Source organism: Triticum aestivum, chromosome 5D (assembly GCF_018294505.1).
Source record: "Triticum aestivum cultivar Chinese Spring chromosome 5D, IWGSC CS RefSeq v2.1, whole genome shotgun sequence".
Taxonomy (NCBI): Eukaryota; Viridiplantae; Streptophyta; class Magnoliopsida; order Poales; family Poaceae; genus Triticum; species Triticum aestivum.
This window is the reverse complement of record NC_057808.1, coordinates 244092600-244164326: the sequence shown is the minus strand read 5'-3', so window position 1 is coordinate 244164326 and position 71727 is coordinate 244092600. Positions and strand designations below refer to the sequence as shown.

Sequence of the window (71727 nt, the reverse complement as noted above, 5' to 3'; positions counted from 1 at the left end):
ATGAACTTTAAGCAACTTGATCATGAACATGTTGCACAAGCTTGGGAGAGAATGAAATTAATGATACGTAATTGCCCTACAAATGGTTTGAATTTATGGATGATTATACAAAAAATTTATGCCGGATTGAACTTTGCTTCTAGAAATCTTTTAGATTCGGCCGCGGGAGGCACTTTTATGGAAATCACTTTAGGAGAAGCTACTAAACTCCTAGATAATATTATGGTTAATTATTCTCAATGGCACACTCAAAGATCTACTAGTAAAAAGGTGCATGCAATTGAAGAAATTAATGTTTTTAGTGGAAAGATGGATGAACTTATGAAATTGTTTGCTAATAAGAGTGTTTCTTCTGATCCCAATGATATGCCTTTGTCTACTTTGATTGAGAATAATAATGAATCTATGGATGTGAATTTTGTTGGTAGGAACAATTTTGGTAACAACGCTTATAGAGGAAACTTTAATCCTAGGCCGTATCCTAGTAATCCCTCTAATAATCATGGTAATTCCTGCAACAACTCTTATGGAAATTTTAATAAGATGCCCTCTGATTTTGAGACTAGTGTTAAAGAATTTATGATTCTCAAAAGAATTTCAATGCTTTGCTTGAAGAAAAATTGCCTAAGATTGATGAATTGGCTAGGAACGTGGATAGAATTTCTCTTGATGTTGATTCTTTGAAACTTAGATCTATTCCACCTAAGCATGATATCAATGAGTCTCTCAAAGCCATGAGAATTTCCATTGATGAGTGCAAAGAAAGAACCGCTAGGATGCGTGCTAAAAAAGATTGCTTTATGAAAGCGTGTTCTTCTAGTTTTCATGATAATAAAGATGAAGATCTAAAAGTAATTGATGTGTCCCCTATTAAATCTTTGTTTTGCAATATGAATCTTGATAATTATGGGACTGGAGATGAGTCAACTTTAGTTAAAAGGCGTCCCAATGATTCGGAGTTTTTAGATCTTGATGCAAAATTTGGTAAAAGTGGGATTGAAGAGGTCAAAAATTTAGATAGCAATGAACCCACTATCTCGGATTTCAAGGAATTTAATTATGATAATTGTTCTTTAATAGATTGTAATTCCTTGTTGCAATCCGTGCTAAATTCTCCGCATGTTTATAGTCAAAATAAGGCTTTTACTAAACATATCGTTGATGCTTTAATGCAATCTTATGATGAAAATCTTGAATTGGAAGTTTCTATCCCTAGAAAACTTTATGATGAGTGGGAACCTACTATTAAAATTAAAATTAAAGATCATGAATGCTATGCTTTGTGTGATTTGGGTGCTAGTGTTTCCACAATTCCAAAAACTTTGTGTGATATGTTGGGTTTCCGTGAATTTGATGATTGTTCTTTAAACTTGCACCTTGCGGATTCCACCATTAAGAAACCTATGAGAAGAATTAATGATGTTCTTATTGTTGCAAATAGGAATTATGTGCCCGTAGATTTCATCATTCTTGCTATAGATTGCAATCCTTCATGTCCTATTATTCTTGGTAGACCTTTCCTTAGAACGATTGGTGCAATTATTGATATGAAGGAAGGAAATATTAGATTCCAATTTACGTTAAGGAAAGGCATGGAACACTTTCCTAGAAATAAAATTAAATTACCTTAGGAATCTATCATGAGAGCTACTTATGGATTGCCTACCAAAGATGGTAATACCTAGATCTATCCTTGCATTTATGCCTAGCTAGGGGCGTTAAACGATAGCGCTTGTTGGGAGGCAACCCAATTTTATTTTAGTTTTTTTGTTTTTTGGTTCAGTTTAGGAATAAATAATACATCTATCTTCTGTTTAGATGTGGTTTTGTGTTTTAATTAGTGTTTGTGCCAAGTAGAACCTTTGGGAAGACTTGGGGAGAGTCTTTGCGATCTTGCTGTAAAAAACAGAAACTTTAGCGCTCACGAGATTAGCTACAACTTTTTAATGGAGAGTGATATTTAGTTGATTCTTTTTGCATATGATTAATAGATAAATTCCTCACGTTCAGAATTTTTTTTTAGAATTTTTGGAGTTCCAGAAATTTGCGTTAGTTACAGATTACTACAGACTGTTCTGTTTTTGACAGATTCTTTTTTCACGTGTTGTTTGCTTATTTTGATGAATCTATGGCTAGTAATGGAGTTTATAAACCATAGAGAAGTTGGAATACAGTAGGTTTAACACCAATATAAATAAATAATGAGTTCATTACAGTATCCTGAAGTGGTGTTTTTTTTCTTTCGCTAACGGAGCTCATGAGATTTTCTGTTAAGTTTTCAAGTTTTGGGTAAAGATTTGATGGATTATGGAACAAGGAGTGGCAAGAGCCTAAGCTTGGGGATGCCCAAGGCACCCAAGGTAAAATCTAAGGACAACCCAAAAAGCCTAAGCTTGGGGATGCCCCGGAAGGCATCCCCTCTTTTGTCTTCGTCCATCGGTAACTTTACTTGGAGCTATATTTTTATTCACCACATGATATGTGTTTTGCTTGGAGCGTCTTGTATGATTTGAGTCTTTGCTTTTTAGTTCACCACAATCATCCTTTCTGTACACACCTTTTGAGAGAGACACACATTATTCGGAATTTATTAGAATACTCTATGTGCTTCACTTATATCTTTTGAGCTAAACAATTTTGCTCTAGTGGTTCACTTATATCTTTTAAAAGCACGGTGGTGGTTATATTTTATAGAAATTATTGATATCTCATGCTTCACTTATATCATTTTGAGAGTCCTTTAGAACAGCATGGTAGTTTACAAAGTGCATTGAATAGTAAGAGAAGTTTGATACTTGATAGTTGTTTTGAGATATAAAGGTGGTAATATTAGAGGTGTGCTAGTTGAGCAATTGTGAAATTGAGAAATACTTGTGTTGAAGTTTGCAAGTCCCGTAGCATGCACGTATGGTAAACGTTATGTGACAAATTTGAAGCATGAGGTGTTCTTTGATTGCTTTCCTTATGAGTGGCGGTCGGGGACGAGCGATGGTCTTTTCCTACCAATCTATCCCCCTAGGAGCATGCGCGTAATGCTTGGTTTTGATGACTTGTAGATTTTTGCAATAAGTATGTGAGTTCTTTATGACTAATGTTGAGTCCATGGATTATACGCACTCTCACCCTTCCATCATTGCTAGCCTCTTCGGTACCGTGCATTGCCCTTTCTCAACTCGAGAGTTGGTGCGAACTTCGCCGGTACATCCAAACCCCGTGATATGATACGCTCTATCACACATAAACCTCCTTATATCTTCCTCAAAACAGCCACCATACCTACCTATTATGGCATTTCCATAGCCATCCGAGATATATTGCCATGTAACTTTCCACCGTTCCGTTTATTATGACACGCACTATCATTGTCATATTGCTTTGCATGATCATGTAGTTGACATCGTATTTGTGACAAAGCCACCTTTATAATTCTTTCATACATGTCACTCTTGATTCATTGCATATCCTGGTACACCGCCGGAGGCATTCACATAGAGTCATATTTTGTTCTAACTATTGAGTTGTAATCTTTGAGTTGTAAGTAAATAAAAGTGTGATGATCATCATTATTAGAGCATTGTCCCAAGTGAGGAAAGGATGATGGAGACTATGATTCCCCCGCAAGTCGGGATGAGACTCCGGACGAAGAAAAAAAAGAGAGAAAAGAGGCCAAAAAAGAAAAAAAGAGAAGAAGGCCCAAACAAGAAAATATATGAGAGAAAAAGAGAGAAGGGACAATGTTACTATCGTTTTACCACACTTGTGCTTCAAAATAGCGCCATGATCTTCATGATAGAGAGTCTCCTATTTTGTCACTTTCATATACTAGTGGGAATTTTATATTATAGGACTTGGCTTGTATATTCCAATGATGGGCTTCCTCAAAATGCCCTAGGTCTTCGTGAGCAAGCAAGTTGGATGCACACCCACTTAGTTTATTTTGTTGAGCTTTCATACATTTATAGCTCTAGTGCATTGCATGGTAATCCCTACTCCTTGCATTGACATCAATTGATGGGCATCTCCATAGCCCATTGATTAGCCGCGTCAATGTGAGACTTTATCCTTTTTTGTCTTCTCACACAACCTCAATCATTATATTCTATTCCACCCATAGTGCTATGTCCATGGCTCGCGCTCATATATTGCATAAAAGTTGAAAGAGTTTGAAAAGGCTAAGTATGAAACAATTGCTTGGCTTGTCATCGGGGTTGTGCATGATGAGAGCATTTTGTGTGACGAAAATGAAGCATAGCCAAACTATATGATTTTGTAGGCATAAGCTTTCTTTGGCTATGTTATTTTGATAAGACATAATGGCTTGGTTAGCATGCTTGAAGTATTATTATTTTTATGTCAATATTAAACTTCTATCTTGAATCTTTCGGATCTGAACATTCATGTCACAATAAAGAAAATTACATTGAGAAATATGGTAGGAAGCATTCCACATCAAAAATTCTGTTTTTATCATTTACCTACTCGAGGACGAGCAGGAATTAAGCTTGGAGATGCTTGATACGTCTCCAACATATCTATAATTTTTTATTGTTCCATGCTATTATATATTCTGTTTTGGATGTTTAATGGGCTTTATTATACACTTTCATGTTATTTTTGGGACTAACCTATTAACCCAAGGCCGAGTGCAAATTGCTGTTTTTTTTTGCCTATTTCAGTGTTTCGTAGAAAAGGAATATCAAACGGAGTCCAAACGGAATGAAACCTTCGGGAGAGTTATTTTTGGAACAAACGTGATCCAGAGGACTTGGAGTGGACGTCAAGAAACATACGAGGAGGCCACGAGGCAGGGGGCGTGCCTACCCCCTGGGCGCGCCCTCCACCCTCGTGGGCCCCTCGTGGCTCCACCGACCTACTTCTTCCTCCTATATATACCTACGTACCCCGAAACCATCGAGGAGCACCATAAAAACCTAATTCCACCGCCGCAACCTTCTGTACCCGTGAGATCCCATCTTGGGGCCTTTTCCGGCGCTCTGCCGGAGGGGGCATCGATCACGAAGGGCTTCTACATCAACACCATAGTCTCTCCGATGATGTGTGAGTAGTTTACCACAGACCTTCGGGTCCATAGTTATTAGCTAGATGGCTTCTTCTCTCTATTTGGATCTCAATACAAAGTTCTCCTCGATCTTCTTGGAGATATATTCGATGTAACTCTTTTTGCGGTGTGTTTGTCGAGATCCGATGAATTGTGGGTTCATGATCAAGATTATCTATGAACAATATTTGAATCTTCTCTGAATTCTCTTATGTATGATTGGTTATCTTTGCAAGTCTCTTTGGATTATCAGTTTGGTTTGGCTTACTAGATTGATCTTTCTTGCAATGGGAGAAGTGCTTAGCTTTGGGTTCAATCATGCGGTGCTTGATCCCAGTGACAGTAGGGGAAACGACACGTATTGTATTGTTGCCATCGAGGATAGAAAGATGGGGTTTATATCATATTGCATGAGTTTATCCCTCTACATCATGTCATCTTACCTAATGTGTTACTCTGTTCTTATGAACTTAATACTCGAATGCATGCTGGATAGCGGTCGATGTGTGGAGTAATAGTAGTAGATGCAGGCAGGAGTCGGTCTACTTGTCGCGGACGTGATGCCTATATACATGAACATGCCTAGATATTCTCATAATTATGCACTTTTCTATCAATTGCTCGACAATAATTTGTTCACCCACCGTAATACTTATGCTATCTTGAGAGAAGCCACTAGTGAAACCTAGGGCCCCCGGGTCTATTTTCCATCATATTAATCTCCCGTCAACAAGCTATTTCTTTCGTCGTTTATTTTGCTTTATTTACTTTTAATCTTAATCATAAAAATACCAAAAATACTATCTTATTGTCACGACCAGTTTTTCAATAAAATATTTATTGAGAGACCAATCCTTTTACGGACCAGTAAAGAAGAATTCCTTCTCACTGGTAGACAATATCTTGGTCACAGAAGAAAAATACCAGGGGTACTGAATATAATACAAGGTTGAGCGGAGACTGCTCAACAATTTATTACATGTACGCCGATAAAACACGACGGCGGATAGGGTGGCATAACTACTAACTCACGATAACAACGGTGGTGAAAATATCACCACGAAGCGGGTGATATGACTCCTGAAAACTACAGCTCTTCGAGCGTCGGGGTGAAGCTTGAGGAGATCTATTGCGGGTGGCGGAAGCGTATATAATACAAGTGACCAATATCCAGGATCGCACGGGACTGACTGGGATTCCTCTAGGCGTCGGACTCACTATCAAACTCTTCATCCATGAGATCGCCTTCGTCAACATCTGGCCAAATCAACAAGCCAGGTGAGTACTATGAAAGTACTCGCAAGACAGTTCGGACATAAGATATAACAAATGTAGACATGATGCCTATGAACAGGTTAACAGGTGCACTCAGACATAGAGATAATACTGCACGGGAAATAAAAGAGAAGTCGGGCGGTAGTCCTCCCGAAATCCCAAAATAATATACTGGGTGCCAAACGAGGGTCTGAATGACTCCTCGAGAGGAAAATGCAAGAATAACAATGCCGCAGTCGGGCGTCAAGGCGACACCACATAAAGGGCTTATAATAGAAAATAAAAGGCAGTGCGTGCCACAGTCGGACGTCTGAGCGACATCACATAAAGGGCTTATATTGAAAGTAAAAGACAAACATGCCACAGTCGGACGTCTGAGCGACATCACATAAAGGGCTTATATTGAAAGTAAAAGACAAACATGCCACAGTCGGACGTCTGAGCGACATCACATAAAGGGCTTATATTGAAAGTAAAAGACAAACATGCCACAGTCGGACGTCTGAGCGACATCACATAAAGGGCTTATATTCATAACTTAGTAGCTCATGAATTTTAAATCATATCAAGAGAATAATCAGGCATGAGATAAACAACAGGGTTAGTCCATCCACAGGAATAACGTTCAGCCAAGTTTACTACTCACGCTCGCTTACCGGAAAGAAAAATATACCACGAGGTTATGACATAGACATGGATACGCTGATCACGTTACTTGACCATGGATACGATGACTCGGAAGGATTTGACTCTGCAGAGTTTGTACTTTAACCACAGCCAACGGATTTCAGTAGTCACGGGGACTAGTTCCGTTTACGGTGTTTTGGAAGAAACACATCTAACCAGTACACACCCATTCAACATTCCGAAGCCAGGAATCACCCTCGGCAACGTTCAAGAAAAAACCTTGAGACGGGGAGGCTACAACCTCGCGTAGCATGGGATCAAAATTTCTATACGCGCGCTCTAAGGGGTGCCCCCCTCTCGGTCCCAACCGGAAACACCCATGCCCCCTGACCGGATGACTGGCTTTAATCCAGGGCCATGGAACCCTCATCCCGGCCCCTCTGTTTGGTGTGTACACGGAAAGAGGTTACCAACTTACTAAACCGCATTCTGGCAGAAAACATGTGGTAGCACGGAAGGGGGAAGAACGATAACGTGACTCCGTCCACGTTAACGTCGGAATTAATCGGATGACGTAAGGCTGGCATGCTACAACAGTACCAACTTACTGCCCTTCATGTCACCACATGACTAGGCCATCTCTCATCAGAGATCACAGTAACTTTGGAACACACGGGTAGTTGCCTCACATGCAACGAGATACTCACCGATACTCATATGCCATGCACAACCTTTCACGCAAACATGCAAAACACCTATCATATCAAAGGTTCAAACATGCTTGCCTGGTTCGGAGAAGTCGGAGTCTAGCTCGGCGAAGTTCGCGGCTCCGTCACCTCTCCCGGAACCTACGGTATAGCGAAAAATGCATACTAACGTGAAAACCAACGCGTGCATAAAAGTTGTTCCAAATTTTTTTCAAATAAATCCCATAAAAAACTAGACAAAATTATAAGACTGTCAGAAAAAGAATCACTCAAAAATCACTTTTTATTAAAAAGTTATAAGGGTTTCTGTCCAGGGACTCATCTGTAATGAAACAGAAAAGTTCCAGGGGCTAAACTGAGAAAACAGAAAACGGTTCGAATAGAAACGCGCCAGCCCACAGAGAAAACGTACTCTGCCCGAAGGCGCCAACAGAAAACGCTTCGGGGGAGAAAGAAGAGTGGCTGACGTGGGGGGTCCACATGTCAGGTTTGAAAAACCTCGCCGGCGCCCGAAGGCTGCGGTGGTCGCCGGCGTCGAACCACGGCGAGTCAGGGAGATCGGAGTGTACCAAGAGTATCAGCGTGTCCTTCCGCGTCGGTGGGTGGTGGACTTGGGCGTCGGAGAGCACCACGTCGACGGCGACACTTTCTCCGGCGGACGGCGGCTCGGGTGATGGTGGGGAACTCCGGTGGTGTGCTGCAAACTTCGAATTGAAGCGCGGGTCAGAAGGAGGAATGCACTAGAGAGCTACTGGCAAGAGATGGGAGGCAGAGGTGCACGCACGGGAGCGAATCGAGCTGGATCCCGTGGCGGGTCGCGGCGGCCGGAGTTGGGGAAGGAGACTCCCTCGGGGCTCTTCCAGTGGCTAGGCGGGGTCTTGGTGGAGTGCAGAGGTGGTGTGGGTACTAGCTGGAGCTCGGGGCCTCTATTTATAGGCGGCTCGAGGGGGTGGCCGTGAACGGAGAATCTCCGGCGAGCGATTACGGCGAGGCAGTGGCTTGGCAGAGGGTTTAGGTGGCCAGGCAGCACCAGTGAGAGTTACTGGTCCTGTTCCACTGCTAAACTCGGTCGGGCATGGCGTAATGGCGTCGGTCCACGGTGGGGTGGTCGCACGGGCACGACGGCGGCAGAGAGCGCGCTCCACGCCCAGCGGTTCACGACGAGGGTGGCAGCGCGCACGGGGGAGTGGAAGACCACGCGGCGGCCTCCGGTGGCTTGGGCGGCGCTGGGTGGCGCCGTCTGCGCTGCGCCTCCTCTGGCGGCCGCAAAGCCGCCGCTGGCGTCGGTCACGGGGCGGCGCACCTCTTCCTGCTCGTCGCCGACGCCCGCAAGCATCCAGGCGCTCGTGCGGTGCAGAGGACAAGGGGGAGGGGACAGGAAACACGGCGACGCCGGGGCACTGGTGAGATCGACAACAGACACTGAAGAAACGACAGTGGTTCAGACACTGTTAACTGAATTTGACTGAACATGACATTGACAGTGCTCTGAAGGTGTTCGATGAAATGATTTGGTGTGAAGAAAATTTTTCCTGGAGCTGGGACTTGGTGAGGTGACCTCTCAATGCACCCAGAGGCTGCCTGATTTTTCTCAGAATTTTTGGAGAAGGATTTGAATGAATTTCATCAAATTTGGCAAATCTGGTCCAAACTTGCAGCAAGTATAGTTTGAAAAATTTGAACTGGAGACCAGTGGATCTTCATGGATCTTGGTTGAGGGTTCAAAGGACTAGCTAGGGAAATTGGTTTGGAGACAAAACTCAAAGCAGAAAGGGTAGCTCCTTTGAAAACCTCCAAGGATCAAGATAGAAGGCATAAATTGTTTTTGATAAGATATAAATGGAAATAATTATATGGAGAGGTTCAACTTGCTGTAGTTGAGGTACATCATGATCCAAAGGTGGGGAAAGGTTTGTGGAAGAGGATTTGCACATAGGTCATGGCAAGAGAGATTTGTTGAAAGTGGAAAAAGATTATTCCAAAAGCTATAGGGCTTTTTAAAGAAATTTTCAAAGGACATTTTTCCAAGAGAAAAGCATTTTGGTATAAGTCCAAATAAAAAGAAAGAACCTCCAAGACCAAAATCATGTCTTGGGTGAATCCAAATAAAACACTTGTCAATAAGAAAAATATCTTGGGAGGAAGGGTTCTTTTGAAGAAAAATTTAAATCACCTCCCTCAAGTCAAAATAAATTTTTTGAAAAAGCCAAATAAAATTTTGGGTGTCACAACACCTACCCCCTTAGGAAAAATCTCGTCCTCGAGATTTCAGCTGATCCTCAAATAGGTATGGATACTCTGCCTGGAGAAAATCTTCCCTTTCCCATGTAGCTTCATCCTCAGTGTGGTTGCTCCACTGAACTTTGAAAAAATTTGTCGTTTTCTGACGGGTCCTTCTTTCAGACTCTTCCAAAATTTTCACTGGCCGTTCTCTGTAGGCGAGGTCTGGTTGTATATCAATGCTTTCATGAGATACATGCTTCTCCGGGTTACTTACACATTTTCTCAATTGTGAGACATGGAACACGTCATGGACGTCTGACAGCTCCTTGGGTAAGTCTAGTTTGTAGGCCACTGTGCCTCTTCGTGCCTCTATACAGAATGGTCCGATAAATCTCGGGGCTAGCTTCCCCTTAATTTTGAACCGTTGCAGGCCCCTCATAGGAGACACTCGTAGGTATACGGAATCACCGGGTTCAAAGCTGACCTCACGATGTTTTTGATCGTAGTAGCTCTTTTGTCGGCTTTGCGCTGTCTTGAGTCTGTCCCTGATCTGCTTAACTTTCTCCTTGGCCTCTTTAAGCATGTCTGGGCCGAAGATACGGCTGTCACCTGTTTCTGACCAATTCAGTGGGGTACGACACCTCCGTCCTTACAATGCTTCAAAGGGTGCCATTTGTAAGCTGGCTTGGTAACTGTTGTTGTAAGCAAACTCGGCATACGGCAAACTCTCTTCCCAACTGGATCCATAGGTGAGCACACAGGCTCTCAGCATGTCCTCTAGGATTTGGTTCACACGTTCCGTTTGTCCATCAGTCTGAGGGTGGTACGCTGTACTGAAAGCTAGTTGCGTGCCCAGAGCTTGTTGCAGGTGATCCCAAAATTTGGAGACAAATTGGGTGCCTCGGTCGGATATTATAGTCTTTGGGACTCCGTGCAAACAAACTATACGGGAGAGATAAAGCTTGGCCAGCCTTTGTGTGGAGTAGGTAGTCTTCACGGGAATGAAGTGAGCAACCTTGGTTAGTCGGTCTGTAATGACCCATATGGCGTCATTTCCGCGTTGTGATCGAGGTAGTCCGACGATGAAGTCCATTCCTATTTCATCCCATTTCCACTACGGTATCCTGTTTGGCTAGAGTAGCCCTGCTGGCTTTTGATGTTCGGCCTTGATGCGCTGACATGAATCGCAACAAGCAATAAATGCGGCTATATCTCTTTTCATACCGTGCCACCAAAATCTTTCCTGAATGTCTTTGTACATTTTGGTTCCTCCAGGGTGGATTGAATATGGGGTGGTGTGGCTCTCGGTTAGGATTTGTTGCTTGAGTTCCTTAATGTTAGGTGCGCAAAGTCTGTCTCCGTACCATAATATTCCTTCATTGTCTGTGACGAACTCTGCAGCTTTGCCAAGGCTCATTTTCCTCTTTATTCCTTCGATGTTGGGGTGCCCTTGTTGAGCCTTCTTAATTTGTCCCACTAGGGTGGGCTGTATCTCCAGATTTGATGCGGTGCCCTCAGAGACTAACACCATGTTGAGTCTAGTGAACTCTTGCTGAAACTCAGGCCTCAAGTTTCGTAGACTGTCGTCATCCGGGCTAGGGTTCCGACTAAGGGCATCAGCCACTACATTTGCTTTCCCTGGATGGTAGTGAATACCGACATCATAGTCCTTGACCAATTCCAACCAGCGTCGTTGGCGTAAGTTTAGCTCTGGTTGCGTGAAAATATATTTAAGGCTCTTATGGTCCGTATATATTTCACAGCGATTTCCCAACAGAAAGTGCCTCCACTCCTTGAGTGCATGGATGACCGCTGCTTGCTCCAAGTCATGTGTTGGGTAATTTTCCTCATGTTTCCGCAGTTGCCTGGAGGCATACGGGACAACTTTGCCATCCTGCATCAGTACACATCCGAGGCCTTTCCGAGATGCGTCACAATATACTTCAAAACTCTTGTGTATGTCTGGCACGGTTAAGACCGGTGCGGTTGTTAGCTTCTTCTTAAGCTCTTGGAAGCTTCTCTCGCATGCTTCCGTCCATACAAACTTCTTGTCTTTCTTGAGCAGTTGCGTCATTGGTTTTGCCACAGTGGAGAATCCTTCAATAAATCTTCTGTAATATCCGGCCATTCCAAGGAAACTCCGCACATCTGTCACGTTGGCGGGTGGCTTCCAGTCAAGTATGGCTTTGACTTTTTCTGGGTCTACGGCCACGCCTTCTTGGTTTAATATGTGGCCTAGGAAACCAACTTGCCTTAGCCAAAACTCACACTTGCTAAATTTGGCGTACAACTGATGTTTCCTTAATTCTCCCAAAACAATTCTGAGATGCTCAGTGTGCTCTTCCGGTGTCCTTGAGTAAACCAGAATATCATCGATGAACACCACAACAAATTTGTCCATGAATTTCATGAACACTTTGTTCATGAGGTGGACGAAATATGCGGGGGCGTTCGTTAGACCAAAAGGCATCACTGTGAACTCATATAATCCGTATCTGGAGGTGAATGCTGTTTTAGGGATATCTTCTGCCCGTACTTTCAATTGGTGATATCCCGATCTCAAATCAATTTTTGAGAACACCTTGGCTTGTGCGAGCTGGTCAAACAAATCATTTATCCGCGGCATCGGATATTTGTTTTTTATGGTGACCATATTGGGAGCTCGATAGTCTATACACAATCTTAGTGTCCCATCCTTTTTCTTGGCGAATAATACTGGCGAACCCCAAGGTGAGGAGCTGGCTCGAATAAAACCTTTGTCCAGTAATTCCTTTATCTGCTCCTTCAATTCTACCAATTCTGAGGGTGCCATTCTATAAGGCTTCTTATAGATGGGAGCGGTGCCAGGTGCTAGTTCAATGCTGAACTCTATTTCTCGGTCTGGTGGCATGCCTGGTAGTTCTTCAGGAAATACGTCTGGAAACTCGCATACCACTGGAACTTTTCTTAGTTCTGAAATGTCCACTTTGTTCAATTTTGGTTGCCGTGACCGTGGCCTTTCTTGAGCTGTAACTTTATTGTCTTGCCTTGATGGTGAGTGAGAATCACGGTCCGATTGAAACAGTCAATGAATCCTTTGTTGGTGGTCAACCAGTCCATCCCTAGGATGACATCCAGTCCTTTATTTTCCAACACGATGAGGTTAGCATGAAACTGTAGTCCTTCGAACTCAATGATTACTCCTTTGCAGTAACTCTGAGCGATCTGCTTATTTCCGGGGGACTTGATGACCATAGACTTTTCCAAGGGAAGTATCGGAAAACCGTGTTGCAAAACAAAATTCTTCGAAACGAACGAATGGGAAGCTCCAGAATCAAACAAAACCGTGGCAGGTACTGTGTTGACAGGGAACGTACCGAGCACGATGTCTGGGGCATTCTGCGCTTCTTCCCTGGTCACATGGTTCAGGTGACCCTTCCTGTGGTTGTTGTTGGGATTGAAATTGTTGCGCTTGGGGGCTGGATTATTCCCACCATTGTTTGGCTTGGGGGGCGAGTTCCTTGGTTTTGGGCACTGTTTGGCATAGTGCCCCTCTTCACCACAAGCGTAGCAAGTGACCCCTGGACGGTACGTGAACTCCTTGTCCCTGGCATGAAACTGTCTGACTGGCCTTAGATCAGTAGTCGTGGATTTCCTTGCTTCTGTCCTTGGAACCTCAGTCTTGCTTCGGTTGTTGCGAGCAAGAGTCGTCTTGTCCCTCTTTCGCTTACGGATATCTTCCAGACTACGGCGCTCATTTTCCAAGGTAATGGCCTTGTCAACCAGAGTTTTAAAATCCGGGAAAGTGTGTACAACCAGTTGGCATCTTAGTGCCGGTGTCAGGCCGTCCAGGAATTTTTCCATCTTCTTGTTCTCTGTCATGTGCTCGTCGTAGGCATAACGAGATAGCTGGGTAAACTGACCGTTGTATTCTGTCACTGACATGCCTCTTTGCTTGAGGTCGTCAAATTCTCTCTTCTTGATTTTTATGATGCTCCTGGGGATGTGTGCCCCACGAAAGCCTTCCTTGAACTCTTCCCAGGTGATGTTGTGTTCACTGGGATGCATGTGTAGGAAGTTTTCCCACCATGCTGCAGCTGCTCCAGTAAGGTAGTGTGGTGCACAAAGCACCTTCTCATTATCTGAACACTGGGAAATAATCAGCTTCCTTTCGATGTCACGAAGCCAATCATCGGCTTCCAGTGGCCTATCGGTGTGAGCAAACGTTGAAGGGCGAGTCTTCTGTAACTCAGATAACTTGGAGTGTGGCTGGTACGGCTCACGGTGGTTTCCCATATTGATGACGTGGGTCATCATCTCTTGGTGCTGTTGCTGGCTTTGTTCGAAGAGACGGCATACTTGAGACAAGGCTGCTTCGCTGTCCTGTTGACTGGACTGTCCCTGAGTGAAGTTGTTGCTAGTCTGTGTCCCATAAACTCCTTCTGGCTGATTGGGCATGGAGCGAGTCCACGGGCGAGACATTTTTCCAGTCTGGGGGTATTATTTTGCAAAACTCATGAGAAGAACTGTGTGGCACAAGGGAAATCTTGCAAAGGCAAAAATTTAAAAGACCTCAAGATTTTTCGAAAAAGAACATAAACAATTTCGCACGGAGAAGAAACGCTTAACACAAATCTTACATGCGAAAAGCAAACACACGATACAGCACTCAGGATGTGCGTACACCATCCTGACATGTTATTTAAACTAGCACACCCCTCCGGAAAGCAGCGAACACACTTATACAAACTAGCGTACAGATAAAACACATCATACAAGCAGACATAACGCGCGGCTACTCGGCGCTCTCAGTCGGAGATGGTGACGATGTCCTTTCCTTTGCCGAGGGCAAGACTCAGCGGTGCAGGAGAATCAACCTCCACCTCGTCCCTGGTAGGCTCCTGGTGCGTAGCACTGCGCTGTGGTGATGGCGCGGGTGCGACAGGCGGTAGTGCGGGTGTGGCAGGCGATGCAGCTCTGACTGGAGTAGGAGCGATGACTCGGTCGAACTCCTCAGTGGTAGGCAGACGGCGAGCAGTGGCCAAAATGGCTGGTGCATAAGATGCTGAGGAAGAGACGAATGTCAGTGGTGGTTCCGTGTGAAGAAGTTCCTTCCTGCAGGCAGGACCGCCCCGAACTAGGTCCATCCGGGCAGCCACAAGATCGTCCACGAGGTTGTCGAAAGACTCCTCTAGAGCCTTGAGATACTCCACAACCATCTCGATGGCTTCATCTCGCTCTCCCCTATGGCAGGCGAATGCATAGTGACAAGTGTATGGCACATGGCATGGGAGGTAGCGGTAGCGACGAGTCTTCATCATAGGAAGAATGTCCCGAAGGCGAGCTATCGCCTCGCGGGCAGCCATCTGCATGGCATGCCTCTCCGTAGGCATGGCCCTTCCCACAAAACGGAAGTGGCGAGACGCAGAACGTCCTCCCTTGAATTGCACCACGGCTTGGTGCATAGACACGTCGTCGCTGAGCTTGTGCTGGTAAAGCGTGAACTCCGGACGAGTCGCTGGCCCGATCGCGAGCTTGGTGATGGAGACGAGGAGTTTGACAAACCCCTCGGGCACGTTAGTGAACACTCGAGTCTCGCAGTTGCTGCCAGCCATCTACAAAAGTAGGCAAAAATTCTGAGTAGTCAAGTCATAAATTTATGATGACCAACAGAAAATAGCTACATTTGCAAAATGCTGAAAAAGCACAAAAGACGCTAATAACCGATTAGCGATCGCACCTAGTGGCTTCCTACAGTCAGCCTGGCTCTGGTAATAAGCTTGTCACGACCGGTTTTTCAATAAAATATTTATTGAGAGACCAATCCCTTTTATGGACCAGTAAAGAAGAATTCCTTCTCACTGGTAGACAATATCTTGGTCACAGAAGAAAAATACCAGGGGTACTGAATATAATACAAGGTTGAGCGGAGACTGCTCAACAATTTATTACATGTACGCCGATAAAACACGACGGCGGATAGGGTGGCATAACTACTAACTCACGATAACAACGATGGTGAAAATATCACCACGAAGCGGGTGATATGACTCCTGAAAACTACAGCTCTTCGAGCGTCGGGGTGAAGCTCGAGGAGATTTATTGCGGGTGGCGGAAGCGTATATAATACAAGTGACCAATATCCAGGATCGCACGGGACTGACTGGGATTCCTCTAGGCGTCGGACTCACTATCAAACTCTTCATCCATGAGATCGCCTTCGTCAACATCTGGCCAAATCAACAAGCCAGGTGAGTACTATGAAAGTACTCGCAAGACAGTTCGGACATAAGATATAACAAATGTAGACATGATGCCTATGAACAGGTTAACAGGTGCACTCAGACATAGAGATAATACTGCACGGGAAATAAAAGAGAAGTCGGGCGGTAGTCCTCCCGAAATCCCAAAATAATATACTGGGTGCCAAACGAGGGTCTGAATGACTCCTCGAGAGGAAAATGCAAGAATAACAATGCCGCAGTCGGGCGTCAAGGCGACACCACATAAAGGGCTTATAATAGAAAATAAAAGGCAGTGCGTGCCACAGTCGGACGTCTGAGCGACATCACATAAAGGGCTTATATTGAAAGTAAAAGACAAACATGCCACAGTCGGACGTCTGAGCGACATCACATAAAGGGCTTATATTGAAAGTAAAAGACAAACATGCCACAGTCGGACGTCTGAGCGACATCGCATAAAGGGCTTATATTGAAAGTAAAAGACAAACATGCCACAGTCGGACGTCTGAGCGACATCACATAAAGGGCTTACATTCATAACTTAGTAGTTCATGAATTTTTAAATCATATCAAGAGAATAATCAGGCATGAGCTAAACAACAGGGTTAGTCCATCCACAGGAATAACGTTCAGCCAAGTTTACTACTCACGCTCGCTTACCGGAAAGAAAAATATACCACGAGGTTATGACATAGACATGGATACGCTGATCACGTTACTTGACCATGGATACGATGACTCGGAAGGATTTGACTCTGCAGAGTTTGTACTTTAACCACAGCCAAAGGATTTCAATAGTCACGGGGACTAGTTCCATTTACGGTGTTTTGGAATAAACACATCTAACCAGTACACACCCATTCAACATTCCGAAGCCAGGAATCACCCTCGGCAACGTTCAAGAAAAACCTTGAGACGGGGAGGCTACAACCTCGCGTAGCATGGGATCAAAATTTCTATACGCGCGCTCTAAGGGGTGCCCCCCTCTCGGTCCCAACCGGAAACACCCATGCCCCCTGACCGGATGACTGGCTTTAATCCAGGGCCATGGAACCCTCATCCCGGCCCCTCTGTTTGGTGTGTACACGGAAAGAGGTTACCAACTTACTAAACCGCATTCTGGCAGAAAACATGTGGTAGCACGGAAGGGGGAAGAACGATAACGTGACTCCGTCCACGTTAACGTCGGAATTAATCGGATGACGTAAGGCTGGCATGCTACAACAGTACCAACTTACTGCCCTTCATGTCACCACATGACTAGGCCATCTCTCATCAGAGATCACAGTAACTTTGGAACACACGGGTAGTTGCCTCACATGCAACGAGATACTCACCGATACTCATATGCCATGCACAACCTTTCACGCAAACATGCAAAACACCTATCATATCAAAGGTTCAAACATGCTTGCCTGGTTCGGAGAAGTCGGAGTCTACCTTGGCGAAGTTCGCGGCTCCGTCACCTCTCCCGGAACCTAGGGTATAGCGAAAAATGCATACTAACGTGAAAACCAACGCGTGCATAAAAGTTGTTCCAATTTTTTTTTCAAATAAATCCCATAAAAAACTAGACAAAATCATAAGACTGTCAGAAAAAGAATCACTCAAAATCACTTTTTATTAAAAAGTTATAAGGGTTTCTGTCCAGGGACTCATCTGTAATGAAACAGAAAAGTTCCAGGGGCTAAACTGAGAAAACAGAAAACGGTTCGAATGGAAACGCGCCAGCCCACAGAGAAAACGTACTCTGCCCGAAGGCGCCAACAGAAAACGCTTCGGGGGAGAAAGAAGAGAGGCTGACGTGGGGGGTCCACATGTCAGGTTTGAAAAACCTCGCCGGCGCCCGAAGGCTGCGGTGGTCGCCGGCGTCGAACCACGGCGAGTCAGGGAGATCGGAGTGTACCAAGAGTATCAGCGTGTCCTTCCGCGTCGGTGGGTGGTGGACTTGGGCGTCGGAGAGCACCACGTCGACGGCGACACTTTCTCCGGCGGACGGCGGCTCGGGTGATGGTGGGGAACTCCGGTGGTGTGCTGCAAACTTCGAATTGAAGCGCGGGTCAGAAGGAGGAATGCACTAGAGAGCTACTGGCAAGAGATGGGAGGCAGAGGTGCACGCACGGGAGCGAATCGAGCTGGATCCCGTGGCGGGTTGCGGCGGCCGGAGTTGGGGAAGGAGACTCCCTCGGGGCTCTTCCAGTGGCTAGGCGGGGTCTTGGTGGAGTGCAGAGGTGGTGTGGGTACTAGCTGGAGCTCGGGGCCTCTATTTATAGGCGGCTCGAGGGGGTGGCCGTGAACGGAGAATCTCCGGCGAGCGATTACGGCGAGGCAGTGGCTTGGCAGAGGGTTTAGGTGGCCAGGCAGCACCAGTGAGAGTTACTGGTCCCGTTCCACTGCTAAACTCGGTCGGGCATGGCGTAATGGCGTCGGTCCACGGTGGGGTGGTCGCACGGGCACGACGGCGGCAGAGAGCGCGCTCCGCGCCCAGCGGTTCACGACGAGGGTGGCAGCGCGCACGGGGGAGTGGAAGACCACGCGGCGGCCTCCGGTGGCTTGGGCGGCGCTGGGTGGCGCCGTCTGCGCTGCGCCTCCCTCTGGCGGCCGCAAAGCCGCCGCTGGCGTCGGTCACGGGGCGGCGCACCTCTTCCAGCTCGTCGCCGACGCCCGCAAGCATCCAGGCGCTCGTGCGGTGCAGAGGACAAGGGGGAGGGGACAGGAAACACGGCGACGCCGGGGCACTGGTGAGATCGACAACAGACACTGAAGAAACGACAGTGGTTCAGACACTGTTAACTGAATTTGACTGAACATGACATTGACAGTGCTCTGAAGGTGTTCGATGAAATGATTTGGTGTGAAGAAAATTTTTCCTGGAGCTGGGACTTGGTGAGATGACCTCTCAATGCACCCAGAGGCTGCCTGATTTTTCTCAGAATTTTTGGAGAAGGATTTGAATGAATTTCATCAAATTTGGCAAATCTGGTCCAAACTTGCAGCAAGTATAGTTTGAAAAATTTGAACTGGAGACCAGTGGATCTTCATGGATCTTGGTTGAGGGTTCAAAGGACTAGCTAGGGAAATTGGTTTGGAGACAAAACTCAAAGCAGAAAGGGTAGCTCCTTTGAAAACCTCCAAGGATCAAGATAGAAGGCATAAATTGTATTTGATAAGATATAAATGGAAATAATTATATGGAGAGGTTCAACTTGTTGTAGTTGAGGTACATCATGATCCAAAGGTGGGGAAAGGTTTGTGGAAGAGGATTTGCACATAGGTCATGGCAAGAGAGATTTGTTGAAAGTGGAAAAAGATTATTCCAAAAGCTATAGGGCTTTTTAAAGAAATTTTCAAAGGACATTTTTCCAAGAGAAAAGCATTTTGGTATAAGTCCAAATAAAAAGAAAGAACCTCCAAGACCAAAATCATGTCTTGGGTGAATCCGAATAAAACACTTGTCAATAAGAAAAATATCTTGAGAGGAAGGGTTCTTTTGAAGAAAAATTTAAATCACCTCCCTCAAGTCAAAAATAATTTTTTTGAAAAATCCAAATAAAATTTTGGGTGTCACACTTATCATCTCTATCAGATCTCACTTTTGCAAGTGGCCGTGAAGGGATTGACAACCCCTTTATCGCGTTGGTTGCAAGGTTCTTATTTGTTTGTGTAGGTACGAGGGACTTGCGTGTGGCCTCCTACTGGATTGATACCTTGGTTCTCAAAAACTGAGGAAACTACTTATGCTACTTTGCTGCATCACCCTTTCCTCTTCAAGGGAAAATCAACGCATGCTCAAGAGGTAGCAGCAGCAGAAAATAAACCAAAAAATATACGTGCTGACACACGCCCCGTGTGTCGTGCGAGCAGGCGTGAGTTGACGGGACACATGCGAGCAGTCCGCCGCGCAGGCATACCGAGAGGTGTGCATGCAGGTGTGTGTATTGACGGGGAGGCGTGCGAGTAGCTGTGTGAAATGATGTTAGGAATGGCAGATGTCCGCCGCGCAGGCTCACCGGGAGGCGAGACAACTTTTGGCCCCAGCCTGCCTCGCTCCCACTGGTCCGTATTAATTGCGCGCGCGAGCCGCCGGACATAATAGGCGGCCGCACCCCCGGACTACAGTGGTCATGGATGTTTGGACTCCGAGTGTATGACGATGCCGCCGAAGCGCACCATCGGAGGGAGTGGCGACGCCGGGGCTGGTGAAGCACCCGCACAACGCGTCAAGCTGGCCACAGAGGTTTCCGTCGCCGCCGACGAGGTCTTGCGCGGGCAGTAGCACGACCTTGAATTCATCGGCGCCATCGTGCCCCCCCCCAGCTAGAGCCGGAGGTCAACAGCAACTCCGGCAACAACTGCAACTTTGACGGAAAATTGGTTAGTCGCCTACATATATGTTTGTGCCTTTTTTCTTCCTGATCTTGGGAATTGATTTCGAATGTCCTACATGTTATGCCCTTTTTTCTTTCAGATTGGTATGAACACAGACGAGGCTCCGACCAGCGCCGTCGGATGTAGATCTTGACCCGGCTGTGCGGCCAGAAGCGCCCCCCTGGACCCAAGGAACTAGTAGAATCTCCGGCGGGCCGCATCAGCGATCTCCTGTACGGAATCCTTGGGGAGATCATCCCTTCTCCCCACTAAGGATGGCTGCCGCACACAAGTCCTCGCATCTCGGTGGTGCACTCTGTGGCGCACCGCGCCTCTTAATCTCGACTGTCGCCAGCTATGTGTCGATGATGATTCTGAACTCCCCGGAGCCATCATCTCCTCCCACGGTGGCTCCGTTCAATGCATCTTCATCCCGGCATGCTACCTGCTAGACATACCCTGCATGGTGGCCGCCTGGCTGACATCCCGTTAATTCGATAAACTCCAGCAGCTTGAGTTCTACCATGACTATGTATGTAACATACCACGAACCGATGTATCTGTGCCCTCACCACTGATGTCCATCACGTGGTTTTCCTCCTCTCTCCACACCACCACCTTTGCCAGGTGCCATCTAGCAGACAATCTGGTACAAATGCTTCGACTCCCACTGCTAAAAAAACTTGCGCTTGTGGTGGTTGATCTGTCGGAGGCCGCACTGCACATCATCATCCACTCCAGCTGCCATGCCCTGGAGCGCTTGCTGCTTGTTTTTGCAATGGAAATTCATATCCGTTGTCTCAAAATAAAGTCGCCCCACCTTGTAAGCATGGGAATTTTTTTGGACATGATCTCATCACCGAAGATGCCCCTTCACTTCAAAGGTTGCTCCTTGATTCTGGTATAGTAACTTCGCAAATAGCTATAGTCTCTGCGCCTAAACTGGAGACCTTGGGTACAATTCGTGATCCTTTTAGATGGTTCAAAATGGTGTTTGGCTCCACATATTGAGGTATTGTATATTATTCACGCAAACTTTTGTAATCTGCCTTTTTTATTTGTGCGCATAAGTTAAGTATCATCTTGGATTACACTTTTGGTACTAATATTATGTTCTATGCTCAATGAAGGGCTTGTCCGTTCTATCAGTGGTGGTGGATTCTGTCAAGACCTTACATATCATTATGTTGTGTTTTGATCTGAACATGATTATTGGCTTGCTGTAATGCTTTCCATGTCTGGAGAATTTGTATATAAAGGTGATGATTTCACGCACATTGAAAGCCCATATATAATGTACTATAATTAATCGTTGAGCTATCACTCTTTCAACATAATCTTTTTAGACATTAACTGTTTTCAATCTTCATCTCTATTTAGGCACTAACACATGGAGAAAAAGGTATAACCAATCGATGGTTCAAGAAGCACCGGGATTTTCTCAGATCTCATGACATTCGTTTGGAGACAGTAACACTGGAAGGATATGCATCCAACAATGCAAACACCAGCTTTGTCACATTCTTCATGTTGAATGCGAGGGCACTATTGTCCGTGAGGATTAAGTTTTTCGACAAGAAATTTCTTACGGCTGCAAGTGTTGAACAACATAAAAAGAAGTTTCAGGTGGACCTAAGGGCTTCTGATCGTGCTCGGCTTCTATTTACAACAGCTTGTCATCATGTACCAGTAGAATTTCTGGCCGGGGATCTTGATTTTATGGATCAGACCGATCCATTTGATTGTGACTGCCGAAAACTTTGGTTGAGTTAGATGTCATTGTCCTGTTCAGTCTGGTTTTTGTCTAAACCTGATGAGCAATTAATCCTCGTGCTTTTGTACTGTTTGTAAGCTGGAGTTAGATATTGTTTCCCTTTTCAACTCGGTTTTGACCCATATTTTCTTTCATACTGGGCCAATGGCTTGCCATTTCTTTCATTAAGACATAAATATTATAAGCATTCACAACATAGGGAAAGAACATCACTGCTACTGTTAGTCCAATTTGTGACAAGTTTTGGTACAAACTTCTTACAAACCGGAGCTTCTCTCAAAAAGGCTCATGGTTCCGAGAGGGACCTTGTCACCTATGTGTGCGGAACAACATACGTTGTCTCTTCCCGCCTTGATTTATTTTACAGAGGCAACATGCAACTATATATAGTAGTGTCGTCCTAAAAATATGAAATTATTCACGGTTCGTTTTGGCTTTTTATAAATTATTTGAGTTTCCTAGGCATTTTGGAACATACTTTCGTGTGTGCAAAGGTCATGTGTGTACTAGCCACATATGTAATTCTATGTTCAATCTATTTATGGAATCAAGTCCTTATAAGGTATAAGTACATATGTTGTTGTTCTGTGTGCAATGACATCGCACACGGACCCTCCTGGGGAACCCGTCGATGATCATTTAATCAATCACTGACAATTGTATACCACCAAGTGTTTGCCCACAACACACACGGCTTATTAGCAGCAATCATCTGTGTTATTATGGATCTTCGCACACATTTCTGATTACAGATCCGTTTGCCGCGTATCACACACATCTTGTTATATTGAACTGTTTCTGTTCTCTTGGCTCAAAGCAAACAGTTCATCCGAGTGAACCGCATGTCGTATATCGCACACACCTTCATCTGGCTAGCCGTTTCTTTTGTGTTGCCTAATCACAAACAGTTCATCCGAGTGAACCGTATGCTGTATACCGCACACACCTTCATCTGGCTGCCCATTTCTTTTGTTCCTCATCATCACAAACAGTTCATTGAACTGAACCATATGCCTTGCATCGCACACGCAACTAAAATCTGAACCGTGTTTGATGCATCCTCCATCGCAAATGTTTTGCACCTTTTTTGACGGTTTTTTACATCCCCGTTTGCGATTAGTGCATCGCACACAGTTTCGTGAAAGGGTCTCTGATCGTAGTGTCGCGTTAGCAGCATCCTGCAGTAGTGCTGGTGTTTGGAATTCATTCCCATTTCTTGCATGGGACCTAAGCATGCACCCAAGGACACAGATTTGATTTTTCAACCAATTTATATGCATTAGAGCATGTGCATGTAGTTCAAATTTGAATTATGCACATAAATGCATTGAAAACTCAATTAATAAATAAAAATGTCCAAACGAACCCCAAAAAATCCCAAAAATTGACACAACACTCCTGTTGTTCTATGTTGACACGAGAAATTTTTTGAAAGCAATAATAGGCAATGGATATCGGTTTGTTCCCAACCGAAACCATCAGGCTTGTTGTGAGAAGCTCTGATTTGTGAGAAGCATATCCCCAAACCTGCCCCAAATGGGAAAAAAATTACCACGACATGTTGATGCCGCTCCATGATAGCATGCCAAGTTTCATGAATTTCAAACGAGCTTTGGATTTACTAGAATTTAAAAACCAGGTATCTCAATGTTTGCGGCCGAGTGACCGTGGCAGGGTGTTTGACATTCATTCCCATTTCTTGCATGGGACCTAAGCATGCAACCAAGGGCACAAATTTCATTTTTCAACCAATTTATATGCATTAGAGCATGTGCATGTAGTTCAAATTTGAATTATGCACATAAATGCATTGAAAACTCAATTAATGCATAAAAATGTCCAAACAAACCCTGAAAAATCCCAAAAATTGACACAACACTCCGGTTGTTCTATGTTGACACGAGAAATTTTTTGAAAGCAATAAGAGGCAATGGATATCGTTTTGTCCCCAAAGGTGAGTGATGTCTACTACGCAACCTTCTTCTTGTAGACGTTGTTGGGCCTCCAAGTGCAGAGGTTTGTAGGACAGTAGCAAATTTCCCTCAAGTGGATGACCAAAGGTTTATCAATCCATGGGAGGCGTAGGATGAAGATGGTCTCTCTCAAACAACCCTGCAACCAAATAACAAAGAGTCTCTTGTGTCCCCAACACACCCAATACAATGGTAAATTGTATAGGTGCACTAGTTCGGCGAAGAGATGGTGATGCAAGTGCAATATGGATGGTAGATATAGGTTTTTGTAATCTGGAAAATATAAAAACAGCAAGGTAACTAATGATAAAAGTGAGCACAAACGGTATTGCAATGCTAGGAAACAAGGCCTAGGGTTCATACTTTCACTAGTGCAAGTTCTCTCAACAATAATAACATAATTGGATCATATAACTATCCCTCAACATGCAACAAAGAGTCACTCCAAAGTCACTAATAGCGGAGAACAAACGAAGAGATTATTGTAGGGTACGAAACCACCTCAAAGTTATTCTTTTGGGTCAATCTATCATAGAATTCGTACTAGAATAACACCTTAAGACACAAATCAACCAAAACCCTAATGTCACCTAGATACTCCAATGTCACCTCAAGTATCCGTGGGTATGATTATACGATATGCATCAAACAATCTCAGATTCATCTATTCAACCAACACATAGAACTTCAAAGAGTGCCCCAAGGTTTCTACCGGAGAGTCAAGACGAAAACGTGTGCCAACCCCTATGCATAAGTTCACAAACGGAACCCGCAAGTTGATCACCAAAACATACATCAAGTAGATCACGTGAATATCCCAATGTCACCATAGATAAGCACATGCAAGACATACATCAAGTGTTCTCAAATCCTTAAAGACTCAATCCGATAAGATAACTTCAAAGGGAAAACTCAATCCATTACAAGAGAGTAGAGGGGGAGAAACATCATAAGATCCAACTATAATAGCAAAGCTCGCGATACATCAAGATCGTGCCAACTCAAGAACACGAGAGAGAGAGAGAGAGATCAAACACATAGCTATTGGTACATACCCTCAGCCCCGAGGGTGAACTACTCCCTCCTCTTCATGGAGAGCGCCGGGATGATGAAGATGGCCACCGGTGAGGGTTCCCCCCTCCGGCAGTGTACCGGAATAGGGTCCCGATTGGTTTTTGGTGGCTACAGAGGCTTGCGGCGGCGGAACTCCCGATCTATTGTGTTCCCCGATGTTTTTAGGGTATATGGACATATATAGGCGAAAGAAGTCGGTCAGGGGAGCCACGAGGGGCCCACGAGGGTGGGGGGCGCGCCTCCCTGCCTCGTGGCTTCCTCGAAGCTTCCCTGACGTCTATTCCAAGTCTCCTGGATTGCTTCCGTTCCAAAAATAACTCTCCCGAAGGTTTCATTCCGTTTGGAGTCCGTTTGATATTCCTTTTCTTCGAAACACTGAAATAGGCAAGAAAACAGCAATTTGGGCTGGGCCTCCGGTTAATAGGTTAGTCCCAAAAATAATATAAAAGTGTATAATAAAGCCCATGAAACATCCAAAACAGAATATATAATAGCATGAATACTTCATAAATTATAGATACGTTGGAGACGTATCAGTGAGACGTTCCCTACCGAAACCATCAGGCTTGTTGTGAGAAGCTCTGGTTTGTGAGAAGCATATCCCCAAACCTGCCCCAAATGGGACAAAAAAATTACCACGACATGTTGATGCCGCTCCATGATAGCATGCCAAGTTTCATGAATTTCAGACGAGCTTTGGATTTACTAGAATTTAAAAACCAGGTATCTCAATATTTGCAGCCGAGTGACCGTGGCAGGGTGTTTGACATTCATTCCCATTTCTTGCATGGGACCTAAGCATGCAACCAAGGGCGCAAATTTGAATTTTTAACCAATTTATATGCATTAGAGCATGTGCATGTAGTTCAAATTTGAATTATGCACATAAATGCATTGAAAGCTCAATTAATGCATAAAAATGTCCAAACGAACCCCGAAAAATCCCAAAAATTGACAGAACACTCCTGTTGTTCTAGGTTGACACGAGAAATTTTTTGAAAGCAATAAGAGGCAATGGATATTGTTTCGTCCCCAAAGATGGGACGTTCCCTACCGAAACCATCAGGCTTGTTGTGAGAAGCTCTGGTTTGTGAGAAGTATATCCCCAAACCTGCCCCAAATGGGACAAAAAAATTACCACGACATGTTGATGCCGCTCCATGATAGCATGCCAATTTTTATGAATTTCAGACGAGCTTTAGATTTACTAGAATTTAAAAACCAGGTATCTCAACGTTTGCGGCCGAGTGATCGTGGCAGGGTGTTTGACATTTATTCTCATTTCTTGCATGGGACCTAAGCATGCAACCAAGGGCACAAATTTGAATTTTCAACCAGTTTATATGCATTAGAGCATGTGCATGTAGTTCAAATTTGAATTATGCTCATAAATGCATCGAAAACTCAATTAATGCATAAAAATGTCTAAACAAACCCCGACAAATCCCAAAAATTGACACAACACTCATGTTGTTCTATGTTGACACGAGAATTCTTTTGAAAGCAATAAGAGGATGGATATCGTTTCTTCCCCAAAGGTGGGACGTTCCCTACCGAAACCATCGGGCTTGTTGTGAGAAGCTCTGGTTTGTGAGAAGCATATCCCCAAACCTGCCCCAAATGGGACAAAAAAATTACCACGACATGTTGATGCCGCTCCATGATAGCATGCCAAGTTTCATGAATTTCAGACGAGCTTTGGATTTACTAGAATTTAAAAACAAGGTATCTCAATGTTTGCGGCCGAGTGACCGTGGCAAGGTGTTTGACATTCATTCTCATTTCTTGCATGGGACCTAAGCATGCAACCAAGGGCACAAATTTGAATTTTCAACCAATTTATATGCATTAGAGCATGTGCATGTAGTTCAAATTTGAATTATGCACATAAATGCATTGAAAACTTAATATAAAAATGTCCAAACGAACCCCCAAAAATCCCAAAAATTGACACGGTGCCGTGGTGTTCGAAATTCATCCCCATTTCTTGCATGGGACATAAGCATAAATGCATGGACACATATATGATTTTACAACCCATGTTGGTGCACCGGACCATGTGCATGTGCTTTAATTTTGAACTGTGCACCTGAAATGGCTAGAAAACCAATTTAATGTATAAAAATTCCAAACGAACCCTGAATAATTCCAATTTTTTACGACATATATATAGTTGCATGTTCACTGCAGATAAAAGGTCTAGCAATTCAAACATCGTCCATTGCCGCTGTGACCTCATTATGTAATACAAATCAAGACAAAAAATCAAGTAGATCCCACATAGTTTATTATCACCAACCGTGTGAGATGCGGCACAAAATATCTTGGAGCACCGTCGGATTATAGTACACATACGGCTTACGCGAGAAGGTGCGATGGCTACAGTCCACAGCCCGCTCTGAATAAGGGACCGTGTCTGATGACACTTTGCGCGCCAGTTTTTTCGCGGAAGCAATTCCAAATTTTCGGCTTCCGTGTAAATATCTACCTCCCCGCCCCCTCCCCCTTACCAAAAGCCACATTTCCCCTGTTTTCGCCTTCCTTTCCAAGTTGAAACCTTCACTCCTTGCTTGCAGTGCCGCCTCCTCGCCGGCGACCCTCCTTCACGTTGCTCGGCCTCGCCTATTGATACGTCTCAAACGTATCTATAATTTTTTATTGTTCCATGCTATTATATATTCTGTTTTGGATGTTTAATGGGCTTTATTATACACTTTTATATTATTTTTGGGACTAACCTATTAACCGGAGGCCCAACCCGAATTGCTGTTTTTTTGCCTATTTCAGTGTTTCAAAGGAAAGGAATAGCAAACGGAGTCCAAACGGAATAAAACCTTCGGGGACGTGATTTTCGAAACAAACATGATCCATAGGACTTGGAGTAGATGTCAAGAAACGAACGAGGAGGCCACAAGGCAGGGGGCACGCCTACCCCCTGGGCGCGCCCTCCACCCTCGTGGGCCCCTCGGTGCTCTCCTGATCGACCTCCTTCACCTATATATACTCATATAACCTAGAAACATCAGATGCGGAGCCAAAACCCTATTTCCACCGCCGCAACCTTCTGTACCCGTGAGATCCCATCTTGGGACCTTTTCCGGCGCTCCGCCGGAGGGGGCATTGATCACGGAGGGCTTCTACATCAACACCATAGCCTCTCCGATGATGTGTGGGTAGTTTACCTCAGACCTTCGGGTCCATAGTTATTAGCTAGATGGATTCTTCTCTCTCTTTGGATCTCAATACAAAGTTCTCCTCGATTCTCTTGGAGATCTATTTGATGTAACTCTTCTTTTGCGGTGTGTTTGTCGAGATCCGATGAATTGTGGGTTTATGATCAAGATTATCTATGAACAATATTTGAATCTCCTCTGAATTCTTTTATGTATGATTGGTTATCTTTGCAAGTCTCTTCGAATTATCAATTTGGTTTGGCCTACTAGATTGATCTTTCTTGCAATGGGAGAAGTGCTTAGCTTTGGGTTCAATCTTGTGGTGCTCGATCCCAGTGACAGTAGGGGAAACGACATGTATTGTATTGTTGCCATCGAGGATAAAAAGATGGGGTTTATATCATATTGCGTGAGTTTATGCCTCTACATCATGTCATCTTGCTTAAAGCGTTACTCTGTTCTTATGAACTTAATACTCTAGATGCATGCTGGATAGCGGTCGATGTGTGGAGTAATAGTAGTAGATGCAGGCAGGAGTCGGTCTACTTGTCACGGATGTGATGCCTATATACATGATCATACCTAGATATTCTCATAACTATGCTCAATTCTATCAATTGCTCGACAATAATTTGTTCACCCACCGTAACACTTATGCTATCTTGAGAGAAGCCACTAGTGAAACCTATGGCCCCCGGGTCTATTTTCCATCATATTAATCTCCCGTCAACAAACTATTTCTATTACCGTTTACCTTGCAATCTTTACTTTTACTCTTTATCACAAAAATACCAAAAATATTATCTTATCATCTCTATCAGATCTCACTCTCGTAAGTGACCGTGAAGGGATTGACAACCCCTTTATCGCGTTGGTTGCGAGGTTCTTATTTGTTTGTGTAGGTGCGTGGGACTCGAGCATGGTCTCCTACTGGATTGATACCTTGGTTCTCAAAAACTGAGGGAAATACTTACGCTACTTTACTGCATCACCCTTTCCTCTTCAAGGGAAAACCAACGCAGTGCTCAAGAGGTAGCACCTATCCAGCAGGTAATCCACACCCGACCCCCATCCTCCTCCTTCCACATCCCACATGCCCCGACCGTCGGCGCGAGCGCGACACCTTCCACCCAAATCACCGACCCCTCCACCAAATAAGCGCCGCCCTAAGCCATGGTGCACGCAGTATAGCCAGGATCTCAAGGAGCATTTGGTAGCGGAGAAGCAAATCGCGGCCGCACGCGCGGATGAGGTCGCGATGGCTGCCATTCGTGCCGACCCCCGGATCTTGGAGGAGCTGTTGGAAATATGCCCTAGAGGCAATAATAAAATGGTTATTATTATATTTCCTTGTTCATGATAATAGTCTATTGTTCATGCTATAATTGTGTTATCCGGAAATCGTAATACATGTGTGAATACATAGACCACAATGTGTACCTAGTAAGCCTCTAGTTGACTAGCTCGTTGATCAACAGATAGTCATGGTTTCCTGACTATGGACATTGGATGTCATTGATAACGGGATCACATCATTAGGAGAATGATGTGATGGACAAGACCCAATCCTAAGCATAGCACAAAGATCGTGTAGTTCGTTTGCTAGAGCTTTTCCAATGTCAAGTATCATTTCCTTAGACCATGAGATCGTGTAACTCCCGGATGCCGTAGGAGTGCTTTGGGTGTACCAAACGTCACAACGTAACTGGGTGACTATAAAGGTACACTACAGGTATCTCTGAAAGTGTCTGTTGGGTTGACACGGATCGAGACTGGGATTTGTCACTCCGTATGACGGAGAGGTATCTCTGGGCCCACTCGGTAATGCATCATCATAATGAGCTCAATGTGACCAAGTGTTTGGTCACCGGATCATGCATTACGGTACGAGTAAAGTGACTTGCCGGTAACGAGATTGAACGAGGTATTGGGATACCGACGATCGAATCTCGGGCAAGTAACGTACCGATTGACAAAGGGAATTGTATACGGGATTGATTGAATCCTCGACATCGTAGTTCATCCGATGAGATCATCGAGGAACATGTGGGAGCCAACATGGGTATCCAGATCCAGCTGTTGGTTATTGACCAGAGAGTCGTCTCGGTCATGTCTGCATGTCTCCCGAACCCGTAGGGTCTACACACTTAAGGTTCGGTGACACTAGGGTTGTAGAGATATTAGTATGCGGTAACCCGAAAGTTGTTCGGAGTCCCGGATGAGATCCCGGACATCACGAGGAGTTCCGGAATGGTCCAGAGGTGAAGAATTGTATATAGGAAGTCCAGTTTCGGCCACCGGGAAAGTTTCGGGGGTTACCGGTATTGTACCGGGACCACCGGAAGGGTCCCGAGGGTCCACCGGGTGGGGCCACCTATCCCGGAGGGCCCCGTGGGCTGAAGTGGGAGGGGAACCAGCCCCTGGTGGGCTGGTGCGCCCCCCCTTGGGCCTCCCCCTGCGCCTAGGGTTGGAAACCCTAGGGGTGGGGGCGCCCCCCACTTGGCTTGGGGGGGGGGGGGGGGAAGCCACCCCTTGGCCACCGCCCCCCTTGGAGATTTCATCTCCCAGGGCCGGCGCCCCCCAGGAGGCCTATATATAGTGGGGGGGAGGGCAGCTGTACCACAGCCCCTGGCGCCTCCCTCTCCCTCCCGTGACACCTCTCCCTCTCGCTGTGCTTGGCGAAGCCCTGCCGAGATCCCCGCTACTTCCACCACCACGCCGTCGTGCTGCTGGATCTCCATCAACCTCTCCTTCCCCCTTGCTGGATCAAGAAGGAGGAGACATCGCTGCTCCGTACGTGTGTTGAACGCGGAGGTGCCGTCCGTTCGGCGCTCGGTCATCGGTGATTTGGATCACGACGAGTACGACTCCATCAACCCCGTTCACTTGAACGCTTCCGCTCGTGATCTACAAGGGTATGTAGATGCACTCCTTCCCTCTCGTTGCTAGTAAACTCCATAGATGGATCTTGGTGATGCGTAGAAAATTTTAAATTTATGCAACGATCCCCAACAGGAGCACCTCACCGTCGAGGCCACCATCGACGCCTCGCGCACCGACGCTGCAACGTGGTTGGCTGCTTTAAACGACTGCTCGTGGCATTTTCTCGAGGCCATCGTTGGTGCCTTCGATGAAGACTACGAGGTGTTTTCTCAGCGTGCACGTGCTTACCTCATCCCGAGAGCCAGCAAGTTTGTGCCCGGAGCGGCTCAGGCAACTCACCACTACGACGAGAGCACCCACGAAGCGAAGGACTCACCCTCTTCCATGTCCAAGGAGCCAATCGTCATCGATATCTCTGACAATGAGGAGTAGCTTGTCTTATTAGCTCACTATAAGGACCCATGTTCAGTTTGCTAGCTACTGCCTTTCCTTAACAAATTATAGTGAATTGTGCTATCTACTTTTACCATGCAATCTTCTGCTCTAGAGTATATGTTCTATATGTCGTAAAATGTGGTGTTCAGTTTACTATTTGGTTCAATTCTACAAATGTGATGTTCAATTCTTCAGGGTGCAATTTTCCAAGTTGTCAAGCATGCTTGGTTTGGTTAACTGTCTGATCTTCCATTAGGAGTATGTTATATTGTGCAATGTGGTGCTCAGTTAATGTTTGGTTCATTTGTTGTGGTGTCTAGTTAACTGTTTGGTTTAATTCTGCAATGTGATGTTCGTTGTGGGTGCATTCTGTTACTGTATACCATGTGAGAAATAAATCGAATTTGGTTGTACTAAATACATGAAAAACAAATACAATTGCTATATCTCCAAGTTGTTAAGCATGCTTGGTTTGGTTAACTGTCTGATATTCTATTAGGAGTATGTTATATTGTGAAATGTGGTGCTCAGTTAACGTTTGGTTCATTTGTTGTGGTGTTTACTTAACAGCATGGTTCAATTCTGCAATGCGATGTTCAGTTGTTGTGACTGCATTCTGTTATTGTATACCATATGAGAAATAAATCGAATTTGGCTGTACTAAATAGATGAGAAACAAATACAATTGCTATATTTCCAAGTTGTTAAGTATGCTTGGTTTGGTTAACTGCCTGATCTTCTATTAGGAGTATGTTATATTGTGCAATGTGGTGCTCAGTTAACGTTTGGTTCATTTGTTGTGGTCTTTAGTTAACTGCACGTGCATGGTCCGTTGTCTAATAGCACATTATTGTGCAATTGCAAGAACCATTCTAATATTTAGGTTTTTAACAATTTGGTCTTGCACATGTAGGTCCTGTTGTCAGAGGTTTTGACCCACTGCTCGACCATTTTTGCATATGGAGAAATGAGTTGTCCATGAATATCAATCAAGTCAAGAAACTCAGAAAGATTGTTAGGATAATGAAATTCGCGACAAAAAACAACAAGATCTCTGTCTGCACAGTGAAGAAGACATCAGTTCACTACAAGATGGTACTAACTATTATACCTTGCCTTTTTTTTATTCCTTTGCCCCATTTCCAATATAGAGAAGATATTTATGCACATCCTTGTTTTCAGGCCTTTCGAAAGCAGTTCACTGATGATTACCTCTCAAACTACCTCTATGGTCAGGAGGCGAGGAAGGTTTTCATACAACACCCACGGTTTAATATTGAAGTGTTTCTGAAGAGGACGAAGGACGGACGGTCAATCATCCACAGGCACTGGCCTAAAGTTGCAAAGACCTTCAACATGAATGAAGGATCAATATTCGCCTTCCGCTTCAGCAGTTTTCTAGATGAGATGCATCTGTCTATATACCGTCTACGATGATAATTTCGAAAGGTTCTACATGTTGCATGTGAAACTTGGTGCTGGTGCAGTTGTGTAATGGGGTAGCTGAGTGCTGAAGCTATATCATGTTGTACTCTGATGTATTCCAATTATGAAATTCTGCTTCCTTAATATGGAAATGAAATATATTATGTGCTTAATATGAATGTCAATTAGATTAATAAATGGATTATTAATAATAGGGCACTGCTAATGGCGAATTAGCCTGCTAATTGGGTCTTGCTATTGCAAACGGTTATTGAAAATATACCGTGGGCGATGACCTCAGGCAACGAACACAGTTTTGAGGAATAACCCGTCTTGGATCAATGAACAATCACACACGACTTTCTCTTGAAAACTGTTTGCGTTAGCCCACCTTGCGCAAATGTTTACCACATAAAAATTGTGTGATGGACAACCTTTGCCACACGGTTTCTTCTACGGACCGTGTGTGATGCATTCAATAACGCAAACGATAAAATTGTTAATATCGTGTGCAATGGCAACGCTATCACAAACGATTTAACGGGAAAAATTGTGTGTGATGTACTTGTGAACGAAAACGTTTTCCTTGGAGCGACTGTGTGAGATGTACATACAAACGGAAACGTTTAGCAGGGACTGACTGTGTGGGATGTACTTGCGACCGGAAACAATTTCGCCTGTATAATTGTATTTTTTAGCTCTATTGTACGTATTTCCGTATTTGAGCGCTCGCCGGTCGCACACGACCTCATTTTGCCGAGCGTGTGTGCCAGGAGGGCATATCCCCGACGGTTTCTGGGTCGTGTGGGAAGGACCCCCTATCGCCGTCACTCACTAGGCGATGGTTCCAAATGCCGTCGCTGAAAGGGGTTAAAAACTGTTTGTATAGCACCGACGCGTACTAGTGGTGGGTGAAATGATGATACCATGCCAAGTTTCAACCTTTTCATTCAGGGTCATTTAGCTCCAAAAAAAAGTAAATGCAGGAAAAATAACAAATGATGTCAGAAAGGGTTGAAAGTTGATGACGTGGCTTCGAATGGTGCATACCGAACGCACAAAAAGTCTGGAATTGTAATAAGTTTAAAAAAATTAAATGCCTTTGTAACATATGAGTTTTTGTTCGAAACCATGATACTTCGAAAGAGATTGTCCAGTTTGTACACGAAGTGCATCCAGTTTTTGCCGTAATCCTCCAACTTTTTAGCACATGCTATGTGGGTGAAATGATGATACCATGCCAAGTTTCAACCTTTTCAGAGTTCATTTGTAGTGCTTTTCAATTTCAGGGTCATTTAGCTCAAAATAAATCATTAAATGCATGTAAAATAACAAATAAAAGCAGAAAGGGTTGAAAGTTGATGACGTGGCTTTGAATGGTGCATAATGAACGCACAAAATTATAGACCAGTGTAGGTGAGATGGAGCAGAGAAAAAGAGTGACACGTGCACTAGTGGGGGTCGCCGTGAGAAGTCCAACTTTGAATGGTGCATACTGAACGCACAAAAAGTCTAGAGTTGTAATAAGTTTAAAAAATGAAATGCCTTTGTAACAGATGAGTTTTCGTCCGAAACCCTGATACTTCGATAGAGATTGTCCAGTTTGTACACGAAGTACATCCAGTTTTTGCAGTAACCCTCTCAACTTTTTAGCACATGCTATGGAGTTGTAATAAGTTTAAAAAATATGAAGGAGAGGCGCAATGCTCACCTGCACGTTCAGGCCTTGAAAAAGGACACATAACTTTGTGCAGTCTACACCATTTCCTCAAGGCCTGAAGTTAAGCAACGTGCAGGTGAGCATTGCGCCTCTCCTTCATCATCGTTCCTCGTCTCTGCACTCAGGACTTATAAACCGCTGCGAGTCCCTCTCGCTTGGCGAGGTGGAACTAAAAAACGCTGCAAAAAGGATCAACTAAAACACTATATTACCAGTTTGTGGCATGAACCGGTACTAAAGGTGTTGGTGGGGCCCCAGCCTGACAACAGCCTGCCACCACCTCTTTAGTACCGGTTCGTGGCATGAACCGGTACTAAAGGTTCGCCACAAACCGGTACTAATGAGTGTCGCCCGCCTAGCCATTGGAACCGGCATTAATGGTCACATTAGTGCGGTTCAGTTACAAACCGGGACTAATGTGTTTCACATTAGGCCTTTTTTCTACTAGTAGGTCAACTTTCAGTGAAATGCCATGGTTGACACCTTGACTTATCACTTATTGTCTATATATTAGCCCATCCGTGATTAACTATCCAATCAAGGCTTCACTGACTTATCACCGATGCAAATTTCATGGCCGGTCAATGACGAGCCTCGTCTTTGACCGATGCACGCTGACCGTTCAGTGATGAGGGGTTAGTGTTGTTTGCGCCTATAGTAGTGGATACCGAATTCTTCATGATTCTATGGTGGCTTACACGGTGTCAAACCATTGATGATTTAATTTACTGCCTTTGATCTTATTCTAATGGATTTGTAGTTGCTTTAAAATTGTTTTTTTTAACACTGGAAATACCTAAGAAGTTTCATTTCTGCTATAATTTTGAAGGCCGTCTGTTTTGGCCTCGTAGGAGAGGAGGGGGGAAACTTTGTTTTTGGCACTCTAGTTTTTGCCCACTTTACTTATGCCACTCTATAATTTGACATCTCACTTTTGCCACTTTTAAATTTTGACAATGCATCACAAATGCTATTCCGTGGCAAAAGCAATAATGTTTGTTTAATTTCACTTTTATCACTCTTAGCTTTTGACAATGTATCATAGTTGTCACTTGGAAAATTTTGTTTTGCCACGGAATGACAATTGTGACTATTATCAAAAGCTAAGAGTGACAAAAATAAAACGTCAAATTCTAGAGTGGCATAATCGAAGTTCTCAAAAGCTAGAGCGGCAAAAACAAAGTTTTCCAAGAGGAAGATGGGAAATCTTCATTGACTAATTGTTTTAGTTGTATTCAGAAACGGATTTCTCATGGACTCATGGTCAAATGATAAAGTGGACGATTGATCATACATACTCCCTTCATTCCAAAATATAGTGCGCCCGCGCTTTCCGAGGTCGAACTTTGACCATAAATTTAACGAACGAGACCGACTGCGGCGGGAGAAAAAGTTACATAATTAAAAACTTCTTTCGAATACGAATTCACTGATATAACTTTTGCTCCCGCCGCAATCGGTCTTGATAGTTAAATTTACGGTCAAAGTTGAAGCACGGGGTAGAGAAAGCACTACATTGTGGAATGGAGGGAGTACATCTTTGTTGTAATTTGTGGGTGCATACAGAGTTGTTGGGAGGATCAGTGCGAGGTGTGGGGGTTGGTCTCCACTTGCCATAGCATTAGCACCTACCCAATCGCCGATATTCCTTTTCGAAGAAAAACAAATCGCCGACATGTTGGACCACACGACGATACATGCAAGCCACAGTGCAGGAGGAAATAGTATCGTTGAACAATGAGTTGGGGTTTCAGTTCAGTGCACAGCCGGAGACCGATATTTATGCTTAATTTAACTGTGAGTGCAGATAGAACAGTACGGTAGGTATGGACCGACATGCTGTTGTTGCAATATTCCAACCGAAGTTTCTAGACCACCTTATTTATGTTCGAGAACATTAGACAATTGGTCCCAGTGTCCTTTAAAAAAAACATGTTACAAAATGACTTCGGTTTCAGTTCAGTGCTCACACTGACACTTACGTCTGAAGTTTCGGACATACTCACAACATGTTTGGAAGGACAAGACAAACTCGGCAATCTCAATAGAAACTTGGAAATAAATTTTATTATTTCAGTCCATGTTGGTCCATTTTAACGAAAGGAACCATTGAGAAAGAAAAAAAAACGTGAAAGAAATGCAGGGAAATGCAAAGATCAGGAACAAGGACTCTCAAGGATGGTTCAAATCTTCAATCCTGTGGATGCAGCATTTGAGGCTGGAACATTACTTGTCCTTGGTTGGGTAGGAGGCCATCTTGTTGATGCCGCAGAGGCCCTCGCCGTTGCTGGTGCCCCTCTTCATCCTGATATAACCCTTCTCGCCCCACTCCGCACCCCACGAGTTCCTCACGATGATGTAGTCGTGGCCCTTCCCCTTGTCCGACCCGTATCCCACTGCCGCCACGCCGTGATCTAGCTGCGCGCCGCAAGGACCATCGAAAACTCCCTGCAACGACCAAGAAAGGAAATGGTTTCATATCCCAACTTCTTTTCAAAGACTGAAATCCAACGTGAGGTGACGACATGTGGTGTGGCCACATGGCAGTGACACGTTGGATGGTGTTTTCCGTTGCTAGAAAGAGTGACACGTTGGATGGCTGTGTGCATGTCTGATGCAGAGGCCGGGGTACTCCCATTTTCGAAAGAAAAAGAAAGATGATATGCTTACCCCGACCATCGAAAACTCCCTGCAACGACCAAGAAAGGAAATGGTTTCATATCCCAACTTCTTTTCAAAGACTGAAATCCAACGTGAGGTGACGACATGTGGTGTGGCCACATGGCAGTGACACGTTGGATGGTGTTTTCCGTTGCTAGAAAGAGTGACACGTTGGATGGCTGTGTGCATGTCTGATGCAGAGGCCGGGGTACTCCCATTTTCGAAAGAAAAAGAAAGATGATATGCTTACCCCGCTGTAGAACTGGAAGTGCCTGCCGGAGGCCTCGATGGCGACAGAGACGGGCTGGTGGGCGAGAGCCTTGATCAGTGCCTGCTCGTCATTAGCGGGCACGTCCTCGAAGCCGCTGATCGTCACCGCCTCGGACTCTGCCTTCTTACCGTCGCCGCAGCTGCCTTCCTCCATGAGGTAGGGGTACGCCTCCTCGGTGTGCAGCCCGCCACTGGATGCGATGTAGGAGAAGGCGTAGTCCATCAAGCCGCCATTGCAGCCGCTGTTGCCATCGACGCTGCAGTCGATGAGCTCCTGCTCCGACAGCGCGGTCAGGTTGCCTGTCACAATGGCGTTGATCCCTTCCACTGCCGCCACCGTCGAGAAGGCCCAGCAGCTGCCGCACTGCCCCTGGTTCTTCACCTCCGTCACCGCGCCCTTCTTCCTCCAGTCCACAGACTTGGGCAGGTCGCTCGCGCTCACGTCCTCGTACCTGAAGCTCCGGCTGCTGCCCCGACGAGCCGGAGCAGCATTGAGGCCGAGGTAGGCGGCCTTGAACTCGTCATTGGTGAGGTCGGCAAACTCGTTGAGGCCGAGCCAGTAGCTGGTCACTTCCCGGTTGATCTTGTCGATGTGCTTCAGGTTGTCCTTGAACACCTCAAACTTGTGCAGCTTCTCCTCGAAGCTCGCGTACGCCTTCTGGTGCTTGGCCAGCCACTTCTCAAACAGCTCGACGAGTCTGTCGATGGACGACAGGTCCTCCTCCGAGTAGCCGACAATGGAGAAGTCACTGTTGCGAGCGACACACACGCCGACACAGAGGAGGAGAAGAGCACCCGAAAGCTTCAGCAGATGCCGAGGAGAAGCCATGGTTGATGCCTGGAATGGAAGTGTTGGCGGTCAGTTGGTTGCAGGATGGAGGATAGGATGCATGTATTTGTAGTCTCAATTTGGGCATGCCATTGAATTGCTTCAAAGCAAAGTCAAATGGAGAAAAGATAAGATGCAGCATTGAGTATTTTTCTGGATCATGCCAAGGCTTTAAGCTTTGATCTCTGACGGCGAGACTTCGCTTGCAAGCATGTATGCTAGGTTCAGAGTGAGCATCTCTTTCTGTTTGTGGTGCCTGCAAAAAAGTTTGGAGGAAATCTTAGTGCTTCTGGACCTCACTGAAAGCAAAATCTTAGTGCATATACCTAAAGAAGAAGAACGTACATGCAACCTGATGGGTGATCTATCAGTGTCAAGAGGTTGTCATGAGTCTTTTCCATGGAAATGTTTCTTGTCTCAGCAAGCTGAAAATAGTAACGTACAATGTTTTCTACCATGTGTTCACCAGATTGCTTCAGAAAAGTAGTCATGTGCCTTTCCTTAAAAAATATGTACCTTCTGAGAGAAAGTAAGGAAATTTTATCTCCTCGTGAGTACACTTGCTACTTGGAGTAAAAGAGGGGCATCTGTTCATCATACTGTGTCATGTGCATACAGTGACATCATTTTTGTGACATACTCATTTCTCTTTTTAGACCACAAAAAAGCCAAAGCAAGCTATGCACGCAAGGTACTCCCTCCGTTCCTAAATATAAGTCTGTAGAGATTCCACCTTGAACCACATACGGATGTATACAGATGCATTTCAGAGTGTAGATTCATTCATTTTGCTCCGTATGTAGTCCATAGTGGAATCTCTACAAAGACTTATATTTAGGAACGGAGGGAGTAATTTTTTTGTTGGTTCCTTTTAGCTTTGCAGGAACATATTTCTTTGATGTACAATGTTGTATAAACATTCTGGAAAAGGCATATACTGATCTGCTGGTATTAGTTTGCTGTCAAGCAGTTCAACATGTGTATATCTATACCCTTGGTTATCTATCACGTCATCTATACTATGTGTAACTTTTCTTGTGGATCCGCTGATGATACGCTTGGGTGCCCGATCTTCATGAATTGATGGAGTGATTGTATGAATATGAATTTGTAGTGTGACTATGTTCTTGTTGCTTATGTGTGACCATGTTGCAACTTTATCTGTATGTTATGTCATTGGTTCAGCCAGATTACGTTTCCTTTGAGATTGTCTGATGGACCCTCATGTAATGTACTCCCTCCGTTTCTAAATATAAGCCCTTTTAGAGATTTCAATGCAAACTACATACGGATGTATATAGACTTATTTTAGGGTGTAGATTCACTCATTTTGCTCCGTATGTAGTCTATATTGGAATCTCTAAAAAGGCTAATATTTACGAACGGAGGGAGTACTAATTTTGATTGGCGATGAAGTGTAACTTAAACTTCAAACTATATTGGAATTTTAGTGTGCCTGAACCACGGTGCACTTAGGCATTTCTTACTTTTTACCCGTAGCAACACACAGGTATTTTGCTAGTGTATGGCAAGAGTATTTGTGGCAAACTCCAGCCATACTGGGATGCTGATCAATGTCAGTATTCTCCGCACACTATATTCTGTTGACAACCTTCAGCATCTTGTACCTCAATGACTTCTAGGAGTTCATCTAAAAGAGGACTCCTTTAGGACTGAAAGTAAATATGTGGATACATGGGGGGCACCAAAACTAACGCAAAGTTATATGGTACACATTAAACTATATTGAAAATCAGGCATCACCAGGAAAGATGGGAACAGAGTAAATAGAAAGAAGCATAAACATCACAAGTAGTATCTTTTAGCAAGGACATTGTTCCAAAACTATGTCAAACTTTTGTATTAACATGATATCTGCAAACTCGAAATTAGCACGAAAAACATGGAAATTTCACCGCTGTGACCTCGACGGCTGGACCCAATCTATCCAATGTTTAAATGCATCACAGTGGCAACTGGCAACTATTATACATCCTTGACCTTGCAATCAAGTACCCTTCTTCACCTTATTCATACATTCCACAAAAAATGGTAGTCCAAGCACTAACTACTAGCTTCGTCAAACGGCAGGAGAGTCTGGACTACAGATTCCATGGTTGGCCTCTTGTTTCTATCTTCCTGCAAGCAGGAAACAGCCAACTTGAGCATTGTTCTTGCTTGGACATAGCTGAATCGTCCACCCAATTCAGGGTCAACAAATTCATTAATCGATGATTCTTTATGTCCTCCCAGTTTATCAGCAAGCACCCTGACAAGCTTCTGCAGCATGCTATGCACCTCTGCACCTGAACCTACGGCCAGCTCTGAAACTCTTGTCCCAGATAAAAGCTCAAGCAAAACAACTCCGTAACTATAAACATCGACTTTCGCCGTGATTGGGAGGCTTGAAACCCACTCAGGAGCTATGTAACCTATCGTTCCTCGCACCTGTGACATGTTCTGTGTGGCTCCGCCTCTGTTTAGCAACTTTGCCAACCCAAAGTCAGTGATCTTAGGCTCAAAGTTTGTGTCCAACAATATATTCTCAGGTTTCACATCACAATGGATGACCCATTCTAAGCACTCATGGTGAAGATAGGCCAATCCTTTCGCGACACCCAATGCGATATTAAACCTTTGCTTCCAGTCCAGCACGACAGTTTTTTGGTCCTTGAACAAAATGTTTGCCAGGGATCCATTCTCCACGTACTCACAAACCAACAGCCTGTGTGACCCTTCTGAGCAAAACCCCCATATTCTGGCCAAATTCATGTGGTAGATCCTCCCAATTACGCTCAGCTCAGCTTGAAACTCTTCCTTGCCTCGACTTACATTTTCCAGCTTCTTCACAGCCACTGGCCTTTCATCTTCTAGGACACCTTTATACACAGTGCCTGAGCTTCCCCTTCCTAGCTCAACTCTGAACTTTCTTGTTGCCTCAACAAGCTCTCTGTAACTGTATCTTCGAAAATGGCTAGTCATCACCCTGTAACCTTCCTCAGCAGCCCACATTTCTGATGGCCTCATCTCTCTTCTCAAGACAAAGAACCATGCGAATGTTATGAAAGAAGCCTCAAAAACAAAAATTGCAACTATGAAACTGTAGAAGTACAACCAATTTAATTCTTCATCTCCAGTTTTGTGCAAATCTGGAAATGGATATCTGATTCCTCTGCTCATCTGATTGCAGTCGAGACGAGGAGGCGCAGGATCCAATACATTGGACTGAGGAATAGGTGTATCTGAAACATTCAACCTGGCAGGAAGTTTGAGATATATTGTTCACACGCTGGGTGTCGCACAGCTCTTTCCATTGAAAAGAAGAGCTTTCGGGTAGCATGACCCTGCACCTTGCTGGTATTGAAAGCCTTTGCAGGTGCAGTCACTGATGCAACTGTTCCTACAAGTCTCAAAGGAAACTCCCAGAAGGCGCTTCTGATCAGATCCCCAGAAATCCGTGTGCGGGAGTTTCACAAACTTCATAGGTTCCTGATCATGACATGGTATGTTGAAACTAGCCGTGCAGCCTTGGGTCCAGTTACCCGGGTTGGTCATCACATAACCCGGTGGGCATGAACACGTTGGTTCAGGCGAGTAATGACAGATTCCATTCTGACCGCATATACCATGGATAGTACAAGGTTGGGAGATTGCTACCATTGAAACTGACCACACCCCATCTGAGTCGTTCAGGCTGTACAGCCGGAGATTACCATCAGGGTCAAGAGTTAGCCTTCTCCTAATCCCTGGCGCTGCATCAGAGGCCTTAGGTAGCACTCCATCAGCAAAATCACTAGATGCAAGGATCCCATTATTGTCTAGAATTGCCAATCTAGTACTGTTATACCGGCTTCTGTTATTTTCGTACACACTGTTATCAGGGTTTGGCCAGTATATATCCGAAACCTCGGGAACATCATATATAAGTGACAGCACTGATATATCATTGAAACGGAAGATGTAGTTACCAGGAGCACGCGACTGGGTTGTTGGGACCAACTTTGTCGCAGCCGTGATGCACTGGGCTGGTAGGAGCGTGTCTGTCGGTGAATCGAAACTTTGCCATATTATCGTACCACTGGTGTTCTTCATTACGAGATTCCCAGTGTCCAGCAGCTGAACATGCTGAACATTTCTGTGGGAGTTTCCATCATCATCAGCTTGCCACACAACCGCGTCATCGTAATCTGTGAGGACCATGTTGCCATCCTTGTGCAAGGTCAGGGCTGACCTCCTGGAGTGGACGGGGCGGTCGCGGTTCGCACTCCAGACGACGGTCTTGTTGGCTGCCTTGGAGTACCATATTGAGAAGGTGAAGGCGTTGCCGTAGACGCCGTAGAAGCCACAGGAGAAGCTGCCATCCGGTGATTGCAGGATTTCACTTTGGTAGGCTTCAACGGCGAGGGAGGTTCCCGGTCGCAGTATGTCTCGATTCGCAGCGCTCGAGACTAACGTGAAAAAGGAGAGAAGGGAGACAGTGGCAATGTGTGTTGGAAGAGCAGGAACCATGGTTGCAGAGGTAGGAGCCCCAACTGACGGCCTGAACAAGTACCACCCGTCTATTTAAGGTGAGTTTCTGTCTCAATCCTAAAAGGAAAATATCAATCCAAAGTGAAATTCATGCTGCTACAGGGTTTCAACTCCTTAAACACTAAAAGTTTCAGGGCTGTAATCATGCCAGTGCCTTTGCCTCACAGCCTCACAGGCAGTCCAAGTCAGACTTGCACCCACCGGAGCTAGCCCTGGTAGAGAGTGACACATTTGACCAGATAATCAAAACACTATGCCAGCGTCAAAATCACCAATAAAGGCGGGTTCCCGCGTATCCATTACAGCTGGCTGATTGATGCTTTGATGGTGACTTTGACTTATCTGCATTTGAACATTCAAAGGAACTGACCATGCATCAGGCCTGGATGGTCACTTTCAGGGAACTGACGCCCACGCTCTAGCCCACATAATAGAATCTGCAGCTTCCAGGAATGGAGGCAGTTGACTAATACCACGTTGGGGGTCCAATATGCCCAATAGAGGGCTCGATTTGGTTTACCAATATTCGGTAAAAACAACTTTTCTGCAGCTGAACTAATAAAACGAGTTTCTAAATAAGCACCTAACAAGCTAGCGAGGGTTCAATTAAGTTTGTCATGCAAACGATACCCAACGCACACAATCTAGAGAGTACGATAAATTAGTTAGAGGCATACGGTGGCATACAATTCGACTGCCCGCACAAGAATAAGAATGTTGATCATGTTAGTTTATGTCATGCTTATAAGATCGGAGGAGAATAAAAGCAAATCATCAGCTATGAAATTGATAGTTCAGATGCTCCATTCGGTTGATGAAGCTAGAAGTACAATGAAGCAACGCTCTCGGAATAAAGTTCATGTTTGACCTATAGACACTTATATTTGGCTATTTTATATACTGCGACACGAAGGAAGAAGTTGGATCTTCTTTCCCAATGATAATCTTCTGTGATGTTTTGTGGCACGTGATCATATGGTGCCTATTAGTCTAACTCATGACAAAAGACGTTCCAAGAAAAATGAGAGAAAGAAAGAGAGGGACCTTAACCCTCGTAGTCAATACATCGAGCAGGACGCGTGCAGGATGGCCGAAACGAACTCCATCCACCCCTGTCCCCTGTACCGCGCTCCTGCGTGAGAGAGGCGGAGGAAGAGAGCGGCCATGTCTCGGTGTTCAGGGGAATTCCTGTATCTGGTAAGGACGAACGCGACGCGCCGCCGCAGGCGCACGGCGACGGTGCTTGACCGGCGGGAGGGGTATGAATGAAGAAGCAAAGGGACGTTTCTTTCCCGAACTCTAAACGCAGGAGGAGGCGCGCGCGACGCCTCTCAGCCGTTGGATCGAGGTGGAAGCCGTATCCGCACCGCCCGTGCTTCTTACGCGACGGCCCCAAGGGTTTATCAATTCTCAGTCAAGCAGGTCTTCTCCTCCCCTCCTCCCCGCCACAGCCACCACCGGCCGCCTCGCTCCCGGCCACTCGCCGCGCCGCTCTCCGCCCCGCCGCGTCCTCCTGTCGTCTGCTTACTGATTGAATCTTGGACCCCATTTCGGATTGGGAAGGCGAGCGCCCCCAAGGCCCCAACCCTAGGCAAGGGAGCCCGCCGCCCTCTCGCCGGCCGCGACGATGCCGAGCTTCCCCCCGCCGGGCGGCGTCACCGTCTGCGAGGTCAACCGCGACCTCGGTACGTACCCCCACAACCAGCTTCCAGCTCCTCCCCCCCCCCCCCCCCCCCCCCCCAAACAACCACACACACCACTAATCGATTGCGCATTTGGCATTGGCTCGCAGTCGTGGCGGACTCCCTGTCGGAGGATCGTGCCAAGGAGGCCTACGGGGATGTCCTCGTCAGTTCATCTTCACCTCAACTATCAGCTTTCATCTTTCTGCGGAGGATTTAGAGTTTTAGCTCACTAATTTAACTCGCAATGTGTATATTTCAGGGGATGGTCTTCAGCCCAATTCCTTTTCAGCCGGATGATTTCCTAGCGAAGCACGAGGCTCCTGCTCCAGACGAAGCTGAGCTCGCTGAGAGTGTCCCCATGACAAGTTTGGTGTCCACCATAGCCGAGTCCTTCAAGCAAATGCTCTTCCCTTCTTGCAATGTGAGTTTTCTGAATTTCTTGCATTCAGTTGTGTTTTATTACCGTTGCTCAGTAATGTGTCTTGTCCAAAGAAAAAACCTCATGTTCCGAAAGAAAACCCTGCATTTCTTTGTCTGGTTGTGATTGATATGGTCAAAAGATTCTGCCAGTATACCATATCGTCATAGTATGTTATCTCGAGAAGTAACCATATGTCTGTATGAGAAGAAAGGGTTGTGTGGGATTTTATACTCATCAACTGCCAATGCGTATAGCTACTGAAAACTACGTCGGTATCTATGTAACTCGGCTGCATGCGAGTTGCTCCCTCGCCTGTGTCTCACTACTGAGCTTGCATAATCTGTTCTACAAGTTCCAAAAGGTACCGTCTGGTATTGCGGTGGATTAAGATAATTCCGTTTGCCCAACAGCTTTTCCCTATTTTAGTGGCTAATTTTCCGCAGCTTGATCATAAAATAATCACAGCACACACCAGCACACTTATCCTTAGTAAGAGTGTTGAGTTCATCAAGATATGTTTACATTACAACTGCACCGCTCAATACAGCTTGGAAAACTTACCATGTTATTTCATGACATGTTTTATGCTTACTATGTCTCTCTCTGTGCATGATTTTCCCGCTTTTCTAACATACTTGCTCTATTTCTTGGCTTTAGTCGGTTATCTCAAATTAAATCCTCAAGTTGCTCTTTTAGAATATTCTGGAGTTGCTGTATAGTTTCTCATTATGGTTATTTAAATTCATGACAATCATACTGACAAAGGACATTTCGTTTACCAGCCAAAACTGCTAGAAGAATTTGATACCCAGAAAGTAAGCTGGAATCCACACAAACACTGTTTAGCATTTGTATCTGGGAAAGACCAGGTTACGGTCCATGACTTTGAGGATTCAGGTGAGATTTGCCTACTTTCTTGTATCAATAAATGGATATCATTCCTGGTTTTTGAGGTGCATAACTTCGTGAGTGCCTGTTTCAGTTTTTAATGAACTAATATGTTTATTCACTTAGTTGAAGTCCATAATAACTGCTGATTTTCTAAACAGATGGTAAAGAATCGTGCATTCTAACAAGTGAACATCAAAAGGAAGTTAAAGCTATTGAATGGAGGCCAAATAGCGGGAAGATGATTGCAGTTGGCTGCAAGTACGTAGTAGTATGCATTAGTATCACCTAATAATGGAACAGTATTAAAATGCCTCCACATTATTGGTCATTTCATAATAATATACTTTTTGACTGGGTTGGCAATTTTCTTTTCAGGGGAGGTATATGCCTCTGGTCAGCATCATATCCTGGCAATGTTGCATCCGTGAAATCTGGTGTCACCTCTTCTTCCTTTGGCGCCTTCCCTAGAGGTTCTAGTGGTCATTGGATTCTGGTGGATGTTCTTCGTGGTTCTTCTCCTGAGCTAGTTAGTGCACTTTGCTGGAAACCTGATGGAAGATATCCTTTATTAGTTTTTAGAATGGCATCTATTGAAGGTTACCATTGATTTTATCTCTCTTATTTGAAAACTAAGAAAACATCAAAAGAACTGCAGGCAACATGTGAAAATTCCATTTTTCCAGATTGGGCAGCAAAGAACAATATGTAAATTCTAGATTAATATTTATGATGCACCCTGCAAACAGAAAGATTTACACTACTTGTTACTTGAATTTACAAACTGTTGATGGTTTTAGATAATTTCCCTTGACATATCTCCACATACTTGGCCTCGGCCTCTTGTAATGGCCAGTCATTCACGATTTGGGATGTTTCTCAAGGTATATCCGTTTCTTCTGAATTCAGACATCCAATCCTGTCTTTTACAGATCTGTATATTAATGTATATACATATTTGTTTTGTTGCAGGGTTGGGAACTCCTATACGACGCGGATTGAGTAGCATATCATTGGTGCGGTGGTCACCTAGTGGAGATTACTTTTTGACTGCTAAATTGTATGACTATATATTTTGTTCCTATCTTTCATTACTATTTATTTTTATGAATGATATAATTCAATTTTTTGTGTTAGCGATGGAACTTTTCACTTATGGGAAACCAACACATGGACGTCAGAACCCTGGTCTTCATCCAATGGATATGTAACTGTAAGTGGTATATATACAGTCTTATAAATAACTAAAGTTTGAAGACTGGACAGTCAAATTCCTAAGTATAATGCTATTGTAGTATTTTAAACCTAAGCATAATTCCTAAGTTGTGAAATCAACAAGCAACTTATTGCATGCTACAGTATATTATGCTTATAACTCCGTAGGTTATCTGGGGTCTGTATGTATATAACATTATTCTCCTGAGTCCATGAAATCTAACGTGCTTAGCGTGATTGTGAAAAAATTAACTTATTCCTGACTTCGTAATGGTATATATGAAATTATTTTGAATGCTAATATGTTTAGCATGATTGTATGACAACTTTGCACCATTTGTTTCTTGAGGTTTGTTACATTTTCTTATTAATGTGTTTTAGATCGCTGAAAGTAATTTGAATTTTTTAAGGTAATATAATAGTTATTTTTCTTCAGCAATTAGCGTTGCCTCTGTTTGTTCAGTTTGAACATTGTTAGTATTGGCTTTGCATAACTCTTAATCTGACTTACAGCCATATATCCGGTGTCGCTTACAGACCTTTAAAACAGTATAGTGGATTGATTGTGGTGCTACTGTTTTTTTGGAGGCATGATGTTTATTGATTCTTGTATGCTTAATATCAGGGAGCAAACTGGGACCCAGAAGGTCGTGTTGCATTGTTATCCTTTTCTAACTCAACCACACTAGGTTCAGTTCACTTCTCATCAAAGCCACCATCTTTAGGTATATAGACATTACTGCATTCTTTCAGTTCAAGCTATGCTATTTTTTACATTTCCTTAATCCTGATCAGTTATGATGTGTTTTTTAACTTCAGATGCCCATCTCCTACCAGTGGAGCTTCCAGAAATTTCCTCTCTGATTGTTAGGTAACAAAAGCGGCACTACCATTCTACTCTTGACTTGCAACATATTTTACTGCTGTCTTGAATGCTAATTTTAGCTGGTGATATTTCAAAGTAACCACATTTGTGGTTGCGTTGTTGATTTTATTTCTGAAGTAACAAGTTTTGTGAATTCAATTTGCTTTCATCTTATCTAGCTTGGAGGTCATTCATATACATATACATATACGCTTTATATCTTTGTAAGGTCGAACTGTAGCAACCCAGAAATACAACCTGGTTGTGGCTGGCTTCCATGCACTAATTTATGCTTTTAACTGCTTCATCATCCAGTCGAGGCATAGAGAAATTAGCATGGGATGCTTCAGGAGAGCGTCTGGCATTGTCATTCAAAGATGGTAATGAAACATATCAGGGACTTGTTGCTGTCTATGACGTGAGAAGATCTCCGCTTGTGTCAGTTTCGCTGGTGTAAGTTCGCAATCTTCCTGTTTATGCCCATTATCTCGATTATGATGATTGTGTCATGAATCCTGATGACACACATGGTCTGATGAAATTCCTGTGCACACGTCTAGTGGATTCATCAGAGGACCTGGAGAGGGCGTGAAGGCGCTCGCGTTCGCCTTCCACAACAAATTCAAGCAAGGACCGCTGCTTTCTGTGGTAAGATGGAGGTCCCTGAAGCTTTTCAAGTACTCCCTCTGTAAACTAATATAAGATTATTTAGATCACTAGTTTAGTATTCTAAACACTCTTATATTAGTTTACGGAGGGAGTATATGATAAAAAACAGCTTTGCTCACAAATCGTTTTCCAATTTGATAATGCAGTGCTGGAGCAGCGGCTGGTGTTGCACATACCCACTGATACTCCGCTCCCATTAACTATCTGCTGGACACTCGTGTGGCGTTTTGCTCCCCGAGACCTATTTCTGATTTCGGCAATATATATCTGTACTCTTTAGAGATGACGGGCTTCTGATACCTCCCTACTGCATAGCACTTTCTTGGTTTGTTTGTGCTCCTTTTGTCTTTTTGCATTGGGAATGTTTTGTATATCGGCTGTCTTTATTGATGGTGATGGTGCTTAGAGCATTACAACCGGATCCCTCAAACCCTCCCCAAACTTTCACTCACTACCAGGTCATAAAATTGCCACCCTGCCGGATGCTCCATAGCCAGCCCAGACATTTGGGCTGTTTGGCACCCCTTAAACCTAACCAATATATGGGGCGGATTTGGGAATGTCTGGATGCGCCCGGGTGTGTTCACCATGTCAGATCCATCAGATTGGACCTATTACCAACGTTCGGGTTTACTAGTCCTTGTATTTTGGGTCATATTTTGACCATGGCTTTTTAATATAAATATAGGTTTGATAAAATGTAGGTTATACGTAGTAAAAACAAGGGAAACTCTTTTCATCATCCGGCGGATCGTAGCGGCCGTGTCCGCCACTTCCCCTGCATTACACATGTCTAAGTGAGAGCCCGCGGACCATCCTTTGTCAAATGAGCTTCTGCAACAGGAGCTATGTTTCTAAAACATATGTACTGTTGTAATGGTCTACGACTGTTGTACGTTTTGCAACAAAACTTCTCTTCTGAAATTTTTCTACAACAAAACCTCGGTTGCAAAAAAATGCAACAAAACAACTGTTGCAGAAATAATACAACAAGACCTGTGTTGCAATGGTTGGGCGTGCTCGGCCGTTTGATGCGGTAAATCTGACGGCTCGTGACCCGGCTGATCTTTTAAAAAGATCAGTCGGTGAACGCGTAGCACGCTCCTAAAAACAATATCATTGGGGCGTATCATTGGAAACTACATTTATAAATATGAATTCAACAATATATTTAACACATGTGAGATGTGGCGACGCTGGCTCTTGCTTCATGTGGTAGTGAGGGTGGCTCGCCTATGCGTGCTTGCGATGGCAGTGAGGGTGGCTCGCCCATGCGTGCTTGCGGTGGCGGCGCTGGACCATGTTCCCGGAGAGACCACTCCGTCAACAGCTCTATCTTTTTTTCGAACCGGGCTAACCCCCTTTCCATTACTTGGATCGGAAATACATCAGTTTGGAGAACAGAGCGAGAGACTAAGAACATGAAAAAGGGGAGAGCGAGTTCGACGCACTATCAGGAAAACCACCGCACTCGCCCGCCATCGAAACGAGTGCCGTGGGGCGGAAACCTAGTAGCACCATACAACGAGCCCTATTACAAAAGGCAGCCAAAAGCAACAAGTCTAGAGATGACAAGTTATCCGGGAAGTTTTAAGCCATACAACCAGCACTATCGACGAACAAGACAAAAGGAGACAGTAGGACATGGTACTTGAGACGATCAGCTCGGATCTCCGATCTTGATAGTCGCATCACAGGCCTTCATCATCATCAGAGTCTCGTTGCGAATCATCTCCGCCCCTGCTCGAAGTTGCTTGACGTCGTCTCCGCCCTGAAGACCTGCCCAATAGAGTAAAAAGGAAACCACCGTAAAAACAATCTCGAAAGGAGTTTTGATCATCTTCTTCTCAAAAGTAGCACTGTTTCGTGCCAGCCAGATAGACCAGGTGACCGCACCCAAGGCCACAGTATAGAACGACTCATATCCAGGTAGGAAGGAGTAGCACCACACAAAGAATTGCCATTGGTTTCTAGGACAAAGGTCAGTCCCAAGTGTCAGCCCAATAGATCGCCACACAACCCTGGCAACAGGACAGTCAAAGAACAAATGCTGAGAGGTTTCAACTTGCTGGCAGAAGGAACACATCGGGTTCCCCGGCCATTTGCGTTGCCGCATCACATGCCTCGTCAGAACAGCATCTTGCGAAAGTTGCCAGAGGAAGATCTGGATTTTAAGCGGAATCTTAGCATTCCAAATCCATCTATAGTTGCATCCACTAAGGGGTTTGTCCGCCACTTATACATAGACTTAGTAGTATACTTGCCCATTTTGTTCAGGCCCCAGTACACGGAGTCAGGGGTGTCTGACAGGCGCATGCCGCGGACCTGATCACGAAGATTAGCCCATTGTTCCATAAGATCAGCGTCCAATCTTCTACGAAAGAAGTTGGAACAAACTACAGACCCCAGTTTATCCAGAGTGCAATTCTGATCGACACAGATGTCAAACAGACGAGGGAATTGTTCATGAAAAGGGGCTAGCCCATTGATAGAATCTTTCCAAAGCCTGGTCAGATTGCCGGCCCCCACTTGGATTTTCCTGCCTATCATATACAAGTTCTTAATCTTCAGCAGATTTTTCCAGCAGGGTGAGTCAGAAAAATGAGGCCTCACAATCGCAACATTTTGATCACGCAAATATCTAGCCCTGACAATATCTTGCCAGATCCCATTCTGGGTGTCTAATTTCCACCACCACTTAAGCATAAGGCTAATATTCTATTTGCGTAAATCTTTAACTCCCAGTCCACCCTTATCTTTAGATCTACAAATTCTATTCCATCTGATCAGGTGGTATCTTTGTTTCTTGTTGCACCCCTGCCAGAAGAATCTCCTCCTATGCTTATCTAACCTTTCCACGAAGGTTTTGTTCATCAGCCACATAGACATGTGGTAGAGCGATAGTTGTGTGACTACCGAGTCTAACATGGTATGTCTCCCTCCCATAGAGGCAGCATTACCAACCCATGCATCAAACCTAAGAAGGTATTTGTCGACAATGAATTCCCAGTCAGAGTTTCTAAGAGCTATGAAGCTAACCGGCATACCCAAATACTTAAGAGGGAATTGACCTATGTCACAATTGAAGAGGTCAGCATAAGCCCTAGTAATCTGGGCATCCCTGAGGGAGTCCTGGATTAGGGGGTACTCGGACTGCCGGACTATATACTTTGGCCGGACTGTTGGACTATGAAGATACAAGATTGAAGACTTCGTCCCGTGTCCGAATGGGGCTCTCCTTGGCGTGGAAGGCAAGCTTGGCAATTCGGATATGTAGATCTCCTTCTCTGTAGCCGACTCTGTGTAACCCTAGCCCCCTCCGGTGTCTATATAAACCGAAGGGTTTAGTCCGTAGGACAAACAACAATAATCATACCATAGGCTAGCTTCTAGGGTTTAGCCTCCCCGATCTCGTGGTATATCAACTCTTGTAATACTCATATCATCAAGATCAATCAAGTAGGAAGTAGGGTATTACCTCCATCGAGAGGGCCCGAACCTGGGTAAACATTGTGTCCCCCGCCTCCTGTTACCATTAGCCTTAGACGCACAGTTCGGGACCCCCTACCCGGGATCCGCCGGTTTTGACACCGACATTGGTGCTTTCATTGAGAGTTCCACTGTGTCGTCACGATAAGGCTTGATGGCTCCTTCAATCATCAGCAACGATGCGATCCAGGGTGAGGGTTTCCTCCCCGGACAGATCTTCGTATTCGGCGGTTTCGTACTACGGGCCAACTCGCTTGGCCATCTGGAGAAGATTGATAGCTACACCCCTGGCCATCAGGTCAGGTTTGGAAGCCTAAACTACACCGCCGACATCCGCGGAGACTTGATCTTCGACAGATTCGAGCCCATGACGGGTGTGCCGAACAGTCACGAGGAGCATGACTTAGATCTGCCATTGGACGGCGTTCGGGAAATCACACCAGCGGTTGCCCTGGCTCCTAATCCGGAGCAGATCGTGCCGTCCGAGGATGGGTGGATGGACCCCGCCACGGAGGCCGCACACTCATCGGCGGTAGAGCCGAACACAAACTTCGCCTCTAATGAGGTCTGCATCATCGGACCCTCGGACTTGTCTCCGGCCATAGGCTCCGAACCGCGTGCATCCATGCCTATAGAATCTGATTGGGCACCGATCATGGAGTTTACCTCCGCGGATATCTTTCAGCACTCACCATTGGGTGACGTGCTAAATTCATTAAAATCTCTCTCCCTGTCAGGAGATGCTGGGCCGAACTATGTCTGGCTTGAGTGGGGAGCGGACGACGAAGAAATTTGTTACCCACCCACCACCCACTTAATAGCCACTGTCGACGACTTAACCGACACGCTTGATTTCGACTCTGAAGACATCGACGGTATGGACGACGATGCAGGAGAAGAACAGGAACCACCGCCCACAGGGCGCTGGACAGCCACCTCTTCATATGATATATATATATGGTGGACACACCACCCAAAGAAGGCGATGGCGATGAGGCAATGGAGGATAATCCCCTTGGGAAGCAATCTAAGCACCAGCGTCATAGGCGCCGCTCTAAGCCCCGCCATAGCAAAAATGGTGATACCGGCACAGGAGACAATAACACTCTGGATAATGCCGAAGACGAAAACAATCCCGCCTAGCCAGACTTCGAGCAGGCCGAACGGGAGAATGGGCACACTAGCCCCGATGAACAGGCAACGGATGGAGACTTGGAGGACGACAATTACATGCCCCTCTCCGGCGACGAGGTGAGCCTCGGCGACGACGAATTCACCGTGCCTGAGGATCCCGTCGAGCAGGAGCGCTTCAAGCGCCGGCTTATAGCCACTGCAAAAAGCCTGAAGAAAAAGCAGCATCAGCTTCAAGCTGATCAAGATCTGCTAGTTGATAGTTGGACTGAGGTCCTGGCAGCCGAGGAATATGGACTCGAGCGCCCAATCAAAAGTTACCCAAAAGCGCAAGTTGTTACCTCAATTCGAGGAGGAGGCACTAGAGCCCACAATACCAGCGCAAGATGCGGCTGATCGGCCACCACGTGGCCGGGACAAGTCGTATCAGCTCGAAGTCCAGACCGCACCCCGCCGCCAAATAAGTAAAAACACGAAGGCCCGGGGCTCCACACATGACCTGCGAGACAAATTGGAAAACAAAGCAGGACAGTCAAGATCGATCTACGGATCACGGGGGCGCGCCCCAACGCGTGTCGATGATCACCACGCCGGATACAGTAAATATAAATCCGGCTGGGCCGAATACAACCGACCAGACTCACTCGAACTGCGTCGTGATATAGCCCGGCATAGAGGCGCCGCACACCCCCTATGCTTCACTGACGAAGTAATGGACCATGAGTTCCCTGAAGGGTTTAAGCCCGTGAACATCGAATCATATGATGGGACTACGGACCCCGCGGTATTGATAGAAGATTTCTTTCTCCACATTCACATGGCCCGCGGGGATGATCTACACGCCATCAAGTACCTCCTACTAAAACTCAAGGGACCGGCTCGGCATTGGCTGAATAGTTTGCCGGCAAATTCCATTGGAAGTTGGGAGAACCTGGCAGACGCATTCCTGGATAACTTCCAGGGCACGTATGTGCGACCACCAGATGCTGATGACTTAAGTCACATAACCCAACAGCCCGAAGAGTCAGCCAGGAAATTCTGGACTCGGTTCCTAACTAAAAAGAACCAAATTGTCGACTGTCCGGATGCCGAAGCCCTAGCGGCCTTTAAGCATAATATCCGCGACGAGTGGCTCGCCCGACATCTCGGCCAAGAAAAGCCGAAGTCCATGGCAGCCCTCACGACACTCATGACCCGCTTTTGTGCGGGCGAAGATAGCTGGTTGGCTCGTAGCAACAACACAGCAAACAATCCTGGCACATCAGAGGCCAGGGATAGCAGCGGCAAGCCCCGATGCAACAAACACAAGCGTCGCAAAAATGGTGATAACGCCGAAGACACGGCAGTCAATGCCGGATTCAGTGGCTCTAAATCCGGTCAGCGGAAAAAGCCACCCCAAAAGAACAATTCGGGCCCGTCCAGTCTGGACCGCATACTCGATCGTCCATGCCAAATTCATGGCACCCCAGGAACACCAGCCAATCATACTAACAGAGAATGCTGGGTCTTCAAACAAGCCGGCAGGTCAGGTGCCGACAACAAGCAGAAGGGGTCTCAAAGTGACGACGACGACGAGGAGCCCCGATCACCGAACACGGGAGGGCAAAGGAAATTCCCCCCGCAAATCAAAACGGTGAATATGATAAACGCCACCCACATTCCCAAGCTGGAACGGATGTGCACCCTTGCGGATGCCGACTTGACGAAGTCAGTCGCCCCACAATATACACTGCGGCCGATCACTTTCGACCGTACGGATCGTCCGACCAATGCCAATCAGGCCAATTCAGCCGCACTAGTCCTTGACCCAATAATTAACGGATTTCACCTCACGCGAGTCCTTATGGACGGAGGCAGCAGTCTAAACCTGCTGTATCAGGACACAGTGCGCAAGATGGGTATCGATCATTCGATGATCAAACCCACTAAAACCACCTTTAAAGGTGTTATACCAGGTGTGGAGGCCCGTTGTACAGGCTCCATCACTCTGAAGGTAGTATTTGGATCACCGAACAATTACCGTACCGAAGAGTTAACCTTCGACATCGTCCCTTTTCGCAGTAATTATCATGCACTGCTCGGACGAACCGTGTTTGCTCAATTCAACGCGGTGCTACACTATGCCTACCGTAAGCTCAAGATGCCCGGTCCGCGTGGCGTCATAACAGTTAACGGCAAGGCTGACCTCTACCTCCATGCCGGAGTATGTACCGCCGCCTTGACAGTAGAAGCAATGAAAGGCATCTTTCAATCGAACCTCGAGTCAACAGCCAAGCTCCCGGACACCGTCAAGGAAGACCGAACTACTCTGCGGCAGGATAGCCCGGCTTGCCCGGAGCTCAATTAAAACACTCCGGCAGTAAACGAAGGCACGTCCAGGAAAGGCTACACAATGCGGATTAACCGCCCCATGGCACATAAATATCTTTTCTACACTTTCTTTGCAGGTCAACCTTTGCGTAGGCCAGGACCGGCGACATGGACACAGCTCGAATGCGTAAGGGAATCCTTAGAGATGCCCCTTGATCATCATCCGACCATACTACAGATCCGCGCACAGCCTCCTCCTGCCTAGTCTCAGCAGGTTCCGAAGTCATATTTATTTTTTATCACATTACCTATACTTATACGCATAGACGTGTTATTTTCCAGCATGTGGCTTTATATGACGCTTATCTGCTGTTGTTTTTTATCGACACTCTTTGTCAAATGGCATCCGCATATCGCGATACGCCTTAATATGCCAGGGGCTTCCTTGTACCCATAATACGGCAATAAAGTCCTAACACCTTCACGGTCGTTCGGCACCCCGAACTTATAGCATTATATGCATCAGCTCCGAATCATGTCTTGGGTCAATAGTTGGGTTTGCCCGGCTTCCTTGTTTTGGTGCCTTACGTTCCGCTATATCGGCTAAGGTAGCGCAGGGAGAACTACTGCGATTGTGTCCCGGTTCTTTCGGACGAGCACCTCAGTAGAGAAAGCCGAAAACTGACTGTCATGATGCGGCGAGAGCTGGTCGTTGTTCAAGAGGTTATAAAATCTTTAAGGATTTCTTCCGCATTATGCGATAACTAATGCAGCGTGCGATGGATCGCCTCTCTTCTGATCAGGCGCTCATAGAGCCCCTCGTGCGGTCTTCCGAACACCAGGGGTTATGCCTACCTTTCTTTTTGTCAAACTCCTATGGCTAAGTGAGAGTGATAAAGCCTTATAGTCCGATTGCCTGGTTCGTTGTGCTGAACACCTCCTTCAAGGACCCAAAACTGGGATAAAGAGTGCTCAGGTTTATCCCGAACACTTCCGTACTTCCTACGTGGGGGTAGAAGCCGACGACTGGCCAACTTTCAGGATTAATATATAAAACAGTCGCGCAGGAGGAATTTTTTTTCAAACAACAGGCAATAAATAATAGAAATGACCTTGTTCAACACTACAAAGGACAACATGACTGTATTCATGGAAATATAATGTCCTTAGTGCATTGCTCCGCCGCAAGGCAGGACCCTTTCAGCACACTATCATAATATAATTCGGGCTTGCGGTGCTCCTTACCCTCCGGCGGTCCCTCGGCCATCAGCTTTTCAGCATCCATCTTCCCCTAGTGCACCTTTGCGCGGGCGAAGGCCATTCGCGCACCTTCAATACAGACCGACCGCTTGATGACATCAAGTCGAGGGCAGGCACTCACAAGCCGCTTAACGAGCCCGAAGTAGCTGCTTGGAATCGGCTCGGCGGGCCATAGCCGGATAATTAAATCCTTCATGGCTAGTTCGGCCGCCTTATGCAGTTCGATCAGTTGTTTCAGCTGATCGTCAAATGGCACCGGATAATTCGGCGCCAGATACTGCGACCAGAAGAGCTTCTCCGCAGTGCTCCTTTCTTCGACTCGGTAGAATTGGGCGGCATCAGATATGCTGCATGGCAGCTCCGCAAATACCCCTGGAGAAATCCGAATTCAAATTAGTAAATGTGATTTCCTCCTTTCACATACACGCTATGCATAGACAAAGCCTTACCAGTCGCAATCTTCCTCGCCTCCTGAATTTCCTTCAAGGCGCCCTAGGCTTCCCCCCGGGCATCACTTGCGGCTTGGTGAGCTTGGGAGAGTTCGGATTCTTTCCTTGATAAACTCTGCTCCAAGGTCTCGCATTTCTTCACGGCCCCTTGAAGCTCTTGCTCAGCTTCAATAACCCTGGCCTCGTGTTTTTTGCGAAGAGCCTGCTCTATGGCTGCTTTCTTCACGGCTTCGGCCAAAGCCTTCTTAAGAGCCTCAATTTCGGTCGTTGCCCCTAGAGCATATCATAAAAATATTTTCATCATACAAACTTAATCATTCGCGCTAAATGCGAACAAGGTTTCTGCATACCTTGGTTATCCTCCAACTGTTTCTTCACTCGGCCGAGTTCTTCTTCGGCCCGCTCCAGACTATGTCTCAGTCCGGAGACTTCCTCAGTTTGAGAGGCGGCAGTTGCTACAGACGCCTGCTTATTCACATAGACATATTCTGTTAGACTTCTGCGGTTGATTATTTGATCCTCTGTTCGGCTTTGCTTTCCGAACACCAAACAGAGCATCAAGGGCTACTGTCTATACCGTGATATTTTCTTATAATTTTACTACATACCTCAAAGCCCGTTATAAGGCTGATGCAGGCTTCATTCAGTCCACGCTCAGCGGACTGAATCTTCTCAATCACAGTACCCATAAGGGCACGGTGTTCTTCAACGATGGAGGTGCTCTTTAGCGCCGCCAATAAAGTATTCGTCACTTCTGGTTGGACAGAAGTTGCCGGCGGAACAAGCGCACCCCCTCCAGCCGGCGGGGGTTGCCTTCCTGATTCTGGAGCCGTATTGGTCTCTGGGATTGTGTCCGGCTAGGGGCCGAATTCAAGATAGCCCCCGCCATCGACATCCATGGGAGCTTCTTCTCCCGTGTGTCCGGCCCTTGAAGCTGGACCCCCTGGCGCCGCCTTTATCGTCTTCTCCCCCCTCCTTGGCCTGGGTCCCTTTGGGGCGACACCTCGATGTCGTTCGCTTGTTTTGGGGAAGGGGCCTTCGGGGGTGTCCCGCTGTCCATAGCGTCCGAACTCAGTAAATCCTCCGATGAGGATTGTTCGGTGCGGGACCGCGCCGGACTGTAAAAAGCATGGCTCAGATTAAAGCATTATGCCATGGTAAGTCTGGATGCACAAACACGTTCAGATTGTATATACTCACAAGTTCACCAGGGGCTGGTCCCTGGGATCCCACTCCGGGCTGCTGTCGGCAGCGGCGGTGGACTCCTCCGCAAAGGGAGTTTTTCCCTTCTTAGGCGACTCGGCCTCCATAGATGTGGAGGCCGTCCTTTTCTTTTTTCCCCTCACTGGGGATTGGTCTTCCTCCTCTTCCTCGACCTCTTTGGGGGAAGAGCGGGCATCGGAGTCTTCGGGTATTGCGTCCGAAGTATCGCGGCGACAAAGGCCGCCCCTGGTCCTTTTGGCCTCCTTTTCGGCCTTCTTCTTCGGTGCCTTGTAAGGCGCCGGGACCAGCATCTTGCTCAGAAGTGGGCCGGCCGGTTCTTCTAGCAGCGTGGACGGACAGTAGATCCGCCCCGCCTTCTTCGTCCAGCCCTGGGAGAGTGGTGGAAAACTCATCAAGCATTTCCCTCGAGTTATGCGAATAACACTTATGAATTGTCAACATACAATGACTTACCGGACTTGCGGGGCGGGATAGTTGGTACCCGCGGTCCTCGGCGGAGTCCGGCCACGATTTGCCGGACTTGAAAAGCACCTTCCAGATGTCCTCGTGCAAGGAGCCGAAGAGCTCTCGCAGGGTCTGGTGCTTGGCCGGGTCGAATTCCCATAGACTGCAAGACCTGCGTTGGCAAGGAAGGATCCGGCGAACTAACATCACCTGGACTACATCGACAAGTTGGATACTCTTGTCTTCCATATCCTTGACGCGCGTTTGGAGCACCGACAGTTCGTCGGGCAAAGACCAGTCAGACCCTTCTTGGGCCAGGACGTAAGCCGCAGGGGAGCTCCGGATCAGAATTCGGGAGCGGCGGCCCATTCCGTGCCGCGCGGCTCAGTGATGTAAAACCACTGCTGCTGCCATTCTTTGACAGAATCATAAAAAGTACCTGTTGGCCATGTGACGTTGGGCATCTTGCTCACCACGGCGCCTCCGCACTCGGCGTGATCACCGCTCACTACCTTGGGCTTCACATTAAAAATCTTCAGCCATAAGCCGAAGTGTGGTGAGATGCGGAGAAAGGCCTCACACACGACGATGAATGTCGAGATGTTGAGGACGGAATTGGGGGATAGATCATGAAAATCGATCCCGTAATAATACATAATGCCGCGAACAAATGGGTGGAGGGGAAATCCTAGCCCGCGGATGAAATGAGGGAGGAATACAACCCTCTCGTGGGGTTCCGGAGTAGGGACGATCTGTCCCGCCGTTGGAAGGCGGTGGCTAATTTTCTTGGCCTGATATCCGGCCTCCCGAAGCTTTTTGATATCCTTCTCCCGGACGGTAGAGGCCATCCACTTGCCTCCTGCTCCGGATCTAGACATTTTCGGAGGGCCTTTGTGGGCGGAGAAGATGAATGCTTGGGCGCTGGAGCTCGAGCGAGAGAGAGAATGGATGAGCAGGGGAAGAAGAAGGCGTGGGTGAAAAGGGGGAATCCTTATCTCCTTATAAAGGCGGCAGGCATCCTGTGTCTCCCCGCTTGACTCGCTCATTCCCCAAGCGCCGCGTTAATGGCGCGGTTGGGTTACCCACACCTGTATTGATGAGAATCCCGTAATAAGGGGACACGATCTCTGCTTCGACAAGACGTGCCAATGAAACCGCCTCGCAATATGTGCAGTTGTTGGTTGAGAAAAACGGTTCGAATAATGACCGGGCCACGACGTGATGTCATGCTATGAAAAGTTGTCAGCAGATTAGATTTGTGGAATATTATTCTCTCTACGGTGGTATGTGGAAATTGTTTTGCAGAGCCGGACACGATCCTTGTGTTCAAAATCTTCTATGGAGTATTCGGAGAAGGAACCCGCCTTGCAATGCCGAAGACAATCTGCGCGCCGGACTCATCGTCATTGAAGCCTGGTTCAGGGGCTACTGAGGGAGTCCTGGATTAGGGGGTACCCGGACTGTCGGACTATATACTTTGGCCGGACTGTTGGACTATGAAGATACAAGATTGAAGACTTCGTCCCGTGTCCGGATGGGGCTCTCCTTGGCGTGGAAGGCAAGCTTGGCAATTCGGATATGTAGATCTCCTTCTCTGTAACCGACTCTGTGTAACCCTAGCCCCCTCCGGTGTCTATATAAACCGGAGGGTTTAGTCCGTAGGACAAACAACAACAATCATACCATAGGCTAGCTTCTAGGGTTTATCTCTCCGATCTCGTGGTAGATCAACTCTTGTAATACTCATATCATCAAGATCAATCAAGCAGGAAGTAGGATATTGCCTCCATCGAGAGGGCCCGAACCTGGGTAAACATTGTGTCCCCCGCCTCCTGTTACCATTAGCCTTAGACGCACAGTTCGGGACCCCCTACCCGAGATCCGCCGGTTTTGACACCGACAATCCCCCCCTCCCCACACAGTTAAAATCTCACTTTTATGGAAATTAACTTTGAGCTGATCAGGTGGTCAGCTCTATCTGCCGCAAGAACTCTTCTCGTATGTGGTTGTGGCCTCCAAGAGGAGGCGCGACTGCTGCAACGACGCTTGGTTCTCCTCATCGGAGGAGATGACGATCTCCTGGTCGGAGAAGAGCTCAAGGGCCCTGGAGAACGACGGTGGCGGTGCCAAGATCTGAACGATGGTGCGGAGCTGGAGCTGCCTGCCCGCCGCCAAGATTTGGACGATGGTGCGGAGCTAGAGCCACATGCCCGCGCGAAGAACCACGACTTGGGCATAGTGGATGGGGAGAGGAGGTGTTCAGAGATGACGAGAGGCTTAGCGCGGAGAGGAGTTTGAAGCGATGCAATGTGGACAATGCCGAAACACGACTAAAAAAGGCGCGGTGGCCCGGTGAAGGGATTGGAAGCCAGCTTCAATGCGGCACAACAGTCAAAGTAGGCTTCCCGGCCGCGTGTGCCTGCATTGAAGCGTCGTTCGGTGCGTCGCTCCGACCGATATCAATGTTGCAAAGTCACGTCCATTGTGGAGCGGCGCTGACCGGTATGAGCGTGCGGCAATCGCTTTGCGCGAGAGGGTTTTCAGTCGAGAGTGTTTTCTGGTGGGACCAGGTTGTTGGACACGTGTGTGGCGGTGGTCCAAACGCTCGCAAACCCCCCTGTTTGCCTTCAATTTGCATGAAAGCGAACGCCTGAACCGGTTCATGGACCGATAGGGTATCAAAATGTCCATGTCGGTTCATGGACTGATAGGGTACCAAATGCGTCCGAACCATGGGCAGTTTACGGGTCCATGTTGAAAATAAGACAAAGGTCAATGAAAGTTGTGCCATTCTGTCAACTTTTCTGTGATGAGAGGATTTTGACAAAATGACTCACCGAGGGATACCGATCCAAATCCTGCAACATATGAGTTGTTGCGGTGAAAAACTGCAACAAGGGCTCGATTGCAAAAATCATAAAAGATAATGCTAGGTGTGCCCCGGGGACACGCGTCACATGGATGAGACGGCGGACGCCCGCGTGTGATTTCCAGCTGAAGCCAACTACGCATACGCTAGTGGATAATCTGAAAAAATACACCTCCTCAACAGCCGTTAGATCTGGTCCAACCACCGGTCTTAACCCCATCCTCATTATTGCAACAAAGAAACATTCAAGTGTTGCAGTTCTTTTTGTGTGCTCGCCTTTTTCAACATGGATGATGTTGCGGAAGGATTTTTGCAACATAAATAATGTAGGAAGAACGGAAGCTTAGGAGTAACACGGGAGGTAATTGCCCTCGAAGGATCTAGATCCAGATCCTACAACATACGAGTTGTTGCGGTGTAAAAACCGCAACAAGGGCTCAGTTGCAAAACTGTAAAAGATAATGCTAGGTGAGCCCCGAAGGGGACACGTCACACGGACAAGGCGGCGGAAGCCAAGCTTTTCCCAAGAGACAAACCTTTCCTTTTACCTTCACCAAGAAAAACTGAAAATGTGCTTTCAGAAAAGAAAAGAAAACAAGCCTGACGTGATTTTTATTTACGCCAGTATTTCCTTCATGCCACACCACCATACACACATGATACAGTGCTTTATCAGGACACAAGCGCGCGCACTGACCCCTCTCCGCTCGCTGTTGCCGGTGCTTTGCCCTGCCCATCGTTCTCTTATTCTCCAACGCCGTGTCATTCGCTTCACATCTCCGCTACAAGCCTGGACTGCGCCAGCGCCAGGTCGAATGCACTGAGAGAGTGGGGAGGCAGCGTCACCTCCATCTCCTCCGAGGCGTTACGCAACTCGATCGTCACCGGCACAACCTGCATCGTTCATCATTGTCAAACGCAAAGCGCATTGGCTGCTTCAGATGAGCTGACCAGAACAAACAGACAACAGCATTTGCAATTGCCATGCCTTCAATCATATCATATCGGGCAACGGGATCTACACTTTGCGACGCATTTGATCTGAATGCGAGCAGAGATCGGTGTGATACCTTGTTTGGGTTAGCGAAGGAGTTCTCGTCCATTACACTGCCAGATGTGAGAACAGTGGCGGTGGATCCGAGCGCATTGATGCTGCCCTGGAGCCCAGTTGCCGAGAATGTAAGGCTCACGGCATCTGGCCCAAAGTTCACAACCTGCAAATGCATGAGCTTCCGAGATCAGTACAACTCCGTCCAGATATCGGCTACGTCTAGGATGCGAAAAGATTTTACTTGCCTTAACTCTCAGGAAGCTGTTCTCGTCATCATGCCACGTGATCACGGATGCTGCCAGCGAACCAGAGTAGCTTGAACTGATTGTGATGGGATGGATTGTAGCGCCGCTTGATTCACGGAAAAACTTCTGCATCCAGTAACTGGGAGTTCCATATTGCTGCCAGGAGTTGAAGACGATAGCGTCTGGGTTCCACCTGATTGTCACGTTCAAATGTAATTATCGCAGTTCTAAAATAATCAACATGAACATGCGAAATGTTGAAGAAAGAGCAAGCCGCGATTGATAACTAACGTGCGGTCGTTATCATTTATGAAGAGCGGTGCATAGCTTGCCATATGAACAACATCACTGTAAGAAAAGAAGCGAATGGTCAGGTAACTCAAAAGTAAACATCACTTCATTGTTGCTAGTAGAATGCAATAAATCTCCATTAGGTAGACTCGATGAGGAAACGTAGTGTCAAACTTTTATCCATGAAACTCAGGTGCAAATCACCCAACAACAAAGTGCCAAATAAAAAATATTTTGAAGGAGAATTACCTATTCTTCTCCAGCCCAGTAAGGAAAGCGGCCTCTGCCAATGAAGCAAGAAGACTTCCTCTGCCGGCATCGTTTCCTGTAACAGCATACTCGCTAACAAAAGCCTGCACCCAAAATTAGATTCACAAAGATGCTTAGTGTGGCTAACCAGGATGAGGCGATGCCAACACCCAAGGCATCTACAGTGATGTAAATAAGTAAGAGAATGCATCAAATTCCCAAGATTTCTCCACAACATATGAAAACATCACGCGGTCAATATCCTTCTTACTCATCCTCATGATATTCATCAATGAACTTACATTGGCAAATTGCATAACATATTTAGGTGTAGTCGGCAGAACTGTATGACCCCCCCCCCCCCTCCCCTGGCCTAATTTAGCCTATGTTCAGCACTTGATGCTAGAAGTGGTGGCTTTTCTCCTACATGGCTGATTTTGGATTTCGGTTGCATATAGGACCTGGTAAAACATCCATAGCAACTGGGTGTCTAGTTCAACCATTTTAGGTGAACTGATAATAAACCTAAACAAACATGGAGTGTTACATAACTAATATTAAGAACAAGAGAACCATTTTACAGTAAGCGTACGTCAACAAGCTAGGCTATCCTAGGAACGCCCCTTGAAAAATATGAGCAAGTTGTGAATTCATATAAAAGGTAGTACCATGAAAACAAGAGCCTTTGCAAGGCTGTTTCACAGGCATCTTTCTGCAACATAAAAAGGTCCACAAAGCAATGACAACTAAGGCATACCTTGGGCCCACTACGAGAGGTATTGTCAAATGTATTCTTCATGGAAAATAGTGCCCTGGAACCGGTATAGACCTAAAAAGAAGAAAAACTTGAGTGCTCGACCTTGGTGAGGTAGAATTATAGTATCTATACAACAAGAAAGGCAAACAGATCTGGTAGCAAGTAGCGTACATGGAAATCATATAGATCAGCAGGATGGTCAAGTGGTCCAGATGAACCATCACAGTTTGAAATCATCTGAATGTCTGGATAGGCCTCTCTTATAGCATTGTAGAACTTAAGGTAGTTACCTGTTCAATAGAATTAGAGAATGTCATGTATCTAAAGACATCATATCAGTAGTAAATAGTTGTAACCGGTGGTTCTCTATAGTTCAAGTAAAATTTATACACTACAACAGGGAGTTATGGTAAGATAGAAACACTTTACATGCAAAATCAACCAAAATAATTAAGGGGCAGATAACTACTTTCGTGTTTTCTTAGCTGTTGGGAACATATCGGTTTATCTCGGGTACAGAATGCTCTTAAAATACGAGCATTAATCCACAATATCAGTGTCTGGTCAGCGTTGGAATGAATCACCTGCACTGAATCTAAACCTTGGGACCTTAGAAACGCGATCATTGCTATCTACCAGAATACACTGGACAGTAGTCTCCCCATTATCAGATGGATGCAAATTCTTCTTCCCGCAATCAGACCACTCAGATGATGAGTACATATTCTCTTAAGTTTAAGGGATTTCTATTTGATATCTATAGGCACTGCTCAGCCTGATAAAATACTAGAATGAGAAACATTGCCTCATCAAAAACTTTGACTTGATATCCCTCTCTTCCGCATACTTGGAAATGCTTGACAGAAAGTTGAATGGTTGATTATCAAATGAGATCGTTAGCTTATATGGGTAGGTCGGACAAATTTGAATTATGTACATGATGCACCTTGCATGTTAATATATTCTTGTGATTTTTCATATGCACAAATGTGACTCTCCGCACGCAATCACGAAATCACATATTGTTTTCCTTCGATTACATATGTTATTTATTTTAGTAGATATATCATGGTCCAGCTATGCTTCCTGCTCCTTGATTGTACATCTTAATATTGTGCACAGGGCATTAAGTGTGCAGATTACCACAAAAAAGACTTCAAGTGTGGAATGAATGCAGTTGAAATTTTACCACGGTAATTTTCTTTCCCACAATCTTCATTTCCGATTGCAACATATTTGACTGGGAATGGTTCAGGATGCCCCATTGCAGCTCTAACAGAACCCCATGTTGATTCTGCACTCCCCCTTGCAAATTCTAGACTGTCCAGTATATCCTGTAGAGCAGATGATAACAACAGTTCCATAATAATGAACCTAAATGGTGAGTTATGACAACTACCTAAGCCTGCAAACGAAATTGGAATCTCTTGATGAGTGTGATACTATTCACTATTCAGAGAAACGTACAATTAACTTTGTGTTCAATATCATCTCTATTTCTCAGCTATGTTAATAAGAAACTAAAGAAATAAGACCAACACCATCTCTGTTCCAATATTGATCAGCAAGAAAAAAGAATTTTACTATTTTAGGCCACTCGAGCAGACTCATCATACATATTTCTCCTGTTAGGTTCAGAGTAATAAGGTTTCTAATCTTCAGATATGCCCAGAAAAGAAAATGTATTGGTCCGCTCTGCTAGAAAATTAGTTGGGAGTTCAAACTTCAGGACATACCTTTACGAAAGGAGCAATAGCAGTAGTATCAACTTCATCATGGTGGCTGATTCCTGATAATTAAGGAAGAACTTTCGTAAGTAAGGAGGGAAACAGTAGTGATCAAAGATATAAGATATCTAGTAATAATTACCATTGTTGAATACCCAGACTGGGGCAGCACCGAGGTCTTCAGAAAGCTTTTATATAGATTTCAAAAGTTATATATAATTAAAGGTAATAACAGAAAAGGAAAGGGTGAAACGTTGTAAACAAGCACCTGAAGAAACTCATAATATCCGAGGCCATCATCCGTCCAGTAATTCCAGACATCCCCATAGTGTCCAGGCCTCTCTTCCCATGGACCTATAGAGTCCCTCCATCTGAATGCGTTTCTTAACCAACTGCCTTCAACAAAGCAACCTCCTACAATAGTTGCATGTGATCTAGTCAATAATCCCACATATGTCTGAATAATGTATGTGCAAACATCACGAATTCGATTTTTTCAATCAGAAGCAGTTTCAACAAACCAGGGAATCTCAAGAACCGGGGTTTTAAATCCAAAAGCATGGATATGAGTTCTGTGCGGAAACCGTGCCCCTGAGAGTACAGAGAAATTTGGTATGTCAAACTCTCAGATAAACATATGCACCACTGGTATATTCATATACTACAATGATTTAAAAAAAATTAAGTTGAAGTTTCTAAGTTTTAACAAGATTAAATTCCAGTATAGCTTTACTTGAGATGTACTAATATTCTGAGTATCAATATTGACAACAAAAGTATGATTTACGTTGTATGTATCCGAAGGCATGAGTGATACTTGATCAAGCCATACAACTCCCTTTGTCTTAGCTGTTATTTGAAGTCTTGAGGTTCTGTCTGTTCCTTGAGCAACCAACTTCTGGTCCAATTTTATCCAATTCGATCGGCCGAGTACTCTGCAGAAGTGCAAACCTTTCCTTACTGTTAATCAGTGGCACAGCTAGAGAAGTACTTCGGGGGGTGGGAGGGGTGGCAAAAGGCAAATCTGAAGATCGGAGGGGGCAAAACACTATTATTATTTTTCCATCTAAGCCCTCCAAATATGTTTTTTCCTTCACAATTATTTCTCTTTCAAAGGCTGGGGGTACAGTGGCCCTCTCTGGCGTACACATACCTCCACTAGTGTTGCTAATAGTCAAATTTACTCGTCATGATGTCCAAATTTGAGAGAGAAGATGCTAACCGTATGGCAGCTGAAGCCAGAACTCGTAATCCGTCAGAGCTTGTTAGTGAAACTGTCATTTCTATCATTTCTGGTGACTTGGCATGCATAACTAGATTGTAGGTCTTCCCATCCTCTATGTTCTGGAGATTGGAATGATAATTATGATGGCATTATTGGAAAGCAAACAAATGAAAATGCAGTATATTACATAATGTGCACAAAATTTTGACAAACACGACAGATTGAAAGCTAACATTACCTGAAAGCTACACACAACATGCATGGTGCTAGTTAATTCTGGTTTCATGAGGAAAAAACGCGAAGTAACAGCAGTATGCTATGATTAATCAACCTATGATCGACGTAAACTCATACCATGCCCCAGAACCCAGGGTTGTAAATGCCAACACCGACAGCTGGGCAGTTATCACAGAGAACCTCCATTCTTAGAGCAACCTTGTTTCGCCTGAAACATGACGTGCGGTCTGTTCCCACAAATATGGAAGAGTCATCTCCAATGATGGACCATGGTTCAATATTTGATGGAGTATGGGGGCCTCCAGCTTCAAAACCTGGATCATAGGAAAACCAAGTTATTCTAGACCTTGAAAATCAACAGCAACTTAAGTGAATGCCTATTGGTTTATTCAGGATGTGTAAGATGGAATTTCCGTAATTGGACAATAGTCATGACTGACTTGAAGATGTTGTGGTAAAGTAGAGTTGAATTCATCATGAAGAATAGGTCAATAGGGAATTGTAACCTTCAGACAATAATATTTAAGGGTAGCTCTTCTAAATTTATTCTATATACTTTCCTTTGTCAACAGATATAGTTCCCTGTTTAAGTTCAGATGTTCAAATGGACTGGATTGGATAGGAATGTTGCCACATGTCAGTTTTACTTCAAGTGTTGTGTATTAGAATTGAGAAGTATTTAAGTACCTCTATTACTAACAAGCTCTGCCCATATTCCACCAGCTCCTGCATGGTTGATCTCCTACATTATTAGTCAATCCAGTTGAAGTGAGAACCTGATGGAACATAATTGGTACAGATGGATTATTCTGTGAATGCAGTGAACCTAGAGATGCCTGCAAAGTGCCACGAGAAAAAGATGAACTAACAAGATCTGCATCACTTTTCTCACCTCAAAAAATATTCCAAACAGCGTATCAGGGATCTTTCGAGCAAGGTGCGATGAGGCATCAACACCAAGGCTTGCCACTTGTGTGATCTCAAATTCTGATGCCGAACATTTGCAGCTCACGCAGAAGAGAAGCAAGAAGCAGAGAATAGTACGGGTACGACAGAGCGTTTCTTTGGAACCCATACGCTCCAAGTTCTAACGACTAACCAATCTGTCAGTTTGAACAGATAACAAATCAGGATACATTATGCAATGCCAATCACGTCTTTTGATGGAAATTATAAGAACAAACTACTCAAACATGTCACCACCAAATTATAAAACGACAATAAGGCCGACCCTGGCCATGGAGTCCTGCCAGGGTCAGTTGGCATGTCCAAAACAACACCTATCTATACAACTTAACCAAATAACTTGCCACTCTATACTATTTGTAGAGCATGAAGTTTAAGAATTAAAAGGCATTTATTTACAGATTATACAACTAAACACTTGTTTTTAGACAGGAAATGGGAGCTGAATTCAAATGGTCCTATCACTGGTCGAACGAAAGCACAGACATGGAGCAATTCTCTTGTATTGGCCATTTCATCGAACAACTCATCTACGAAATCAAGAACCGAAGGAGTAAACAAACAGGGCCAGAAGCAAAGAAAAAGATCGCAGTTCGAGGAGGGTCCTCACCAGGCAGCGCAGGTCGAGGAGTGAGTGCGGGGTGCAGGGAGACCCGGAGGCTGCGGCCTTAAGTAGGCGAGGCCGGAGGCGACCCGCCGGTGGCTTCGGAATGAAGCGCGCGGGGTGCACAACGGCCTCCGCCGTGGGATGACGGAGGCTGGCGGCGCCACGGCTGGTTGCTTGCCGGGGTGTGCTTCGGCGGCGGCGTCAGGCCACTGACACGCGTGGGCCCCGGAGCGAGCGGTGGTGCCTATCCGCATCGCTGTGGCCTTTTAATTCGTGCGCGGCGCATTCGTCGTGGCAACGATCCGTCCAACGGCTTTGGAGACTGAGTTTGTCTGTGGCCGTCATACAAGGATGCTCTTGGAGGAATTTTATAGGAAAAAAAATTGAAGTGACATTTTGTGCATGTCTGTCCCGACATTTCGTCGAACACGTAGCGTGCAGGAGAGCTCGCGGCGAGGAATGACGCCGGTGCACGTTGACCATGGCCGGGACGAGCTGCATCGACGCGAGTGCGTACGAGGGGCGCCTGGTGGCCGTGACACCTGCTCCAGCAACACCGGCTAGGCGCGAGGCGAGGCCGGCGGTCGAGCTACAACGCGGAAGTGGCCGGGCGCACGAGCTCCAATGCAGAGGCACGCGAGCGAGACGGCACGCGGGGGCGCGAGACGAGGTAGGGCGAGCGCGGCTCGGCACGGCGGCTGGGCGCGGCGAGCTCCAACGCGCGAGCGAAGACGGCACGACCATGGTCGCGAGACGAGGTAGGGCGAGCGCGGTTCGGCGCGGCACGACAGGGGTGGCACGGCTAGCGCGACCAGCATGGCGGCTGGGCGCACGAGCTACAACACTCCGCTGGCAGGGGGCACGAGCTCCAGGGCTCCAACGAGCGAGCGGGAGGCGGCGGGCACGCGACCTCCAACGCGGAGGCAGGGCAGAGAAAAATAGAACAGCATCGACGAGGAGGGGAGGCGCAGCAGGGCGAGTGCGGAGGAGCACGTCGGCAGTCGAGCTCGAGCCGCACGCTGGCGAGACGAGGCAGGAGTGGCGGCCCACCTCCTAGAGGCGTGGCGGTGCAGATCTCTGACGGCGCGGCTGTGCACTTCTCCGGCGTGCGGCGGTGACGTGGTTGGCATTCGGCGGAGCGACTCGGTGGGTGGGCAAGTGGTGGGCCAGTGTGAGAGAGAGATAAATGATGGGTGGGTGCATGGCGGGTGGCCACAAGGACGTGCAGCGGGCGGAGACGGACGAAGAGGACACAAAAAAGTCTGCTTTGTGGCCACTCCGGACCCAAATCAGTCTTAAATTTGGGTCGAAAATGAAGAAAATATGCCCTAGAGGCAATAATAAAGTTGTCTTTATATTTCTTTATATCATGATAAATGTTTATTATTCATACTAGAATTGTATTAACCAGAAACTTGATACATGTGTGGATACATAGACAAAACACTGTGTCACTAGTAAGCCCCTACTATACTAGCTTGTTAATCAAAGATGGTTAAGTTTCCTAACCATAGACATGTGTTGTCATTTGATGAATGGGATCACATCATTAGGAGAATGATGTGATGAACAAGACCTGTCTGTTATCTTAGCATATTAATCGTTCAGTTTTATTGCTATTGCTTTCTTCATGTCAAATACATATTCCTTCGACTATGAGATTATGCAACTCCCGGATACCGGAGGAATGCCTTGTGTGCTATCAAACGTCACAACATAACTGGGTGATTATAAAGATGCTCTACAGGTATCTCTGAAGGTGTTTGTTGGGTTGGCATAGATCGAGATTAGGATTTGTCACTCCAAGTATCGGAGAGGTACCTCTGGGCCCTCTTGGTAATGCACATCATAAGAAGCCTTGCAAGCAAAGTGACTAATGAGTTAGTGATGAGGACATCACTAACAAAATTACACCCACAGCCCCTACTAATACATATACAGGACCAATTACTAGAGCTCGCGCATGCCAATTAAATTACCAGGTACTTTCGTTTCTTGGTAATGATTCTAATGTTCGTGAGAATATGATGCTGCCTAAATTGGATACATTTGTCTTGCTTACAAATGAAGGGCCTAGCTTGGACAAGAAGGATGATCATTGGAGCAAGATCAAGCATGGAGATGATGGCATGCGCAAGGGGAACAAGAACGGAGTTACAAGTGATGATTTCAGGACTTTGAAACCACCATAATGAGTGCGTGAAGCCTTGGACGAATATACAA

At 45.7% G+C, this 71727-nt stretch overlaps 3 protein-coding genes and 1 pseudogene across 4 annotated transcripts; 1 reads left to right on the top strand and 3 right to left on the bottom strand.

Moving 5' to 3' along the window:
* Window positions 1–36981: 36981 nt before the first annotated feature.
* LOC123120442 (cysteine protease XCP1) lies at window positions 36982–44473 on the bottom strand. The gene is made up of 3 exons (XM_044540438.1): window positions 44275–44473; window positions 37852–38956; window positions 36982–37388 (listed from the first exon to the last, which is right to left on the bottom strand). The coding sequence occupies exons 2-3, from the start codon at window positions 38698–38700 to the stop codon at window positions 37167–37169; spliced, it is 1071 nt and encodes a 356-aa protein (XP_044396373.1). The 5' UTR covers window positions 38701–38956; window positions 44275–44473; the 3' UTR covers window positions 36982–37166.
* LOC123120440 (putative receptor protein kinase ZmPK1) lies at window positions 39863–44268 on the bottom strand (annotated as a pseudogene).
* Window positions 44474–44605: 132 nt separating the features above from the next.
* On the top strand, window positions 44606–49389 carry LOC123120441 (aladin). Its single transcript, XM_044540437.1, has 14 exons — window positions 44606–44915; window positions 45023–45078; window positions 45175–45336; window positions 46119–46233; window positions 46386–46485; window positions 46603–46785; window positions 47050–47108; window positions 47197–47284; window positions 47362–47437; window positions 48065–48164; window positions 48259–48310; window positions 48620–48757; window positions 48865–48952; window positions 49120–49389. The coding sequence occupies exons 1-14, from the start codon at window positions 44858–44860 to the stop codon at window positions 49171–49173; spliced, it is 1329 nt and encodes a 442-aa protein (XP_044396372.1). The 5' UTR covers window positions 44606–44857; the 3' UTR covers window positions 49174–49389.
* Window positions 49390–62657: 13268 nt separating this feature from the next.
* Window positions 62658–69804, bottom strand: LOC123120439 (alpha-L-arabinofuranosidase 1). 2 transcript variants are annotated; one of them, XM_044540434.1, is made up of 18 exons: window positions 69508–69804; window positions 68824–69034; window positions 68619–68673; window positions 68049–68245; window positions 67692–67813; window positions 67257–67404; window positions 66991–67060; window positions 66738–66883; window positions 66612–66657; window positions 66479–66531; window positions 65932–66076; window positions 64914–65032; window positions 64743–64814; window positions 63986–64089; window positions 63737–63793; window positions 63446–63638; window positions 63220–63363; window positions 62658–63043 (listed from the first exon to the last, which is right to left on the bottom strand). In XM_044540434.1, the coding sequence occupies exons 2-18, from the start codon at window positions 69004–69006 to the stop codon at window positions 62921–62923; spliced, it is 1977 nt and encodes a 658-aa protein (XP_044396369.1). In that variant the 5' UTR covers window positions 69007–69034; window positions 69508–69804; the 3' UTR covers window positions 62658–62920. The 2 variants fall into 2 exon arrangements, with proteins under 2 accessions (XP_044396369.1, XP_044396370.1); XM_044540435.1 differs by lacking the exon at window positions 69508–69804 and having other exon boundaries at window positions 68619–68707.
* Between the last annotated feature and the right edge of the window lie 1923 nt (window positions 69805–71727).

Excerpts from the sequence above, each read along its gene's own strand:
- LOC123120442 (XM_044540438.1), bottom strand. The coding sequence starts at position 38,700 with ATGGCTTCTCCTCGGCATCTGCTGAAGCTTTCGGGTGCTCTTCTCCTC. Across the intron at positions 37,389-37,851 it reads ACTTCCAGTTCTACAGCGGG|GGAGTTTTCGATGGTCCTTG; the intron begins GTAAGCATATCA and ends TGGTCGTTGCAG.
- LOC123120441 (XM_044540437.1), top strand. The coding sequence starts at position 44,858 with ATGCCGAGCTTCCCCCCGCCGGGCGGCGTCACCGTCTGCGAGGTCAAC. Across the intron at positions 47,109-47,196 it reads GATTTGGGATGTTTCTCAAG|GGTTGGGAACTCCTATACGA; the intron begins GTATATCCGTTT and ends GTTTTGTTGCAG. Across the intron at positions 47,438-48,064 it reads CATCCAATGGATATGTAACT|GGAGCAAACTGGGACCCAGA; the intron begins GTAAGTGGTATA and ends GCTTAATATCAG.
- LOC123120439 (XM_044540434.1), bottom strand. The coding sequence starts at position 69,006 with ATGGGTTCCAAAGAAACGCTCTGTCGTACCCGTACTATTCTCTGCTTC. Across the intron at positions 66,658-66,737 it reads GATATTATGAGTTTCTTCAG|CTTTCTGAAGACCTCGGTGC; the intron begins GTGCTTGTTTAC and ends TCTATATAAAAG. Across the intron at positions 65,033-65,931 it reads TGGGAAAGAAAATTACCGTG|GTAACTACCTTAAGTTCTAC; the intron begins GTAAAATTTCAA and ends TCTATTGAACAG.